Genomic DNA, 72,089 nt, shown 5'->3' on the forward strand with positions numbered 1-72,089 from the left:
AGTCAGTGCCCAGGACGGCCCAAGTATCGTCACTGGTCAGGAGACCACCGCCAGAGTCAGTGCCCAGGAGGGCCCAAGTATCGTCACTGGTCAGGAGACCACCGCCAGAGTCATTGCCCAGGAGGGCCCAAGTATTGTCGCTGGTCAGGAGACCACCGCCAGAGTCATTGCCCAGGAGGGCCCCGGCAGCCGCAGCCCCGCTGGGCAATGAGGGACCGTCATGCCACACACCAATGCCCAGGCCAGAGACCGCCATGGCAAAGCACCGCTGAACAGGGCATGCACCGCCATGGCAAAGCACCACTAAACAGGGCATGCACCGCCATGGCAAAGCACCGCTGAACAGTCCAGAGACCGCCATGGCACAGCACCACTGAACAGTCCAGAGACCACCATGGCAAAGCACCGCTGAACAGGGCATGCACCGCCATAGCAAAGCACCGCTGAACAGTCCAGAGAACGCCATGGCAAAGCACCGCTGAACAGTCCAGAGACCGCCATGGCAAATCACCGCTGAATAGTTCAGAGACCGCCATGGCAAAGCACCGCTGAACAGTCCAGAGACCGCCATGGCAAGGCACCGCTGAACAGTCCAGAGACCGCCATGGCAAAGCACCGCTGAACAGGAAATGCACCGCCATGGCAAAGCACCGATGAACAGTCCAGAGACCGCCATGGCAAAGCACCGCTGAACAGGGCATGCACCGGCATGGCAAAGCACCGCTGAACAGTCCAGAGACCGCCATGGCAAAGCACCGCTGAATAGGGCATGCACCGCCATGGCAAAGCACCGCTGAACAGTCCAGAGACCGCCATGGCACAGCACCGCTGAACAGTCCAGAGACCGCCATGGCAAAGCACCGCTGAACAGGGCATGCACCGCCATGGCAAAGCACCGCTGAACAGTCCAGAGACCGCCATGGCAAAGCACCACTGAACAGGGCATGCACCGCCATGGCAAAGCACTGCTGAACGGGGCATGCACCGCCATGGCAAAGCACCGCTGAACAGGTCATGCACCGCTAAAGAAGGAAAAGACCGCCACATCAAGCATCGTTATCCCATGTGCAGCTGGGACAGTGACGGGACAGGAACAGGCACGGGGAGACTAATCCAGTCTGGGCACCAGTCCCCCTCCAGAACCAGTGGTGGCTGTTATCTACTTGAGAGACTGTGGCATTGCACTCCCCAGGATGGTCCAGTGGGCAGCCCACCCACTGTAGAGACTTGAGAGACTGTGGCTTTGCACTCCCCAGGATTGAACAGTGGGCAAACCACCCACTGTATAGACTTGAGAGACTGTGACTTTGCACTCCCCAGGATACATCAATGGGCATGGAGCCCCGTCGTGGATCTGGCTTTGCACTCATCCGGCTGAGGTGCACCCCCCCTTCCCCTTCCCCTTCCCCTGAGGAGCCTGTTGTATTTCTCTCTGATGCCCCAGCAGTGTTCTCTCCGTTTGTGGACAGGTATCTTGTGTGGGCCTCGCCCATGCATTTTTGGACTAGTGGTGCACGGACATTGATATGTGCATATCTGCATTACTTCTCGTAATGTATATACTTTTGAATGATTTTATAATATATCTGTATATATTTGAGACATGTATAATGCAACATTACAATGTTTGAACTGATTTCGTTTTGTCTTAGCATTCTTCCGGGGGGTTGTGGGTTGATACTGTGATGTTTGTGAATGCATTGGTGTGTGTGTTGTAATATGCGAGGGTGGGGGTGTTGCGTTTGTGTCCCCCTGACTTTTCCCTCCCCTATGTCGTAGGTGCAGTACTCACCGTTGTCTTCTCCGGCGCCGGCGTTGCTCTTCGTAGATGAGTAGGAATACAAGGGCCGGTAGGATTTGTAATTCCAGATCCATGGAGTCCTCCTTCCTCGTGGGATGTGTTCAGGTGAGCGTTTTCCCATTGCACAAACTGTTTCTGCCGTGTTTTTATCCACGGTGAATCCGCCCCGAAAAAGGTGGCGGATTGGCGGGTTGTGATACTATGGGCGGTACATTGTCTGCCGTCTGTCTGTTGGCGGTGACCGCCGCGCAGCTTGTCTGTACCGCCGTGGCGGTCGGATTGTTAAAGTGGCTGTCTTTGTTGGCGGTTTCCGTCACGGTCATAATTCTCTTTTTTTGCCCGCCGGCCTGTTTGCGGTATTACCGCACCTTTAACACCATCCGCCAGGGTTGTAATGACCCCATAAGTGTGAAGGTAAACTTTTAACCGAGGCCTCCCGCGGCCTGTAGCCGAGCAGGGGATGTACAAATGGGCACTGCAGGAGTGCGGCCGCATTGGCAGCCGCACGGCGGTTACAGCTTGGCAGGTGGCAGTAGCCGCCCGCCAATGTTGTAATGAGGCCCTCTGTCTCCTAAGTTAAGCCTTGACGCTCGTTGCCAAGCTACCAAGGGTTGACCTGGGTTTAATTTACTGAGACCTTACTGGACCTAAGTGGAAGTTAGTGGCCTATTGTTAAGTGTAGGTACCTACCTGCCCTTACCAATAACCCATTTTCCAACATTTTTTGGTGAGCAGTGGTGGGATCCTGTACTTGTGTTCAGTATCACATTACAGTTTTAAGTAAAACAAATTAAAAATCCTTTAAATTGTCCTAGTGCAAAAACATTTTTAATTTTTAATTTGGATTAATTTCAATTATTGAATTTTTGTGATTTTTCTAAATTCTTGTTTCCAATTTTTGCAAAAAGTTTTTGTTGACACAAAACTAGGAACCATGGAACTTGATCTGGCTAGCCTACCCACACTGACAGTAGTCCAGCTTAGGGGGTTGCATACTGAAAGAGGGTTGCCTGCAACCACTGACCTCAGGAAGCATGTCCTGATCAAATCCCTGACAGCATGGGCTGAGGCCCAAGAGGTAGACCCAGAGGAAGCTCCAGAGGAGGGAGAAGTAAGGGAGGATGCTAGCTCTAACCACTGAGGGGAGGGAGGGCATCTGAGCCTAAGTGAGGATGAGGAAGACCGGTCCTCATTACATACAGTCACCAGGGGCAGTCCCAAAGCTAGTTGAGGGAAGGGGGTCCCTTCAAGAGGAGAGAACCTGTCCCTCAGAGAAAGAGAGCTGGAGGCCCAGCTAGCATTTATAGCTTTGGAAGCACAGAAGCTGGCCCTAGAAAAGAAGAAGTTGGCAAAGAAAGAGAAAAGAGATGGTGGCAGCGACAGAGAAGTTGAGGTGTCCATGGGTGGGGAGGTTTGCCCCAGATTACCCAAGGGGGTGGTTCCTGCTTATGTAGAGGGGGATGATATAGACAAGTGGTTGGAGGCCTTTGAGAGGGCACTCCAAATGAGAAGGGTTAGGCCTCAATACTGGGGTTCCCTTTTGTGGGAGTTGGTCCCCAACTCAGGGAGGGATAGGCTTCTGACCTTAAGGGGGGAGGAGGCAGATGCATACCCTAGTATGAAGAGGTGCTTAACCAAGAAGTTTGGTCTGACCCCAGAGCAGTATAGAATGAACTTCAGGGACACCCAGAAGGTCAGTACCCAGTCTTGGGTTGACTTTGTAGACACCTCACTTAAGGCACTAGAGGGCTGGATTATTGGTAACAAAGTAAATACTTATGAGGGGTTATACAATCTGATCATGAGAGAGCACATCTTGACCAATTGCACCCAAGAAAGGTTATGCCAGCATCCAGTGGACTCTAAGCTGACCAACCCTAGAGAGCTAGGGGAGGCAGCTGATGAGTGGTTGAGAACCAGGGTGGTTGTCAAGTCCCAGGGGGGAGACTCCAAGAAGGGGGGGTCAGGTCCCCAAAAACCTAAGGAGGGAGGTGGTAAGCTCACCACGAGACTCCCTCTGTACCCCAGAGCCCTAAGAAGGAGGAGAGTAAATCCCACTCGCACTCTGACAAGCAGAGACAGGGAGACCCAGGGTTAAAAAAGCTCTTGGACAGTAAGGCTTGCTTTGACTGTCAGCAGACAGGTCACTTCAGAGGATATGCAGCCTGTCCAAAGAAGGTGGTTAGCACTGGGCTGTCCAGTGTAGCCATGGAGGAGGATTCCTCAGATGATGAAGTCCTCTTAGCATTGAGCTGGGAGACAGGACCAGATGGTAAGCTGGTGATCCCTGAGGGTGGGAGCAGGCACTTCCACCCCATTCAGGTGAATGGGATCCCTACCACTGGCCTGAGAGACACCTGTGCCAGTCACACTATAGTGAGGGACCGGTTAGTGACCCCAGACATGTATGTCCCAGGAGAGACCAGGAAAGTCAGGATAGCCACAGGGGAGGTCACCTCCAAACCTGTAGCCATAGTGCCCCTAGAGAGGGAGGGTATCCTTGACTGGTTTAGGGTGGTAGTCAGTGCTGACCTCCCCCTAGATTGTATCCTGGGCAATGACCTCCCAGAGGTGACTCTGGTCCCAGATGGGGCGTCGCCCAGGGCGCCCCCCCCAACCCAAAGTCCTGGGGAGTCAGTCCCTACAGTTAGGAGACAGGGGTCCCCAAGAAAAGGAAAGAAGAAAAGGAAGAGTTCCAGGGAGCCAAAGGCCTTTTGCCCCAATAGGGGGGAGCCCAGAGTAGGCACTGGTGAGGCCTCACCTGACCCCAAGGAAGTCCGGAGTAGTCAGGCAGCTGTCCAGATGCAGGGTGAGTGAAGGGAGAGTGGAAGGAGGGTGTATGCCACAGGAGGTGGTAGCCCCCCCACTCTAGACAGCAAAAGGGATGCCAGGACCCCACAGTTGCCCCTAAAGCAGCTCAGCCACCTGTCAGTGGAGAGCTTAGGATGTGGTTCTGGGTACTGACAGCTGTCAGTAGCCTCTGCTGGGTGCTAGCCTTCCTGGCAGCATTGTACTTGGCCTGAGAGGCAGACCCCAGGGCCAATAGCAAAGTAGGCCCCCTGACCCTGTTGGTCATGGTGGGGTTGCTCAAGTGTTGGGTGACCTCTTTGGGTAAGCTAGGTGTTGCCCTAGCAAAGTTAGGAGTAGGGGAGGTGGGCACCTCACTACCCAAGTTGGGAGAGAGAGAGGAGGAAGACCCCCCTAGAGGAAAGTTTCAGTTTGAGATGGGTCCTTTCACTGTTGGGGTGGGTTCACTACCCAGAGGGAGTGACCCTGACAGGAGGATGTAAGGCAGAGTAGGCCCTGCAAAGGGACAGCCAGTTTTCTTCACTGTCTTCCTCGCCTAACAAGCCAGGAAGACTCTCCCAGGGATGGGCTGAGTCTCCTGGGCGTGTGGGCTGGGGGGGGGCTTGTGTGAGAAAACAGGGCTGATTGCAGAGGCCCCCTAACTTTTTGCCCCCATTTTCCACTTTTTGCTGGTGTTTTCCTGACTCTGATGGTGCCCTGGGTACTGCTAACCAGTCCCAGGGCCTGTGCCCTGTGTAAAATGGATATGCAAATTAGGCTAATTATAATTGGCTAAGTTAACCTACCTATAAGTCCTTAGTATATGGTAGGGCATGTAGGTTTAGGGACCACAGAATAGGTAGTGCTGAGGTGCCCAGTGTAATTTTAAAGGCAGGCCTGCCTTGATGGCTGCTTTTAAATTAAAGTTATATGCAAATTCGACTTTGGAATTAAAAGTAGTTCCAAAGTCTTAAACTACCTTATTTCTACATATAAGTCACCCCTCAGGTGTGCCCTATGTGCCCCTAGAGCTGGGTGCCATGTAACTATAAGCAGTGACTTTATAAAAATAGTTTTATAAGCCCTGGTGAGGTAAAAACAGCCAAGTTTGTTTTTCCCTCATTGTAGTAAAAGGCCTTCATAGGCTAGAATGGGGAGACTTTATTTTAATTTTTAAAGTTTCCTTAAATGATGCATACCAAGAATTTGGTATCAAATTAATTGTTGTAATAAATCCCACAACTTCCAGTTGTGGGATTTAATATAACTTGTTTAGGTAAAGAGTTTTAAACTTTACCTGAAAAGTTGCCAATTTCAGCCCTGCTTTGTTTTTGCTACTGTGCTCTGATTGGCCAGCCTCTAGCAGCTTGGCCAAGCTGCCTTGATGAGGTGTGAAGTGGCCTGGCTTCACACAAAGGAATGTGCCTGTGGGAAGGAATCTCCCCTCAGCAGATGGTGAGGCAGGAAGGGGGAGGGCTGCCAAACTGGTCTTCAAAGGCAGAGAAGGACATTTGGAGCAACCAGCAACACCCCCACATCCTGCAACCCCAGTCAACTAGGTGCCCCCTTGATTAGATTAGGAGAGGGCAGGAGAGGGGTGTGTTTATGATTTTTAGCCACACCAGTGGGTGGGCTCAGCCAGATGTAACCTCCAAAAATCAGATTCAGCCATGATGGATTTCTAGAGAATGTTGCCTCCTGGGATTGATTTTTGCCACACTTCCCAGGAAGTGGTCATCACAGGGGGAAGGACCCTGCACTTGATTGGAGAACCAGGACCCCCCTGCTTTTCACCCAGGAGCAAGGATAAAACTGGCAGACCTGCACCCACACCTCAGTTCCCTACCACATCCAACAAGGAAGAACAACAGAAGAAGAAGGACTGCCCTGCTGGACCCCTGGCCTGCACCTGGAACCTGCACTCAGAAGGACTGCACCAGCTGCACACTTGGGCTTCACCACAAGAATGACTTTGCCTGGCTTCAACTGGTTCAAGGAGGGATTCTCTGTTTGCTACAGGCGAAAAATTGCTATCCAGAGTCCCCTGCACCAACTCCTGAAGAAAGCGACCAGCTGACCACTGTCCAGTGGCCAAAAAGGAGTTTGTGCCAGGTGCATTCTGGGAGTTGTAGTCCGCACCCCCCAAGGACCATCTCAGAACTTATAGACCTTTGGGGTGAGCCGTGGACCCCAAAAGAACCTTAAAAGTACCTCTGGGAGAAGCCCCAGAAGTTTGGAGAAGTTTGGACAACTTTTGTAAAAAAGCTCCATAGAGGGACCGACCCACCGCGGCAACTCTAGCTGGCTTGCCTCAACCGTGACCCGGCCTGATTTGCTGGTTCGTCCCGGTAAAGAAAATCCCCGAAAAAGAGACTAAGGCCCATATTTATACTTTTTGACGCTAAACTGCGCTAACGCAGTTTAGCGTCCAAAAATTTAGCGCCGGCTAACGCCATTCTGAAGCGCCATGCGGGCGCCGTATTTATGGAATGGCGTTAGCCGGCGCTAGCAGACCGGCGCTGCCTGGTGTGCGTGGAAAAAAACCACGTAGACCAGGCAGCGCCGGCGTTGGGGAAAATGGCGTTAGGGCGTCTTAAAATGGGGCAAGTCAGGTTGAGGCAAAAAAATCGCCTCAACCCGATTTGCGCCATTTTTTACGACGCCCAGACGCCATTTAAATGACTCCTGTCTTAGTAAAGACAGGAGTCATGCCCCCTTGCCCAATGGCCATGCCCAGGGGACTTCTGTCCCCTGGGCATGGTCATTGGGCATAGTGGCATGTAGGGGGGCACAAATAAGGCCCCCCTATGCCACCAATTTTTTTTTTTTTTTTTTAAATGTATACTTACCTGAACTTACCTGAATGTCCCTGGGATGGGTCCCTCCATCCTTGGGGGTCCTCCTGGGGTGGGCAAGGGTGGCAGGGGGGGTCCCTGGGGGCAGGGGAGGGCACCTGTGGGCTCATTTTGAGCCCACAGGCCCCTTAACGCCTGCCCTGACCCAGGCGTTAAAAAGTGGCGCAAATGCGGGGTTTTTTGCCCCGCCCACTCCCGGGCGTGATTTTTGCCCGGGAGTATAAATACGAAGCATTTGCGTCGCAGTCATTTTTTTAGACGGGAACGCCTTCCTTGCATCTCATTAACGCAAGGAAGGCGTTCACGCAAAAAAATGACGCTATTTGCCCATACTTTGGCGCTAGACGCGTCTAACGCCAAAGTATAAATATGGCGTTAGTTTTGCGCCGAATTTGCGTCGAAAAAAAAGACGCAAATTCGGCGCAAACGAAGTATAAATATGCCCCCAAGTCCAAAGGTAAAAAGTTGGCCGGGACCTCCCAGCCAGCGTATCCGAGGAGGGCTCCATGGACGTCGGATCAAGATCCAGGTTTACCCCGGTCGAAGGATTTTCACCTCGAAAAAACGACTAAGTACGAAGGTAAAAATCTCCACTGAGGATTCCAGCATCGCGTATCCGGAGAAGGGCTCCAGGAGGTCGGATTGGACTGGCAGGTTTGTCCTGCTGAAGAAAATCTTCAAAAAAGGGACTAAGGGGGTCATTCTAACCCTGGCGGTCGGCGACCGCCAGGGCTAAAATGACAGAAGCACCACCAACAGGCTGGCGGTGCTTCCCAGCCCATTCTGACCGCGGCGGTAAAGCCACGGTCAGAAAAGGGGATCCGGCGGTTTCCCGCCGGATTTCCCCTTGCTGGGCTGAATCTCCATGGCGGCGGTGCAAGCAGCGCCGCCATGGAGATTCCGACCCCCTTCCCGCCATCCTGTTTCTGGAGGTTTTTACTGCCAGGAACAGGATGGCGGGAACGGGTGTCGTGGGGCCCCTGGGGTTCCCTGCACTGCCCATGCCACTGGCATGGGCAGTGCAGGGGCCCCCTAACAGGGCCCCAGCATGATTTTCACTGTCTGCTTAGCAGACAGTGAAAGTTGCGACGGGTGCAACTGCACCCGTCGCACCCCTGCAACCCCGCCGGCTCCATTCGGAGCAGGCTTCTGGGTTGCAGGGCCTTTCCCGCTGGGCCGGCGGACGCTCCCTTGGCGGGCGCCCGCCGGCCCAGCGGGAAAGCCAGAATGGCCTCCGCGGTCTTTTGACCGCGGAGCGGCCAAGTGGCGGTTCCCGCTTGGCGGGCGGCGACCGCCGCCCGCCAAGGTAGGAATGAGGGCCTAAGTGTGAAGGTAAACTTTTAACTGAGGCCTCCGGTGGCCTGTAGCCGAGCAGGGCTCCATCGCGGTCGGCCTGAAACTTTGACTTTGCCCCGGTCGAGGTGCAACCAGATGACCCGATTGGCGCTTTTTGTTTCTAGGAGCTAAACTAATAATAATTCTTTAAAAATTCACATCTCCGGTTCCCCTTATCTTATTTTATTCGTTTTGGTGTCATTTTAAAGATAAAAATATAATCTATTTTTATGAATTGGTTTTGGATTTTCAAACTGTTTCCTGTGTTTTATTTAATTACTGTTTTGGGATATTTGAATTCCTTTACACTCTGTCTCCTAAGTTAAGCCTTGACGCTCGTTGCCAAGCTACCAAGGGTTGAGCTGGGTTTAATTTACTGAGACCTAACTGGACCTAAGTGGAGGTTAGTGGCCTATTGCTAAGTGTAGGTACATACCTGCCCTTACCAATAACCCATTTTCCAACAATGGCTTTGGATTCTCAACTGAGGAGTACAGGATTAGGTTCAGGGGGGCTCAAAAATCCTCGAGCCAGACCTGGGTTGATTTTGTTGACTACTCAGTGAAAACACTGGATGGTTGGGTAACTGGAAATGAAGTGCATGACTATGTTGGGCTTTATAATTTGTTTATGAAATAACACATTTTAAGTAACTGCTTCAATGAAAAGTTGCATCAGTATCTGGTAGACCTAGGTCCAATTTCTCCCCAAGAATTGGGAAAGAAGGCAGACCACTTGGTCAAGACTAGGGTAACCAAAACGTCCACTGGGGGTGACCAAAAGAAAGGGGTTACAAAGCCTCCCCAGGAGAAAGTGGGTGACCCTAGAAATAAAGAAAAAGAGTCCTCTGTAGGCCCCCAAAAACCAGACCAGGTGTATGGGCCCCAAGGCACAACCCAAAACAAAGGTGGGTACCAGGGTAAGAACTGGGATGCCACTAAGGCATGGTGCCAAAACTGCAGACAGACAGGGCACCACACCAAGGGCACTTCTTGTCCCAAAAACAAACCCCCTAGCAAAATCCCTGGGGTGACCAGTGTAGCCATTGGGGATGACTCATCAGATGAGGAGGTCTTCATAGCCTTCAACTGGAAAAAGGGCCCAACAGGTGAGTTGGAGATTCCAGAGGGAAGTAGACACTTCCACCACCTACTGGTGAATGGAATCCCAGCCACTGCCCTGAGAGACACTTGTGCCAGTCACACTATTGTGCATGACATGCTGGTGTTCTCAAACCAGTACATCCCAGGTGAGACTGCCAGAATAAGAGTTAGCCCAGACAGGGTCACTGATAGGCCTGTGGCTTTTGTGCCCATAGAAGTGGGTGGGACTTTTAGCTGGAGAAGGGTGGTAGTCAGTACAGACATCCCCCTTGATTGTCTCCTTGGAAATGACTATCCAGAGGTTAGTCAGAGCCCAAGAGAGGAACTGGTCCAGTGCCAGTCCTCTCCCAAGGATTCTGGAGGTCCTGCCCCTGCAGTAACTACAAGCAGGCCCCAGAAGAAAAAGAAAAGAAAACAGTGTAGGAAGGGTGGCCAACCTTTAGCCAAGGTTCCAGCAAGCCAAGGAGATTCTGCTCCAGTAGGGGAGAACTCCAAAAGTGGCACTGGTAAAGTCCAACCTGACCCACAAGAAGTCCTGGCTGGTCAGGCAACTGTTAAGCCTGAGTGGGTGGCTCCTCAGCTAACAGACGAAAGAGTGGAAGAAGGGTGTTTACTACAAGATGTAGTAACCCCCCCCACTCTAATACAGCAGACAGGCACCCTGAACCCTAAGAAGCCTGTAACCTAGCCCCTTCCCTTGTAGGTGAAGAGCTAAAGGTGTGATTCTGGGCACTGACAGCTGTCGGTGGCCTCTGCTGGTTGTTAGCCTTTATGGCTGCACTATCCTTGGCATGGTGGTCTGACGCCATGCCACATAGCAAGTTAGGCCCCCTGACTCTGTTGGTCATGGTGGGGTTACTCCAACTCTGGGTAACCTCTTTGGGTAAGCTAGGGGTGACCCTGGCTAAGATAAGATTAGCAGAGGTGGATACCTCTAACCCCAAAATAGAGAGAATGGGTGAAGACATTAAAGGCACAGACAAGAGGCAATTCAGACTAGGTCCTATCACTGTGGAAGTGGGTCAGTTCCCCAGAGGGAATGACCTGAACAGGAGGATGTAAGGCAGAGTAGGCCCTGCAACAAACCAGCCTATTTCCTCTACTCTTCCTCGCCTGACAGACTAGGAAGACTCTCCCAGCTTTGGCTGAGTCTCCTGGCCTGTGGGGGACTTGTGTAAGGAAATGGCTCCCTGTTGCAGTTACCCCCCCCACCACTTTTTGCCTGATACTGATGCTGACTTGACTGCGAAGTGTGCTTGGACCCTGCTAACCAGGCCCCAGCACCAGTGTTCTTTCACCTAAAATGTACCATTGTCTCCACAATTGGTACAACCCTGGCACCCAGGTAAGTGCCTTGTAACTGATACCCCTGGTACCAAGGGCCCTGATGCCATGGAAGGTCTCTAAGGGCTGCAGCATGTCTTATGCCACCCTAGGGACCCCTCACTCAGCACAGACACACTGCTTGCCAGCTTGTGTGTGCTGGTGGGGATAAAATGACTAAGTCGACATGGCACTCCCCTCAGGGTGCCATGCCAACCTCACACTGCCTGTGGCACAGGTAAGTCACCCCTCTAGTAGGCCTTACAGTCCTAAGGCAGGGTACACTATACCCCAGGTGAGGGCATAGGTGCATGCGCACTATGTCCCTACAGTGTCTAAGCAAAACCTTAGACATTATGAGTGCAGGGTAGCCATAAGAGTATATGGTCTGGGAGTCTGTCAAAAACAAACTCCACAGCTCCATGATGGCTAAACTGAATACTGGGAAGTTTGGTATCAAACTTCTCAAAATAATAAACCCACACTGATGCCAGTGTTGGATTTATTAAAAAATGCACCCAGAGGTGTATTTTACCCAATTGTTCAGTGCAGGACTGACTGGTCTGTGCCAGCCTGCTGCTGAGAGACGAGTTTCTGACCCCATGTGGTGAGAGCCTTTGTGCTCTCTGAGGCAGAAACAAAGCTTGATCTGGGAGGAGGTGCTTCACACCTCCCCCCTGCAGGAACTGTAACACCTAGCAGTGAGCCTCAAAGGCTCAGGCTTCGTGTTACAATGCCCCAGGGCACTCCAGCTAGTGGAGATGCCCGCCCCCTGGACACAGCCCCCACTTTTGGCGGCAAGTCCAAGGGAGATAATGAGAAAAACAAGGAGCAGTCACCCACCAGTCAGGACAGCCCCTAAGGTGTCCTGAGCTGAGGTGACCCCTGCCTTTAGAAATCCTCCATCTTGATTTTGGAGGATTCCCCCAATAGGAATAGGGATGTGTCCCCCTACCCTCAGGGAGGAGGCACAAAGAGGGTGTAGCCACCCTCAAGGACAGTAGCCATTGGCTACTTCCCTCCCAGACCTAAACACACCCCTAAATTCAGTATTTAGGGGATCCCCAGAACCTAGGAAACTAGATTTCTGCAACCTAAGACGAAGAAAGACTGCTGACCTGAAACCCTGCAGAGAAGACGGAGACACCAACTGCTTTGGACCCAGCCCTACCGGGCTGTGTGCCCACTTCAAGAAAAACTGCAACAGCGACGCGTTCCCCAGGGTCCAGTGACCTCTGAAGCCTCAGAGGAGTACCCTGCATCTAAAAGTACCAAGAAGTCCCGAGGACAGCGGCTCTGCTCCAAAGAAGAAACAACTTTGCAACAAAGAAACAACTTTAAAAGGACTCCACGTTTCCCACCGGAAGCGTGAGACTTTGCACTCTGCACCTGACGCCCCCGGCTCGACCTGCGGAGAAACAACACTACAGGGAGGGCTCCCCGGCGCCTGCGACCCTGTGAGTAGCCAGAGTTGACCCTCCTGGGCCCCCATAGCGACGCCTGCAGAGGGAATCCAGAGGCTCCTCCTGACCGCGACTGTCTGCTTCTAAGAACCGGACGCCTGGTAAAGACACTGCACCCGCAGCCCCCAGGACCTGAAGGATCCGACCTCCTGTGCAGAAGCGACCCCCAGGTGGCCCTCTCCCTTGCCCAGGTGGGGGCTACCCCGAGGAGCCCCCTTGCCTGCCTGCTTCGCTGAAGAGACCCCTGGGTCTCCCATTGAGCTCCATTGCAAACCCGATGCCTGTTTGCACTCTGCACCCGGCCGCCCCCATGCCGCTGAGGGTGTACTTTTTGTGCTGACTTGTGTCCCCCCCGTGTCCTACAAAATCCCCCTGGTCTGCCCTCCGAAGACGCAGGTACCTACCTGCTGGCAGACTGGAACCAGGGCACCCCCTTTTCCATTGAAGTCTATGCGTTTTGGGCACCACTTTGACCTCTGCATCTGACCGGCCCTGAGCTGCTGGTGTGGTAACTTTGGGGTTGCCCTGAACCCCCAACAGTGGGCTACCTTGGACCCAACTTTGAACCCTGTACGTGGTTTACTTACCTGCAAAAATAACAAACACTTACCTTCCCCAGGACCTGTTGAAAATTGCACTGTCTATTTTCAAAATAGCTTATTGCCATTTTTGTCAAAACTGTACATGTTATTTTGCTGATTCAAAGTTCCTAAGTTACCTAAGCGAAATACCTTTCATTTGAAGTATTACTTGTTAATCTTGAACCTGTGGTTCTTAAAATAAACTAAGAAAATATATTTTTCTATAGAAAAACCCATTGGCCGGGAATTGTCTTTGAGTGTGTGTTCCTCATTTATTGCCTGTGTGTGTACAACAAATGCTTAACACTACCCTCTGATAAGCCTACTGCTCGACCACACTACCACAAAATAGAGCATTAGAATGATCTCTTTTTGCCACTATCTTACCTCTAAGGGGAACCCTTGGACTCTGTGCATGCTATTTCTTGCTTTGAAATAGTACATACAGAGCCAACTTCCTACATTGGTGGCAGCGGTGGGATACAAGACTTTGCATTTGCTGGACTACTCAGCCAATACCTGATCACACGACTAAATTCCAAAAATTATCATTAGAAACTGATTTTTGAAATTTGAGCTATTTTTCTAAATTTTTAAAAGTCCTGCTAGGGCCTTGTGTTAGTCCCTGTTAGCATTTCTTTTAGAGTTTAAAAGTTTTGTAAAAGTTTGAATTAAGTTCTAGAGATAGTTTTAGATTCTTAAAAAGTATTCCAACTTTTAGAAACATAATGGTGGTCATTACAACCCTGACGGTCGGTGTTAAAGCGTAGTTAAAACCGCCAACAGGCCGGCGGTAAAAAATTTGGAATTATGACCGTGGCAGAAACCGCCAACAAAGACAGCCACTTTAACACTCCGACCGCCACGGCGGTACAGACAAACAGCGCGGCGGTCACCGCCAACAGACAGGCGGAGGACAATGTACCGTCCACAGTATCACAACAGGCCAATGCGCCACCTTTTCCGGGGCGGATTCCCCGCGGATAAAATCACGGCGGAAACAGCCATTTCAAAGGGAAAACGCTCACCTCTACACACTCCACGAGGAACGACGACACCATGGAGCCGGAACTCCATATTCTGCCAGCGATAGTCTTCCTGCTCCTATACGAGGATCAACAACGCCGGCGGCGAAGACCACGTTGAGTACTGCACCTACGACATAGGGGAGGGGGAAGGAAAAACACAGGGACACACACAACCAACATTACAACCCCCACCCCAACCCTCACCCACTACAACACACACACCAATGCATATCAAAACATTACAGTAACAACCCCCAACCCCCCCGGAAGAATGCAAAGACAAAAGGAAATGAGTTGAACCATTGTAATATATCAAAATACAGTAACCAAATATATACATATATATACACATTAAACACAATATACACCACGATTAGTAGTGCAGGTAATGCACCATTCATTGTCCGTGGACCACTGGGCCCAAAATGCATGGGCGAGGCCCACACAAGATACCTGATCAAAACGGAGAGAACACTGCAGGGGCATCAGATAGAAATACAACAGGCACCTCAGGGGGAAGGGGGGGGGCACCTCAGCCGGAGGAGTGCACCACACCAGATCCACGAGGGGGCTCCATGCCCATTGATGTATCCTGGGGAGTGCAAAGCCACAGTCTCTCAAGTCTCTACAGTGGGTGGTTTGCCCACTGTTCAATCCTGGGGAGTGCAAAGCCACAGTCTCTCAAGTCTCTACAATGGGTGGTTTGCCCACTGCCATATCCTGGGGAGTGCAAAGCCACAGTCTCTCAAGTCTCTACAGTGGGTGGGTTGCCCACTGTACCATCCTGGGGAGTGCAAAGCCACAGTCTCTCAAGTCTCTACAGTGGGTGGTTTGCCCACTGTACCATCCTGGGAGTGCAAAGCCACAGTCTCTCAAGTCTTTACAGTGGGTGGTTTGCCCACTGTTCAATCCTGGGGAGTGCAAATCCACAGTCTCTCAAGTGGGTGGTTTGCCCACTGTACCATCCTGGGGAGTGCAAAGCCACAGTCTCTCAAGTCTCTACAGTGGGTGGGTTGCCGACTGTACCATCCTGGGGAGTGCAAAGCCACAGTCTCTCAAGTGGATGCATGTCTCCACTGGTTCTGGACGGGGACTGGTGCCCAGAGTGCTTCATCCTGTGCAGGACAGACGGAGATGGATGCATGTCTACACTGGTTCTGGAGGGGGACTGGTGCCCAGAGTGATTCATCCTGTGCAGGACAGACGGAGTGGATGCATGTCTCCACTGGTTCTGGAGGGGGACTGGTGGCCAGAGTGCTTCATCCTGTGCAGGACAGACGGAGTGGATGCCTGTCTCCACTGTTTCTGGAGGGGGACTGGTGCCCAGAGTGCAGCACTCACCCTGTGACGGTCTCAGTTGCGTCACTGCCCCTGCCGCTAATGGGCTAGCGGTGCTCGCCTTGGCGGTCTTTGACCTGTTCGGCGGTGTTTGAGTTTGCAGTTTCTGACCTGTTCAGCAGTGCTTGCCCTGTTCAGCGGTGCTTGCCATGGCGGTCTTTGCCCTGTTCAGCTGTGCTTGCCATGGCGGTCTTTGACCTGTTCAGTGGTGCTATCCCTGTTCAGCGTTGCATTCCATGGTGGTCTTTGCCCTGTTCGGCGGTGCTTCAGTTGGCAGTTTCTGACCTGTTCAGCGGTGCTTGCCTTGTTCAGCGTTGCATTCCATGGCGGTCTTTGCCCTGTTCGGCGGTGCTTGAGTTGGCAGTTTCTGACCTGTTCAGCGGTGCTTGCCCTGTTCAGTGGTGCATTCCATGGCGGTCTTTGCCCTGTTCGGCAGTGCTTGAGTTGGCAGTTTGACCTGTTCAGCGGTGCTTGCCCTGTTCAGCGGTGCTTGCCCTGTTCAGCGGTGCTTGCCATGGCGGTCTTTGCCCTGTTCAGCGGTGCTGCCATGGCGGTCTTTGACCTGTTCAGCGGTGCTTGCCCTGTTCAGCGGTGCATTCCATGGTGGTCTTTGCCCTGTTCAGCGGTGCTTGCCCTGTTCAGCGGTGCTTGAGTTGGCAGTTTCTGACCTGTTCAGCGGTGCTTGCCCTGTTCAGTGGTGCATTCCATGGCGGTCTTTGCCCTGTTCGGCAGTGCTTGAGTTGGCAGTTTGACCTGTTCAGCGGTGCTTGCCCTGTTCAGCGGTGCTTGCCATGGCGGTCTTTGCCCTGTTCAGCGGTGCTGCCATGGCGGTCTTTGACCTGTTCAGCGGTGCTTGCCCTGTTCAGCGGTGCATTCCATGGTGGTCTTTGCCCTGTTCAGCGGTGCTTGCCCTGTTCAGCGGTGCTTGCCCTGCTGAGCGGTGCATTCCATGGCGGTCTTTGCCCTGTTCAGCGGTACTTGAGCTGGCAGTTTCTGACCTGTTCAGCGGTGCTTGCCCTGTTCAGCGGTGCATTCTATGGCGGTCTTTGCCCTGTTCAGCGGTGCTTGAGTTGGCAGTTTCTGACCTGTTCAGCGGTGCTTGCCCTGTTCAGCGGTGCATTCCATGGCGGTCTTTGCCCTGTTCAGCGGTGCTTGAGTTGGCAGTTTCTGACCTGTTCAGCGGTGCATTCCATGGCGGTCTTTGCCCTGTTCAGCGGTACTTGAGCTGGCAGTTTCTGACCTGTTCAGCGGTGCTTGCCCTGTTCAGCGGTGCATTCTATGGCGGTCTTTGCCCTGTTCAGCGGTGCTTGAGTTGGCAGTTTCTGACCTGTTCAGCGGTGCTTGCCCTGTTCAGCGGTGCATTCCATGGCAGTCTTTGCCCTGTTCAGCGGTGCTTGAGTTGGCAGTTTCTGACCTGTTCAGCGGTGCTTGCCAAGGCGGTCCTTCATTGCCCAGCAGGCCTGTGGCTGGCGGTCCTTCATGGGTCAGCTGGGCTGTGGCTTGCGGGGCCCTCCTGGCCAGTGACCCTGGGGCTGGCGATGGCCTCCTGGCTAGCGACGATGGGGCTGGTGGTGGCCTCCTGGCCAGGACGATGGGGCTGGCCTCCTGGGCAGTGACTCTGGCGGTGGCCTCCTGGCCAGTGACGATTGGGCTGGCCTCCTGGGCAGTGACTCTGGCTGTGTCCTCCTGGCCAGTGACGATTGGGCTGGCCTCCTGGGCAGTGACTGGCGGTGGCCTCCTGGCCAGTGACGATTGGGCTGGCGGTGGCCTCCTGGGCAGCGGGGATGATGGCGGTCTTCTCCGCCGTGCTGCTCCTCCCAGACTTTGGAGATTTCTTCTGCCCCTTACCCACCTTGGGAGGCGTCACAGCTGAGTCGACACTACCCCCGGGAGCCTTGTGAGCGGCTTTGCTGGCTGGAGTCTTCCCCCTCTCCCGCCGGGCACTGTCCAACTTCTGGTGCTTAATAGGGGGGGGAACTGGCTGTGCTGTGGTTCCGTGCCACACTGGCTGGCCTGGTGGCCGGTGCACTCCACATACCAGTAACAGGCACCACTGGTCCCGGCAATTTTTTGGCTGAGGTGCTAGTACGGGACCTATGAGTTGGAGGGGGGGTGGGAAAGAGGTCAAGGTTGGCCAGGAAAAGTTTCTTAGGAACACTGGGATGGGTAGCTGGAGGGGGTTTGGGAGTGGAGGAAGAGGTAGTGGTTGTAGGAGGTGTACGTTTGGTGACTTTGGGTGAAGGTGCATGGGCTGGAGGCTGTCGTGAGGTGGATGGCTGTTGGGTGGGTGTGTGCCTGCGTTTGTGTATCTTCGGAGGGGGCGTCACAGACACACTGGGAGAGGACACAGGGGACGTGTGAATGGTAGTGGGGGTGGTGACTGCACGTGAGCGGGGTGTGGTGGTGGGTGTGCTGGTGCGGGACGTAGTGCCTGTAGTGGTAGTGCATGCAGGTGAGAGCGTAGACGAGACTGGGAGGGAGGAGGGAGACGACGAGGAGGGGGACACAGTGGAGGCAGTGGATGTTGGTGTGTCTGTATGTGTGTGATGCTTGCGTGAGTGCCTGTGGGATGTGTGGTGCTTATGTTTGCCTGAGCTTCCCTTGTGTGGTGAGATGTGTGCAGGCTGGTCTGATGGTGTGCTTGGGATAGGCTGGGGTACAGGGGATTAGGTCTGGGTGGAGGAAGTTGGAGGGGGGAGGCTAGAGACAGGGACAATTGCCTCCATCAGTGCTGAGGCCAGAGTTTGCAGGGTTCGATGAAGGGCAGCCTGACCAGAATGAATGCCCTCCAGGAATGCATTTGTGTGTTGCAATTCCCTTTCTACACCCTGGATGGCATTCAAAATGGTAGACTGCCCAACAGTGAGGGACCTTAGGAGGTCAATGGCCTCCTCACTGAGGGCAGCAGAGGTGACAGGTGCAGGGGCTGAGGTGGCGTGGGCGAAGGTGATGCCCACCCTCCTGGGTGAGCGGGCACGGGGCGAAGGCTGAGGGGCTGCTGGGAGGGCGGTGCTGGTAGGGGGGGTGGCGGCTGTACCTGTAGAAGTGGGGGGCACAGATTTTGCCGCCACCACAAGGGAGCTCCGATCGGAGGATGAGTCAGTGTCGCTGGTTGCTGATCCTGTGACCGCTGTGGTGCTCCCCTCGTCCTCCGTCCCACTGGTGTATTCCGAGTCCGTGGTGTGGTCCTCCATGGCCATGTGGGATGCAGCTCCCTCATGCTCCGGTGCCACTGTACCCCGCCTGATGATGCTGATGCACACAAGAACAGGGACACCAAAAAAAGGGGGTGGGACGACAGAAGAAAGACAGGTTGAGTGCATGGCTTACCGCTACCGTTGGCAGACAATACAGACACAGCAGCCCCCTGCACTATGTCGCGCTGTTGGGCTCTACAGATGCAATTCCTGGCATACGTCCTACATGGCTATGGTCGACATCTGCACACATAGATGACACAGGGGCATGTATATCTGTATTTGGCACTCTACAGAGGTGGGGTGGGGTGCCACATGGCCTGCATTATGGATGGGCCTAGCCTACGGAACTCGCCCTGGCCTAGGGAAACCCACAGCCTTCCTCCCCCACCCAGACACCTTCACTGCCCGTAAAGTCCCCTGAATGATGTAGTACTCACCCCCTTGTGTCTGCTGTGATGCCCTCAAGCGCCCATCCAACTCAGGGTAGGCCACTGCCAGGATCCGGAACATCAGGGGGGTCATGGTTCGACGGGCACCCCACCCACGTTGGGAGGCCATCCCCAGCTGAGCCTCCGCCGTCTTCTTGCTCCAGCGGCAAATGTCCTCCCATCTTTTACGGCAGTGGGTGCTCCGTCTGTGGTGGACCCCCAGGGTCCAGACGTCCTTGGCGATGGCACGCCAAATATCCTTATTCTGGTGGGCGCTGACCTACATGAAATGTACAGAGGAAGAAGAGAAGTCATTACCAACTGCACCGTCTAAGAGAGTGGCCCACATCCCTACCCTTGCCATATGGCACATGCATACACATTTCTTCATGCACGCAGAACTGTGCCCCCTTCATTCTTACAACCAGCCCTCTCCACACAGGCATAGCCCATACAACGTGCTCCCTGTGTATTTACCTGTTGGTCTGGAGGACCGTAGAGTAGCGTGTACTGGGGGAGGACCCCGTCCACGAGCTTCTCCAACTCCTCTGCAGTGAAGGCAGGGGCCCTTTCCCCAGACGCACGAGCCATTGTCTCTTCCAGACCGAGGTCACAGCAGCACTTGCTGTGCAGATCCTCTCCTGTTGAAGATCAGGTATCGAGTGATTGAACAGATAGAAAATGGCGGTCACATCCGCGGCGGTGCGTACCATCACAGCCGGCGTACATCGTCATTGGCTCCTGGGACCCATAGGGTCCAATGTTAACCAATGCAGCATTGCGCCGCGGTCTTCGACCGCCTACCGCAACGGTGTACAACGCCAGCGCAGTTACCTCACATCCCATTGTCCCACTTTAGAGGTCAGGCAGCCGCCATTTCAGAGGCCCACATGGCCTAATTACCAACTGCGTCACACAGACCTACGCCTTGTCGAGCAATACAAATACAGGCCAGATTTTGTGTATGAATGGTGTTCTGTGTAGACTGTGGGTACATACCTCTGAGTTGTTTGACTCTGTGGTCGCTGTTGTCATTCCTAGGCACCGTCCGCTGGGACATGTGAGGAGATGGCGGAATCCTCTGGTATACCGACCGCTGGTGGACCTGCAGACAATGGAGGAAACACATTTGATCATCACCTACAGGTTTGACCGTGCCACAATCCAGGAACTGTGTGCCCAGTTGGAGCCAGACCTGATGTCAGCAATCCGCCATCCCACAGGGATCCCCCCTCAAGTGCAGGTGCTATCAGTGCTCCATTTCCTTGCAAGTGGGTCATTTCAAACAACAGTGGCCATGGCATCAGGGATGTCCCAGCCTATGTTTTCCAACGTGTTGTCCAGAGTGTTGTCTGCTCTGCTGAAACACATGCGGAGCTACATCGTTTTCCCTCAGGTGGAGGATTTGCCTACAGTTAAAGGTGACTTCTATGCCCTTGGACATATCCCCAACATCATAGGTGCCATTGATGAGACCCATGTAGCTCTGGTCCCCCCCCACAGGAGTGAACAGGTGTACAGGAAACGGAAGAGTTATCATTCCATGAATGTACAGATGGTATGTTTGGCAGACCAGTACATCTCCCAGGTAAATGCTATGTTCCCTGGCTCTGTGCATGACGCCTACATCCTGCGGAATAGCAGCATCCCTTATGTGATGGGTCAACTCCAGCGGCACCGGGTGTGGCTATTAGGGGACTCTGGTTACCCCAACCTGTCATGGCTACTGACCCCAGTGAGGAATCCCAGGACCAGGGCAGAGGAACGCTACAATGAGGCCCATGGGCGGACTAGGAGGGTGATCGAACGCACCTTCGGCCTCCTGAAGGCCAGGTTCAGGTGCCTCCATATGACAGGTGGTTCCCTATTCTACTCACCAAGGAAGGTGTGCCAGATCATCGTAGCCTGCTGTATGCTTCACAACTTGGCTTTGCGTCGACAGGTGCCTTTTCTGGAGGAGGATGGTCCAGATGACGGTGTTGTGGCAGCTGTGGAGCCTGTGGACAGTGATAAGGAGGAAGAAGACATTGACAACATGGACTCAATTGTCCAGCAATATATCCAGTGACACACAGGTGAGAACACATTCCTGCCTACTACAAGTACTTTCACACCTCTACCTCTATCCTGTCTGTCGATTTCAACCAGTATATGGTAACTGAGTTGTACATTTCCCTTACGGTTTCACAGGTATGGTTTCCAACGTGTGTCATCTGCTGAGATTCCTCATGGACTTGAGATGTGTGACATAGGTATGTTGACATTGCATTTGAAAACGCATTTTGTCTCTGTCATTGCTAATACACATTTTCGAAATCACAGACTGACTCCAGATTGTTTTGTGGTTCAAGGGTTTTTATTGAAGTGCTCAATATTGGAGTGGATGGTTGTAAAATGGTGAGGAGTGATGGTGGAGGAATGTCCATGGCAGAGTCCAGTCAATTAGTCTCACAGGTGCATTGCCCATATGGGCATAGGAAGTGGAGCTCGGGCAGTTCCAATATGGACAGGGTTACAAAGTGGGACAGTAGGATGACAATCAGGGTGGTCTCATTTCTTGGCAGGGGTCTTGGCATCGTGCTCTGTCTTGTTCCTGGATCTCAGGGACCGTCTGCGGGGTGGTTCTCCATCTGCAGGGGGTGGGGTGCTGGTGTGGTGGTCCTGTGGCGGGGCGTCTTGTCCACTAGCGCCGGCGGAGGTGGTGGGCAGTTCTTTGTCCATGCTAGTGTCAGGGGCCCCTTGGAGTGCCACAGTGTCCCTCCTGGTGTTAAGTATCTCCTTCAGCACCCCTACGATGGTGCCCAGGGCGGAGCTGATGGTTCTGAGTTCCTCCCTGAACCCCAAACACTGTTCCTCCTGCAGCCGCTGGGTCTCCTGAAACTTAGCCAGGACCGCTACCATCATCTCCTGGGAGTGGTGGTATGCTCCCATGATGGAGGAGAGGGCCTCGTGGAGAGTGGGTTCCCTAGGCCTGTCGCACAGCAGCCCTCCCAGTTCCCCTGTGTTCCTGGGCCTCCGTCCCCTGGACCGTGTGCCCACTACCACTGCCTCCAGGTCCCTGTTGTTGTTGGGGTGGTGGGTTATCCTGGTTTCCCTGTAGTGGTGGACACACAGCTGATTGACATGTCCTGGGGACGGAGGTATGGGCCCGCTGGGTGGGTGCTGTGCTGGTGTTACCAGAGGGTGGAAGGTCTGTGGTGGCCTGTGACTGGGTGTTGCGAACCGACTGTCCCGAGGCCCACGATGGTCCGGGCTGGTCATCTAGATCCAGTTAGACAGAGCTGCTGTCATCACTGTGGACCTCTTCTGTGGGTGGGGTGGAGATGTCTGGACCCTCCTGTCCGGTGACGTTGGGTAGTGGTCCTGCAGGTGTGTAAAATTGCATCTGTGTAAAATTGCATCTGTGTGTGTCCTGGTGTGCAATGGGTGAGTGACCGTGTACCCCAGTGCTAGCATTCCTGTGTGGGGGCTTGTGTGATGATGGTTGAGGGGGGTGTTATGGGTATGTGCAGTGGGCATGCTTTAGTAATGGGTGTCCATGCTTTGTTGTGTCATTCAGGGCTTGGTGTTGGGATGGGTGGTTTGTGTTATTAGTACATTTGTGAGGAGTTGGAGTGATAGGGGAGGGGGCGAGGGTGGGGGTCTGTGATAGCATGCAGGTAGGGTGGGGGATATGATAGTTAAGATTTGACTTACCAAAGTCCATTCCTCCACCGACTCCTGCGAGGCCCTCAGGATGCAGAATAGTTAAGACCTGCTCCTCCCATGTTGTTAGTTGTGGGGGAGGAGGTGAGGGTCCGCCGCCAGTCCGCTGTACCGCGATGTTGTGTCTTGAGACCACGGAACGCACCTTCCCCGTAGGTTGTTCCACCTCTTCCTGATGTCGTCCCAATTTCTTGGGTGCTGTCCCACTGTGTTGACCCTATCCACTATTCTTCGCCATAGCTCCATCTTCCAGACATTCCAAGAAAAGACACGACATTCCACACATTACAAAAAAAGACATGACATTCCAAAAAAAGACACGACATTCCACACATTCCAAGAAAAGACACGACATTCCATGAAAAGACACGACATTCCACACATTCCAAAAAAAGACATGACATTCCAAGAAAAGACGCGACATTTCACACATTCCAAGAAAAGACATGACATTCCACACATTCCAAGAAAAGACACGACATTCCACACATTCCAAAAAAAGACATGACATTCCAAAAAAAGACACGACATTCCACACATTCCAAAAAAAGACATGACATTCCAAGAAAAGACGAGACATTCCACACATTCCAGGAAAAGACCTGACATTCCACACATTCCAAAAAAAGACATGACATTCCAAAAAAAGACACGACATTCCACACATTCCAAGAAAAGACGCGACATTCCACACATTCCAAAAAAAGACATGACATTCCAAGAAAAGACACGACATTCCACACATTCCAAAAAAAGACATGACATTCCACACATTCCAAAAAAAGACATCACATTCCAAAAAAAGACACGACATTCCACACATTCCAAGAAAAGACGCGACATTCCACACATTCCAAAAAAGACATGACATTCCAAAAAAAGACACGACATTCCACACATTCCAAGAAAAGACACGACATTCCAAGAAAAGACACGACATTCCACACATTCCAAAAAAAGACATGACATTCCAAGAAAAGACGCGAAATTCCACACATTCCAAGAAAACACAGGACATTCCACACATTCCACAAAAAGATATGACATTCCAAAAAAAGACACGACATTCCACACATTCCAAGAAAAGACACGACATTCCACACATTCCAAAAAAAGACATGACATTCCACACAATCCAAAAAAAGACGCGACATTCCACACATTCCAAGAAAAGACATGACATTCCACACATTCCAAAAAAAGACGACATTCCACACATTCCAAGAAAAGACGCGACATTCCACACATTCCAAGAAAAGACATGACATTCTACACATTCCAAAAAAAGACGACATTCCAAAAAAAGACGACATTCCACACATTCCAAGAAAAGACATGACATTCTACACATTCCAAAAAAAGACGACATTCCAAAAAAAATGCGACATTCCACACATTCCAAGAAAAGACGCGACATTCCACACATTCCAAGAAAAGACATGACATTCCACACATTCCAAGAAAAGACATGACATTCCACACATTCCAAACAAAGACATGACATTCCAAAAAAAGACATGACATTCCACACATTCCAAGAAAAGCCGCGACATTCCACACATTCCAAGAAAAGACATGACATTCCAAGAAAAGACACGACATTCCACACATTCCAAGAAAAGACACGACATTCCACACATTCCAAAAAAAGACATGAAATTTAAAAAAACGACATTCCACACATTCCAAGAAAAGACGCGACATTCTACACATTCCAAGAAAAGACATGACATTCCACACATTCCAAGAAAAGACATGACATTCCGCACATTCCAAAAAAAGACATGACATTCCACACATTCCATGAAAATACATGACATTCCACACATTCCAAAAAAAGACATGACATTCCAAAAAAAACCACAACATTCCACACATTCCAAGAAAAGACGCGACATTCTACACATTCCAAGAAAAGACATGACATTCCACACATTCCAAAAAAAGACATGACATTCCAAAAAAAGACACGACATTCCACACATTCCAAGAAAAGACGCGACATTCCACACATTCCAAGAAAAGACATGACATTCCACACATTCCAATCAAAGACATGACATTCCACACATTCCAAGAAAAGACATGACATTCCACTCATTCCAAGAAAAGACACGACATTCCAAGAAAAGACATGACATTCCACACATTCCAAAAAAAGACATGACATTCCAAAAAAAGACGCGACATTCCACACATTCCAAGAAAAGACATGACATTCCACACATTCCAAAAAAAGACATGACATTCCACACATTCCAAGAAAAGACACGACATTCCACACATTCCAAAAGAAGACATGACATTCCAAAAAAAGACACGACTTTCCACACATTCCAAGAAAAGACACGACATTCCAAGAAAAGACACGACATTCCACACATTCCAAAAAAAGACATGACATTCCAAGAAAAGACGCGAAATTCCACACATTCCAAGAAAAGACAGGACATTCCACACATTCCACAAAAAGATATGACATTCCAAAAAAAGACATGACATTCCACACATTCCAAGAAAAGACACGACATTCCACACATTCCAAAAAAAGACATGACATTCCACACAATCCAAAAAAAGACGTGACATTCCACACATTCCAAGAAAAGACATGACATTCCACACATTCCAAAAAAAGACGACATTCCAAAAAAAAGACGCGACATTCCACACATTCCAAGAAAAGACGCAACATTCCACATATTCCAAGAAAAGACACGACATTCCACACTACATTCCAAGAAAAGACACGAAATTCCACACATTACAAGAAAAGACGTGACATTCCAAAAAAAGTCGACATTCCAAGAAAATACATGACATTCCACACGACATTTCAAGAAAAGACATGACATTCCAACACAAAACATGGCATTCCAAGAAAAGACATGACATTCCAAGACAAGACACGACATTCCAAGACAAGACATGACATTCCACACATTCCAAAAAAAGACATGACATTCCAAAAAAAGACACGACATTCCACACATTCCAAGAAAAGACGCGACATTCCACACATTCCAAGAAAAGACATGACATTCCACACATTCCAATCAAAGACATGACATTCCACACATTCCAAGAAAAGACATGACATTCCACACATTCCAAGAAAAGACACGACATTCCACACATTCCAAAAAAAGACATGACATTCCAAAAAAAGACACGACATTCCACACATTCCAAAAAAGACATGACATTCCAAGAAAAGACGAGACATTCCACACATTCCAGGAAAAGACCTGACATTCCACACATTCCAAAAAAAGACATGACATTCCAAAAAAAGACACGACATTCCACACATTCCAAGAAAAGACGCGACATTCCACACATTCCAAAAAAAGACATGACATTCCAAGAAAAGACACGACATTCCACACATTCCAAAAAAAGACATGACATTCCACACATTCCAAAAAAAGAGATCACATTCCAAAAAAAGACACGACATTCCACACATTCCAAGAAAAGACGCGACATTCCACACATTCCAAAAAAGACATGACATTCCAAAAAAAGACACGACATTCCACACATTCCAAGAAAAGACACGAAATTCCAAGAAAAGACACGACATTCCACACATTCCAAAAAAAGACATGACATTCCAAGAAAAGACGCGAAATTCCACACATTCCAAGAAAAGACAGGACATTCCACACATTCCACAAAAAGATATGACATTCCAAAAAAAGACACGACATTCCACACATTCCAAGAAAAGACACGACATTCCACACATTCCAAAAAAAGACATGACATTCCACGCAATCCAAAAAAAGACGCGACATTCCACACATTCCAAGAAAAGACATGACATTCCACACATTCCAAAAAAAGACGACATTCCACACATTCCAAGAAAAGACGCGACATTCCACACATTCCAAGAAAAGACATGACATTCTACACATTCCAAAAAAAGACGACATTCCAAAAAAAATGCGACATTCCACACATTCCAAGAAAAGACGCGACATTCCACACATTCCAAGAAAAGACATGACATTCCACACATTCCAAGAAAAGACATGACATTCCACACATTCCAAACAAAGACATGACATTCCAAAAAAAGACATGACATTCCACACATTCCAAGAAAAGCCGCGACATTCCACACATTCCAAGAAAAGACATGACATTCCAAGAAAAGACACGACATTCCACACATTCCAAGAAAAGACACGACATTCCACACATTCCAAAAAAAGACATGAAATTTAAAAAAACGACATTCCACACATTCCAAGAAAAGACGCGACATTCTACACATTCCAAGAAAAGACATGACATTCCACACATTCCAAGAAAAGACATGACATTCCGCACATTCCAAAAAAAGACATGACATTCCACACATTCCATGAAAATACATGACATTCCACACATTCCAAAAAAAGACATGACATTCCAAAAAAAAACACAACATTCCACACATTCCAAGAAAAGACGCGACATTCTACATATTCCAAGAAAAGACATGACATTCCACACATTCCAAAAAAAGACATGACATTCCAAAAAAAGACACGACATTCCACACATTCCAAGAAAAGACGCGACATTCCACACATTCCAAGAAAAGACATGACATTCCACACATTCCAATCAAAGACATGACATTCCACACATTCCAAGAAAAGACACGACATTCCAAGAAAAGACATGACATTCCACACATTCCAAAAAAAGACATGACATTCCAAAAAAAGACGCGACATTCCACACATTCCAAGAAAAGACATGACATTCCACACATTCCAAAAAAAGACATGACATTCCACACATTCCAAGAAAAGACACGACATTCCACACATTCCAAAAGAAGACATGACATTCCAAAAAAAGACACGACTTTCCACACATTCCAAGAAAAGACACGACATTCCAAGAAAAGACACGACATTCCACACATTCCAAAAAAAGACATGACATTCCAAGAAAAGACGCGAAATTCCACACATTCCAAGAAAAGACAGGACATTCCGGACATTCCACACATTCCACAAAAAGATATGACATTCCAAAAAAAGACATGACATTCCACACATTCCAAGAAAAGACACGACATTCCACACATTCCAAAAAAAGACATGACATTCCACACAATCCAAAAAAAGACGCGACATTCCACACATTCCAAGAAAAGACATGACATTCCACACATTCCAAAAAAAGACGACATTCCAAAAAAAAGACGCGACATTCCACACATTCCAAGAAAAGACGCAACATTCCACATATTCCAAGAAAAGACACGACATTCCACACTACATTCCAAGAAAAGACACGAAATTCCACACATTACAAGAAAAGACGTGACATTCCAAAAAAAGTCGACATTCCAAGAAAATACATGACATTCCACACGACATTTCAAGAAAAGACATGACATTCCAACACAAAACATGGCATTCCAAGAAAAGACATGACATTCCAAGACAAGACACGACATTCCAAGACAAGACAGGACATTCCAAGACAAGACAGGACATTCCTAGATGTTGGAAAATGGGTTATTGGTAAGGGCATGTAAGTACCTACACTTAGCAATAGGCCACTAACCTCCACTTAGGTCCAGTTAGGTCTCAGTAAATTAAATCTAGCTCAACCCTTGGTAACTTGGCAACGAGCGACAAGGCTTAAATTAGGAGACAGAGTTAAAGCCTTCAAATATCACAAAACAGTAATCAAATAAAACACAGGAAACAGTTTAAAAATCCGAAATCAGTTTATAAAAATAGGTTATATTTTTATCTTTAAAATGACACAAAAACTAAAATTGGATAAGGGGAACCGGAGAAATTAATTTTTAAAGAATTATTGTTTTCTAGCGGCTAGAAACAAAAAGCGCCAATCCGGTCGCACCTCGACAGGGGCAAAGTCAAAGTTTAAGGCCGACCGCAATTGAGTCCGGCTCGGCTACAGCCCGCGGGAGGCCTCGGTCAAAAGTTTACCTTAGGACTTAGTCGTTTTTCTGAAGATTTTCTTCAGCGGGACGAACCTGCCAGTCCAATCCGACCCCTTGGAACTTTTCTTCGGATACGTGTCGTGGGAGCCCTCGGTGGAGATTTTAACCTTCAGACTTAGTCGTTTTTTCAGGGTGAAAATCCTTCGACCGGGGCAAACCTGGATCTTGAGCCGACGTCCTTGGAGCCCTCCTCAGATACGCTGGCTGGGAGGTCCCAGTCAACTTCCTACGTTCAGACTTTGTCTCTTTTTTGGAGTTTTTCTTCACCAGGCGAACCTGCAAGTCAGGCCGGGTCGCGGATGAGGCAAGCCGGCTAGAGTTGCCGGGGCAGGTCGTTCCCTCATGGATGTTTTTTCCAAAAGTTCTCCAAAGTTCTCCAAACTTCTGGATCTTCTTCCAGAGGTTTCTTTAAGGTTCTTTTGGGGTCCAGAAGCTCTGAGATGCTCCTTGGGGGTGTGGACTACAACTCCCAGAATGCACCTGGCGCAAATTCTTTTTTGGCCACTGGACAGTGGTTAGCTGGTTGGTTTCCTCAGGAGTTGGTGCAGGGGACTCTAGTTAGCAAGTTTTCACCTGTAGCAAACCGGGAGTCCTTCCTTGAACCAGTTGAAGCAGGGCAAAGTCCCTCTTGTGGTGAAGCCCAAGTGTGCAGCTGGTGCAGTCCTTCAGAGTGCAGGGTCCAGGTGCAGGCCAGGTGTCCAGCAGGGCAGTTGTTGTTCTTCTGTAGTTCTTCCTGGTAGGAATCTGGTAGGGAACTGAGGTGTGGGTGCAGGTCTGCCAGCTTTATCCTTGATCCTGGGTGAAGAACAGGGGGGTCCTGGTTCTCCAATCAGGGGCAGGGTCCTTCCCCCTGTGATGACCACTTGCTGGGAAGTGTGGCAAAAATCAATCCCAGGGAGCAACATTCCTCAAAAATCCATCATGGCTGAAAGTGATTTTTGGAGGTTACTTCTGGCTGAGCCCACCCACTGGTGTGGCTCAAAATCCTAAACACACCCCTCTCATGCCCTCTTCTAATCTAATCAAGGGGACACCTAATTGTCTGGGTTTGCAGGATGTGAGGGTGTTGCTGGGGTGCTCCAAATGTCCTTCTCTGCCTTTGAAGACCAGTTTGGCAGCCCTCCCCCTTCCTGCTTCACCATCTGGTGGAAGGAGATCTCCTCCCACAGGCACATCTCTTTGTGTGGAGCCAGGCCACTTCACACCTCATCAAAGCAGCCTGGCCAGGCTGCCAGAGGCTGGCCAATCAGAGCACAGCAGCAAAAACACTGCAGGGCTGAAGTTGGCAACTTTTCAGGTAAAGTTTAAAACTCTTTACCTGAACAAGTTTTATTAATTCCAACAACTGGAACTATAACAATGAATTTGATACCAAACTTCGTGTCTCTGTTACATAAAGGGACTTTAAAAATTAAAATAAAGTCTCCCCATTCTAGCCTATGGAGGTCATTCACTACAATGAGGGAAAAACTAATTTCGCTGTTTCAACTCACCAGGGCTTATAAAACTATTTTTATAAGGTCCCTGCTTATAGTTACATGGCACCCAGCCCTAGGGGCACATAGGACACACCTTAGGGGTGACATATATGTAAAAATAAGGTATTTTTAAACTTTGAAACTACTTTTAATTCTGAAGTCGAATTTGCATACAGCTTTATTTAAAAGCAGCCAGCAAGGCAGGCCTGCCTTTAAAATGACACTGGGCACCTCAGCAGTGCACCTATGGGTGCACTACCTATGCTGGGGTCCCTAAACCTACATGCGCTACCATATACTAGGGACTTATAGGTAGGTTGACTTAGCCAATTATAATTAGCCTAATTTGCATACAGATTTTACACAGAGCACAGGCCCTGGGACTGGTGGTTAGTCGTACCCATATCACCATCAGAGTCAGGAAAACACCAGCAAAAAAGTGGAAAATGGGGGCAAAAAGTTAGGGGCCTCTGCAATCAGCCCTGTTCTCTCACACTAGACATCACATGACATTCCAAGAAAAGACATGACATTCCAAGAGAAGACACGACATTCCAAGAAAAGACACAATGTTCCAAGAAAGGACACGACATTCCAAGAAAGGACATGACATTCTACAAGACACGACATTCCAAGAAAAGACATGACATTCCAAAAAAAGACACGACATTCCAAGAAAAGACACGACATTCCAAGAAAAGACATGACATTCCAAGAAAAGACACGACATTCCAAAAAAAGACACAACATTCCAAGAAAAGACACTACATGACATTCCAAGACAAGACATTCCAAGAAACGACATGACATAAAGAATCAATCACCCATCAGATCAACATGTTCCAATAGAGTCCTCTGATCTCTTCATTCCACCTTGTAGAGGATGAACTTCTAGGGGCATGGCCTGGGCGACCAACATGGTGGATGCATGAAGGACTAGCTCCGCGCCGGCCCGACATTAATCCTAACCGGAAGGCCCCAACAGGGTCCTAATCCTGCCCCAAGACAGGACAAAGGGGGGCACAGAAGTGGACGAGGCTTTGCAACTAGTGAAAAGCAGGGGGTGAACCACCGCCCGCAGACGCCCATTGCAGTGGTGTGAGGGAGAGGAGAGCCATTTGAGGGCGCTCAAGGCCCCGGCTGGGCTGAGGTGGAGGCCGGGCCGCAAAGGAACCTGCTGATAGGCCAGGAGCCCCTGCGGCCTGGTTGACTTGGTGGAGTGCTGCGAGGGGGGCATGCGGCTCACGGTCTGACCTGATTTTCTTAGTGGCCCAGGCCTGGCCCATCGGCGCGAGCCGTGGGGAGGGCTAAATCGCAGGGCAAGAGTCTGTTGGACGGAATGGAGCAACCAGACAGCCGTGACCCTTTTCCTACCACTCTGCAAGCCAGCCTGGACAAGATCTTGGGGCCCATTGAGGACACTAAAACAACTCTCCAGCACAAGATTGGCCAAGTAACTGTTGAACTGGGCCTGCTGAGAGCGGACCACCTGAAATTAGCTGATAGGGTCCGGAATAATGAAACAGCGATAATAGCCCAGCACACCAAACTGTGACTGCCTGGAGCCCTACAGGGCTAGAACGGATGGTGGCTGCTGACCAGAAAGGGAGCCCCGGTGGAGGTGCAAGAGAAACTGAGGACTGCGGGACCATCCACAGAAGGAGCCGCGGCCAACACCGGTGCAGAACAAGATGGACAGGAAGGTGGCCCTGAGAGCATGGTGACACTACAGTCTACTAAAACAGCTGGCAAAACTAGTGGGAACGAGTCTGATCGGCTGGACCAATCTTCTGACTCCGACTCTCACCTCACGGATGGGGCTCCTGCAGTGACTCCTCAGACCGCGGATGAGTTAGTGTGTGTAAGGAAATGCCTCCTTGGCATGGTTACCCTCTGATGTTTTGCCTTTTGTTGATGCCAGTTATGATTGAAAGTGTGCTGGGACCCTGCTAACCAGGCCCAGCACCAGTGTTTTTTCCCTAAACTGTACCTATTCCCACAATTAGCACAGCCCTGGCACCCAGATAAGTCCCTTGCAAATGGTACCTCTGGTACCAAGGGCCCTGATGCCAGGGAAGGTCTCTAAGGGCTGCAGCATGTCTTATGCCACCCTGGAGACCCCTCACTCAGCGCATGCACAGTGCCTCACAGCTTGTGTGTGGTGGTGGGGAGAAAATGACTAAGTTGACATGGCACTCCCCTCAGAGTGCCATGCCCACCTCACACTGCCTGTGGCATAGGTACGTCATCCCTCTAGCAGGCCTTACAGCCCTAAGGCAGGGTGCACTATACCACAGGTGATGGCATTTGTGCATGAGCATTGTGTCCCTACAGTGTCTAAGCAAAACCTTAGACATTGGAAGTGCAACCCGACGCTTGGACCAAGCCCTGCACCCGCAGCTCCCAGGACCAGGACCAGATGGAACCGAATTCCAGTGCAGGATTGACAATCAGGCGACCCTCTGCCTAGCCCAGTTGGTGGCTGGCCTGAGAAGTCCCCTTGTGCCCTGCCTGCACCGCTAAAGTGACCCCCAGGTCCCTCCATTGATTCCTATTCAAAACCCGATGCCTGCTAAGCATACTGCACCAGGCCGCCCCTGTGCCGCTGAGGGTGTGTTTTGTGAGCCTACTTGTGTCCCCCAGGTGCTCTACAAACCCTCCCTGGTCTGCCCTCCGAAGACGCAGGTACTTAACTGTTGGCAGACTGGAACCGGAGCACCCCTATTCTCCATAGGCGCCTATGTGTTTTGGGCCCTCCTTTGACCTCTGCAGCTGACCGGCCCTGTGTTGCTGGTGTGGTAACTTTGGGGTTGCCTTAAACCATCAACAGTGGGATGCCTATGCCCAGGATCTTGAACTTGTAAGTGTCTTACTTCCCAGAAAAACTAAGCAATACTTACCTCCCCCAGGAACTGTTGATTTTTGCAGTGTCCACTTTTAAAATAGCTCATTGCCATTTTAACTAAAACTTTGTATGTTACTGTTCTAATTCAAAGTTCCTTACTTACCTTTGTGGAGTACCTTGCATTTTATGTATTTACTTCAAATCTTGTGGTTCTAAAATAAATTAAGAAAATATATTTTTCTATATAAAAACTATTGGCCTGGAGTTAAGTCTTTGAGTGTGTGTTCCTCATGTATTGCCTGTGTGTGTACAACAAATGCTTAACATTACCCTCTGATAAGCCTACTGCTCGACCACACTACCACAAAACCACAAAATAGAGCATTAGAATTATCTAATTTTGCCACTATCAACCTCCAAGGGGAACCCTTGCATTCTGTGCACACTATCTCTCACGTTGTGGAAACAATTGTAAATTTTTAAGAGAAAGAACACTGGTGCTGGGGCCTGGTTAGTAGGATCCGAGCACACTTCTCAGTCTAGTCAGCATCACTATCAGGCAAAAAGTGGGGAGTAACTGCAACAAGGAGCCATTTTCCTACAGGGGTCCACATATCATTACTCCAAGAAACACACATTACTGTAAACGAGGCTGACCAGCTCCGGCGTAGGTGGAGGAGCAAAATATACACCACTCCATACTCTTCATTTGCGTGGTGCACGCTGATATGGGTGAGGGCTGGGGTCCCTTTCGAAGTTCTTAACACAGATGTAGACCAGGAGGGCCGATATGTATTGGTGGAGGGGAGACTGCATGGAAGGCACGTGACCCTGGGATGTGTCAAGATCAGATCCCGTATTTTGCATGGCCTTTTGGGAAGTTTGGCTTACATGACAGGGTGACACCTGCTGTTGGGCGGAGATTTTAATTGTGTCCTAGACACTGACATGGTTCGCTCTACACCTCCGTTACCGGGAGCGGGGACTCACAGGATAACAAAGGGAGTGGGTAACACACTGGGGTATGGAAGACATATGGCATTCACAGCATCCTCAGGAGAGGGGCTATTACTCTGGCCTTCATTGTCTATACACTAGAATAGACCATTTTGTGTGCGCTATGGGGGTCATTACAACCCTGGCGGACGGTGTTAAAGCTGCGGTAATACTGCAAACAGGCCGGTGGACAAAAAAAGGGAATTATGACCGTGGCGGAAACCGCCAACATAGACAGCCACTCTAACACTCCGACCACCACGGCGGTACAGACAAGCATCACAGCGGTCACCGCCAACAGACAGGTGGAAGACAATGTACCGCCCACAGTATCACAACCCACCAATCTGCCACCTTTTCCGGGGCGGATTCACCGTGGATAAAAACACGGCGGAAACAGCTTTTGCAATGGGAAAACGCTCACCTTAACACACTCCACGAGGAAGGAGGCCACCATGGAGCCCGAACTAAAAATACTCTCTGCGCTTGTCTTCTCGCTCCTCTACGATCATCAGCAATGTAGGCGCCGAAGACAACGGTGAGTACTGCACCTACGACATAGGGGAGGCAAAAGTCAGGGGGACACACACGCAACACCCCCACCCCCACCCCGACCCTCACCCATTACAACACACACACCAATGTATATCCAAACAGCACAGTAACAACCCACAACCCCCCCCCCCCGGAAGAATGCAAAGACAAAAGGAAATCAGTTCAAACCTTGTAATGTATCAAAATACAGTAACCAAATATATACAGATATATATCTAAACATTCGAAAATCATACATCTCCGAGTAGTACTGCAGGTATGCACATATCAATGTCCGTGGACCACTGGGCCCAAAATGCATGGGCGAGGCCCACACTAGATACCTTTCCACAAACGGAGAGAACACTGCTGGGGCATCAGATAGAAATACAACAGGCACCTCAGGGGGAATGGAAGGGGGGGGGCAACTCAGCCGGATTACAGCAGCACACCAGATCCACGACGGGGCTCCATGCCCATTGATGTATCCTGGGGAGTGCCAAGGCACAGTCTCTCAAGTCTCTACAGTGGGTGGTTTGCCCACTGTACCATCCTGGGGAGTGCAAAGCCACAGTCTCTCAAGTCTCTACAGTGGGTGGGTTGCCCACTGTACCATCCTGGGGAGTGCAAAGCCATAGTCTCTCAAGTCGCAACAGTGGGTGGGTTGCCCACTAGACCATCCTGGGGAGTGCAAAGCCACAGTCTCTCAAGTCTCTACAGTGGGTGGGTTGCCCACTTTCTCTCAAGTGGATAACAGTCTCTAATGGTTCTGGAGGGGGCTTTGTGCCCAGAGTGCTTCATCCTGCCAAGGACTGAGGTAGTGGATGCCTTACTCCACTGGTTCTGGAGGGGGCTTTGTGCCCAGAGTGCTTCATCCTGTGAAGGACAGACAGAGTGGATGCAGGTCTCTACTGGTTCTGGAGGGGGACTGGTTCCCAGAGTGCTTCATCCTGTGAAGGGCAGACAGAGTGGATGCAGGTCACCACTGGTTCTGGAGGGGGACTGGTGCCCAGAGTGCTTCATCCTGTGAAGGACAGACAGAGTGGATGCAGGTCTCCACTGGTTCTGGGGGGGACTGGTGCCCAGAGTGCTTCATCCTGAAAAGGACTGAGGTAGTGGATGCCTTACTCCACTGGTTCTGGAGGGGGCTTTGTGCCCAGAGTGCTTCATCCTGTGAAGGACAGACAGAGTGGATGCAGGTCTCTACTGGTTCTGGAGGGGGACTGGTGCCCAGAGTGCTTCATCCTGTGAAGGACAGACAGAGTGGATGCAGGTCTTCACTGGTTCTGGAGGGGGACTGGTGCCCAGAGTGCTTCATCCTGTGAAGGACAGACAGAGTGGATGCAGGTCTCCACTGGTTCTGGAGGGGGACTGGTGCCCAGAGTGCTTCACGCTCCCCGTGACGGTCCCAGTTCCGTCACTGGCCCAGCTGCACATGGGCTAACGATGCTTGATTTGGCGGTCTTTGCCCTGTTCAGCGGTCTTCACCATGGTGGTCTTTGCCCTGTTCAGCGGTGCTTGCCTTTGCTGTCTCTGACCTGTTCAGCGGTGCTTTGCCATGGCGGTCTCTGACCTGTTCAGCAGTGCTTTGCCATGGCGATCTTTGCCCTGTTCGGCGGTGCTTTGCCCTGTTCAGCGGTGCTTTATCATGGCGGTCTCTGACCTGTTCAGCTGTGCTTTGCCATGGCGGTCTCTGACCTGTTCAGCGGTGTTTTGCCATGGCGTTCTTTGCCTTGTTCAGCGGTGCTTAGCCATGGCGGTCTTTGCCCTGTTCAGCGGTGCTTTGCCATGGCGGTCTTTGCCCTGTTCAGCGGTGCTTTGCCCTGTTCTGCGGTCTTCACCATGGCGGTCTTTGGCCTGTTCAGCGGTGCATTGCCATGGCGGTCTTTGCCATGTTCAGCGGTGCTTTGCCCTGTTCAGCGGTGCTTTGCCATGGCGGTCTCTGACCTGTTCAGTGGTGTGTGGCATTACGCTCCCTCAGTGCCCAGTAGGGCTGTGGCTGCCGGGGCCCTCCAGGTCACTGACTCTGGCGGTGGTCTCCTGACCAGTGACGATACTGATGCCCTCCAGGGCACTGACTCTGGCGGTGGTCTCCGGACCAGTGACAATACTGCTGCCCTCCAGGGCACTGACTCTGGCGGTGGTCTCCTGACCAGTGACGATACTGCTGCCCTCCAGGGCACGGACTCTGGCGGTGGTCTCCGGACCAGTGACGACAGTGCTGGCGGTGGCGTCCCGGCCGGCGGGGAGAATGGCGGCCTTCTCCGCTGTGCTGCTCTTACTAGACTTTGGAGACTTCTTCTGCCCCTTCACCACCTTGGGAGGGGTCACAGCTGACTTGGCACTTCCCCCGGGACCCTTGTGAGCTGTTTTGCCGGCAGGAGTCTTCACCCTCTCCCGTCGCCCACTTTCTAACTTAAGGTGCTTTACAGGGGGTGGACTGGCAGTGCTTTGGCTCTGTGTTACACTGGCTGCCCTGGTGGCCAGTGCACTCCACACACCTTTAACACGCACCACTGGTACCGGACTTTTTTTGGCTGAGGTGCTACTACGGGACCTATGAATTGGAGGGGTGGGAGTGGTGGCAAAGAGGTCAACGTTGCTGAGGAAGAGTTTCTGACGAACACTGGGATGGGTAGCTGGAGGGGGTCTGGGAGTGGAGGAAGAGGAGGTGGTTGTAGGAGGTATAACTTTAGGTGATTTGGGTGCAGCTGCAAGTACTGGAGGCTGTTGTGAGGTGGATGAATGTTGGGTGTGTGGGTGCCCGCGTTTGTGTACTTTGGGAGGGGGCGTCACAGACACACTGAGAGTGGACACAGGGGACGTGTAAATGGAAGTGGGGGTGGTGAGTGCAGGTGAGCAGGGTGTGGTGCTGGGTGTTCTGGTGCGAGTCCTAGTGCCTGTAGATGTAGTGCATGCAGGTGAGAGTGTAGATGAGACTGGGAAGGAGGAGGGAGACGATGAGGAGGGGGACACAGTGGAGGCAGTGGATGTTGCTGTGTCTGTATGTGGGTGATGCTTGTGTGAGTGCCTGTGGGTTGTGTGGTGCTTATGTTTGCCTGAGCTACTTTTGTGTGTTGAGGTGTGTGCATGCTTGTCTGATGGTGTGCTTGGGATACGCTGGGGTACAGGGGACTGGGTCTGGGTGGAGGAAGTTGGAGGGGGGGAGGCTAGACACAGGGACAATGGCTGCCATCAGTGCTGAGGCCAGAGATTGCAGGGTTTGATGAAGGGCAGCCTGACCAGAATGAATGCCCTCCAGGAATGCATTACCGTGTTGCAACTCCCTTTCTACACTCTGGATGGCATTCACAATGGTAGACTGCCCAACAGTGAGTGACCTGAGGAGGTCAATGGCCTCCTCACTGAGGGCAGCAGGGGTGACTGGGGCAGGGGCTGAAGTGCCTGGGGCGAAGGTGATGCCCACCCTCCTGGGTGAGCGGGCACGGAGCGAAGGCTGAGGGGCTGCTGGGAGGGCAGTGCTGGTAGTGGGGGTGGCGGCTGTACCTGTAGAAGTGGGGGGCACAGATGGTGCCGCCACCACAAGGGAGCTCCCATCAGCGGACGAGTCCGTGTCGGTGTTTGGTGACTGACGTGAAGCTCCCCTCACCCTCCGTCCCACTGGTGTATTCATAGTCTGTGGTGTGGCCCTCCATGGCCATGTGGGATGCAGCTCCCTCGTGCACCGGTGCCACTGTACCTCCGCCTGATGATGCTGATGCACAAAAGAACAGGGAGAGCACAAAAAGGGGGGGGGGGGACAACAGAAGAAAGACAGGTTGAGTGCATGGCTTACCGCTACCGTTGGCGGACAATACAGACAGAGCAGCCCCCTGCACTACGCCGTGCTCTTGGCCTCTACAGATGCAATTCCTGGGATCTGGCCTACATGGCTATGGTGGATATCTGCAAACATAGATGACACAGGGGCATGTATACCTGTACTTGGCACTCTACAGAGGTGGGGTGGAGTGCCACATGGCCTGCATTACGGAGGGGCCTAGCCTACGTAACTCGCCCTGGCCTAGGGAAACCCACAGCCCTCCTCCCCCACCCAGACCCTCCACTGCGCGCAAGTCCGCAGAATGAGAGTGTATTCACCCCCTTGTGTCTGCTGTGATGCCCTCAAGCGCCCATCCAACTCTGGGTAGGCCACCGCCAGGATCCGGAACATCAGGGGGGTCATGGTGCGACAGGCACCCCTCCCACGTTGGGAGGCCATCCCCAGCTGAGCCTCCGCCGTCTTCTTGATCCAGCGGCGAATGTCCTCCCATCTTTTACGGCAGTGGGTGCCCCGTCTCTGGTGGACCCCCAGGGTCCGGACATCCTTGGCGATGGCACGCCAAATGTCCTTCTTCTGGTGGGCGCTGACCTACATGACATGTACAGGGGAAGAAGAGAAGTCATTACCAACTGCACCGTCGAAGTGAGTGGCCCCCATCCCTACCCTTGCCATGTGGCACATGCATTCACAGTCCTTCAGGGTCGCAGAACTCTGCCCCCTTCCTACTGACATCCAGCCCTCTCCACCCAGGCATAGCCCATACAACGTGCTCCCTGTGTAATTACCTGTTGGTCTGGAGGACCGTAGAGTAGCGTGTACTGGGGGAGGACCCCGTCGACTAGCTTCTCCAACTCCTGAGCAGTGAAGGCAGGGGCCCTTTCCCCAGACGCAGCAGCCATTGTCTCTTCCAGACCGAGGTCACAGCAGCACTTGCAGTGTAGGTCCTCTCCTATCGAAGATCAGGTATCGAGTGATTGAACAGATCGAAAATGGCAGTCACGTCCGCGGCGGTGACGTCCGCGGCGGTGCGTTACGTCACCCCCGGCGCACTTCATCATTGGCTCCTGGGACCCATAGGGTCCAATATTAACGAATGCAGCGTTGCGCCGCGGTCTACGACCGCCTACAGCGACGGTGTACAACGTCAGTGCAGATACCTCACATCCCATTGTCCCACTTTAGAGGTCAGGCAGCCGCCATTTCGGGGGCCCACATGGCTTCATTTACTACTGCGTCACACATACCTAGGCCTACACTCAACACACATACAGGAGGGGTTTTGTATTTGGTGTCGTGTTCTGTGTAGCTGTGGGTACATACCTGGGAATTTGTTGACTCTGTGGTCGCTGTTGTCCTTCTTAGGCACCGTCAGCTGGGACATTTGAGGAGATGGTGGAATCCTCTGGTGTACCGACCGCTGGTGGACCTGTTTACAATGGAGGAGCGACATTTGATCATCACCTACAGGTTTGACCGTGCCGCAATCCAGGAACTGTGTACCCAGTTGAAGCCAGACCTGATCTCACCAATCCGCCATCCCACAGGAATACCCCCTGAAGTGCAGGTGCTATCAGTGCTCCATTTCCTTGCAAGTGGATTTTTTCAAACAACAGTGGCCATGGCATCAGGGATGTCCCAGCCTATGTTTTCCAACGTGTTGTCCAGAGTGTTGTCTGCCCTGCTGAAACACGTAAGGAGCTACATCGTTTTCCCTCAGGTTGAGGATTTGGCTACAGTGAAAGGTGACTTTTATGCCCTGGGACATATCCCCACCATCATAGGTGCTATTGATGGCACCCATGTAGCTCTGGTCCCCCCCCCACAGGAGTGAACAGGTGTACAGGAACCAGAAGAGTTATCATTCCATGAATGTACAGATGGTATGTTTGGCAGACCAGTACATCTCGCAGGTAAATGCTATGTTCCCTGACTCAGTGCATGACACCTACATCCTGCGGAATAGCAGCATCCCGTATGTGATGGGTCAACTCCAGAGGCACTGTGTGTGGCTATTAGGGCACTCTGGTTACCCCAACCTGTCCTGGCTATTGACCCCAGTGAGGAATCCCAGGACCAGGGCAGAGGATCGCTACAATGAGGCCCATGGGCGGACTAGGAGGGCGATCGAACGCACCTTCAGCCTCCTGAAGGCCAGGTTCAGGTGCCTCCAAATGACAGGTGGTTCCCTATTCTACTCACCAAGGAAGGTGTGCCAGATCATCATCGCCTGCTCGATGCTTCACAATCTTGCTTTGCAACGCCAGGTGCCTTTTCTGCAGGAGGATGGTCCAGATGACGGTGTTGTGGCAGCTGTGGAGCCTGTGGACAGTGATGAGGAGGAAGCTGAGGGAGAAGACATAGACAACAGGGAGTCAGTCATACAGCAATATTTCTAGTGACACACAGGTGAGAACAATTTTTTTACTATTACATTCACTTTCACACTTCTACCTCTATCCTGCCTGTCAATTAGTAGTAGTTTTTGGTAACTGAGTTGTACATTTCCATTACGGTTTCACAGGTGTGGTTACCAACGTGTGTCATCTGCTTGCATCCTTCATGGACTTGTGATGTGTGACATAGGTATGTTGGCATTACATTTGAAAACGCATTTTGTCACTGTCATTGCTAATACAGATTTTCAAAATCACAGACTGACTCCAGATTGTTTTGTGGTTCAAGGGTGTTTATTGAAGTGCTACTTATTGGAGGGGTGGCAAAATGGTGATGGGTGATGGTGGAGGAATGTCCATGGCAGAGTCCAGTCTATTAGTCACACAGGTGCACTGCCCATATGGGCATAGGAAGTGGATCTGGGGCAGTTAAAGTATGGACAGGGTAACAAAGTGGGGCAGTGGGGTGACAATCAGGGTGGTCTCATTTCCTGGTGGGGGTCTTGCCATCTTGTTCTGTCCTGTTCCTGGATCTCAGGGACCGCTTGCGTGGTGGTTGTCCGTCTGCAGGGGGTGGGGTGCTGGTGTGATGGTCCTGTGGCGGTGCCTCCTGTCCACTAGCGCCGACGGAGGTGGTGTGCAGTGAGCATGTTTTAGTGCTGGGTGTCCATGCTTAGTTGTGTCATGCAGGGCTTGGTATTGGGATGTGTGGTTTGTGTTATTAGTACATTAGTGAGGAGTTGGAGTGATAGGGGAGGGGTGAGGGTGGGGGTGTGTGATAGCATGCAGGTAGGGTGGGGGATATGATAGTTAAGATTAGACTTACCAGTGTCCATTTTTCCACTGACTCCTCCGAGGCCCTCTGGATGCATGATGGTCAAGACCTGCTCCTCCCATGTTGTTAGTTGTGGGGGAGGAAGTGGGGGTCCGCCGCTAGTCCGCTGAATCGCGATGTTGTGCCTGGAGACCACTGAACGCACCTTCCGCCGTAGGTCGTTCCACCTCTTCGTGATGTCCTCCCGATTTCTTGGATGCTGTCCCACAGCGTTGACCCTGTCGACGATTCTTCGCCATAGCTCCATCTTCCTGGCTATGGAGGTGTGCTGCACCTGTGCTCCAAATAGCTGTGGCTCTACCCATAGGATTTCCTCCACCATGACCCTGAGCTCCTCCTCGGAAAACCTGGGGTGTCTTTGGCGTGACATGGGGTGGTGTCGGTGATGTGTGGGGTGGTGTATGTGTTGAGTGTGGTGATGTGTGGTGGTGTAGGGTGTTTTGAGCGTGGATGTTGTATGGGTGATGGTGTTGTGTGCCTCTGTGTGGTGGGGTTGTCTATTGCTGTAGTCTCTATCTGTCGCCTTCGTCTACAGTTTTTGGTCGTAGGGGTTTGTGGGTGATGTGGGTGTGCGTTTTATATTGTGTTGGGTCTGTGGGAGTGTTGTTTGTATGTGTCTCAGGTGTGTGTATTTTGAATTGTCCAATGTGGCGGTGTTTTGGAGATGTGTGTGTATTTTGAGCGCGGCGGTGTGTACCGCCAATGGTATACCGTGGTTGAAAGACCGCCGCGTGGATTCGTGGGTCGTGATAGCATGGGCGTGTTTCTGTTGGTGTGATGGTAGAGGTTTTGTTTTCGTCAGTTTATCACTGACCTTTGGTGTGGCGGACTTGTGTGGGTGTCTGAATTTCGGCGGATTCCGAGTCATGGGTCATAATAGCTGTGGTGGAATTCCGCAGCGGTGTATTGGCGGTCTTCTGCACGGCGGTAAGCGCCTTTTACCGCCAATGTTGTAATGACCCCCTAAATCTTTTAGCCCCGATGAAGTGCGCACTGAATATCTAGGACGCACACTAAAAGACCGCAGTCCCCTACTGTTGACCTGCCGCTGCACATGCGAAAGAACCCCGATCCCCACGTGGCGGCTCCAACCAGTGCCAAATGGGGCGACTTTCTTGAAAGACTCTCTTGAAACACACTTAGCATAGTACACAACCATAAACAAGAGGTCAACAGCTTCCCGTAGCATAGAATGGGAGACCTTGAGGGTAGAGGCACGGGGGCACTGCATGGGTCAGACTGTAGGGATCCGGAGAGCACTTGAAAATGATCTAACCCGACTAGAGCGAGAGATACATGACTGGGATAATGAGCAAAATGCAAACCAAGAGATGCAGCAAAAACAGCGTTGCATACGGGAAGCGAACAACAAAGCCCTAGAAAGACTGCCATGTCATGATTACCAGAGGTACCTGTCCTCTGTGCATCTGGAGGAGGGTAGGGCTGGCAGGGTACTTGCCCAGTTGGTGCGTCCGAGTAGCGGAAACACCCAACCACTAACATCCGACTCACGGATAGGAGGTGTAAGTACTCCCCTTCAGGTATTCATGCCGCATTTAAAACCTGCTATACATTTCTCTATAGGCAGCTGGATGAGGCCTTGCCTCTGAGGTTGGAGTACCACTTGAGGGCGCTGCCCATGCTTGCGCTTGACCCTGCCGCCAGGGACTCGCTGGGAGAGTCAAAAGCATTGGACGAGGTCAAGGCCATTATTAAACAGCTGGCAGCGGGTATAACGCCAGGCACGGATGGGCTCCCTATGGAGTTCCATAAGTCGTTTACCGATATCCTAGTGCCCAAATAGATGGAGCCATATATGGAAACATACAAAGGGCGGAACTCTCCCAGAGACCCTGAGGGAGGCATTGGTGGTACCCTTACCTAAAACTCAATCCTAAGAGGCCTCGGTGTTGATTTCCGGCCTCAATCTATGCTAAATTGTGACTTCAAGATATTGAGCAAGGTCATGGTTAATGGACTGCTCCCCCACATCACTCAGTTAGTACACGACGACCAAAACGGTTTTATACTAGCACGCAGCACCTCCCTAAATCTTAGGCGGCTGCACTCGCTTTTGCATACTCCACCGGACCTACAGCACCCCAGTGCTATGCTTCTCTCAGTTAACCTGGAGAAAACATTTGACTCATTGAGGTGGGACTATCTCAGGGCGGTGATGATCAGGATGGGAATGGGTGATTGCTGGGTGGAGTTACTGCATAGCTCCCCAGTGGCGAGGGTGAAGACTGGTAGGGCGATATCCGAGGCCTACAGCATATATTGTGGTACCAGGCAGGGATGCCCCTTGCCTCGCTACTTGTTTGCCTTAGCCATAGAGCCCCTTGCAGCAAAGTTCCACCAGTAATCTGGATAAGGCACTCAGATAACTGAAATAATGCATGACATTTTGGCCCTCCCTCAGGCTCCCCTTGATGGCCCGGGTAACCATGACTAAAATGATTATGCTACCCCATTTGTAATATATTTTTTTTAATCAATCTCCCAGTGACCATTCCAACAAGCTGGTTCAGGGACCTGGATGCCCTCCTTAGGGAATTACTTTGGGATGGCGGCAGGCAGCTGACCTCGCTGTCCATGCTTCATCGGCCCACGAGGGAGGGCGGCATGGGGGTGCCTGATCTAATTTTGACCTATACTATCTGGCAGCCCAACTACAGTGGATAGCGAGGTGGCTAGCGGGCAAGAACCTCCCGGACCTGAGTGTGACAACTGGGAGGAGCAATGGCCACCTGTTAATAGCTAGAATGCTCTGGTCAAGGGTCTCCATTCAGGACCCAGGTGCTCTGCTGACAGTGGCCCTGACCTGCTGGAAACGGAGCCTGAGGCGCACTGGAGTGACAGTGCAATATGCACCCATGCTGCCGCTGGTGGGAATACATCATGGTACCCCTGTGCGGATTTTCACGACGCACCAGATGAGATCGTGGACGTAAATGGGGGTAGTGACACTGGGGGACTGTTTTCGGGCCAGTGTACTGGCTGAGACCGGCTTACAGGCTGGGCAGTTCCTTACCTATAGCGCACTGAAGCGAACTATACAGAGCCTGTGGAACACGGTGAACACGGACCCTGAGGCACACAGAGTACTGCAGATCCTGCTGTCAATGGGCAACTATTCTCACCTCATCATCTGGATTTATGGAGCCCTCAATTAACTGACACTAAATTTGCTACAGGCTTTGAAATCCAGATAGGAAGTGACCCTGAGGAGGGAACTGACAGCATCCGAATGGCAGAGAGTACTGGCTGATCACCACAGAGTCTCCCAGAACTCGCAATTTCTCCAATACAATTACATTCATAGGACATACCTAACACTGCATAGGCTCCAAACAATATATGGAGGTGAACCCAGGGGGTGTCCAAGATGCAATGTTCCAAACCCAGACTGACCACATGACGTGGGCATGCTCTGGCCTGCAACAGTTCTGGCTCGGGGTCCCGAGGGCGCTGGGGGAAACCCTGGGTCATCATTTGGCGACCGCCCCCTCGGTCTGCCTGTTGGGGGTGTTCCCTAGGCCCGCTACTAAGACAGTCGGCAGTAGATTTCTAGATTTCACATTGGTATTAGCAAGACGCAGGATAACCATGGCCTAGAAGTCGCCTGGGCGCCCGACAATAGAGGAATGGAGATAAAATGTGACGGAATGGGAATGGGTGGAAACACGCTCCTTGAAATGGGAGGATGAGTGGGGAGTGTAGCAGCATCCCATCGCCTCTCTGTGGTCGGAGGTGGTGAAGACGTGGAAGACGGGAGTGAGATAAGGACTAAGTGACAGGGGTCAGGATGTTGATGTCCTACAGATACCTGCCTGAATGACCAGGGGAGGCAATGGATGAATGAGGCCTGATGGCGACATTTTGCAGTTCGGAATGTTAGCCTCATAGGTGGTCATGGCAGACGCACCATAATTACCGGATGGGGATGTCCTCTACTACAAGCAATCAAATGGCGTCAGGTGATAGTTCCACACATGAGCACCCTCCCACCCTAACATATACTACCATCAGAATTACTGACAGGAGGAGAACTGCAGGCGCAGACTTTAGAGTTTAATGTTTAACATTTATATATTGGTTAATGGCTTTAAATTGTTTAAATGGAATTAAGAAGTATTCCTGACTTCGGATTTACACCCTATGATGCATGACATATGTGAGTGAATATGCTATGTTACCACTTCTCCCTAAATGTAACTGCAAGACAGGGCATAGACACACTGTACTGCCAGTTGAGGGCTAATAACAATGGCAATTTATATGAAACTAATATCAAATTGCAGTAATAGCTGAATATGAGATGTAATGATGTTGAAAATGACAATAAACACATTTAAAAAAAGGAGGATGAACTCCTTATAGAACAGACTCCCTTCCTTTTCTGCCATATGAAGTTCCCACAGACTGACCAACACAAGTTCTGCAATCTCTGGTTGTTCCCGGACCATGAATAGGAAGACTGCGAAGCCTGTAAGTCTTTTTGATCAAAGAATACACTTGAAGATCGAAGGGCCCGCCGTCCTGAGGAGTAGCTGTACCAGATTGAAGGGATGCCAGACATCTTCCAACACCAAAATGTTGAGTGAGCCAGAACAAGAATTACAAGAGGCCTCAGCAACTGAGGAAGAGGCCTTTTCAGTTGATGACTCAGAGTTGGATGTGGACAGGGCCATGGAAATGTAAGAGCTCCCTCTGGTGCAACATACTGTGAGTACTGGCTCCCCTGTCCTGTACAAAAAAACAGCACCTTCCACCGAAGCAAAGGCTATGCCATGGTCAGCACCAAAAATCCCAATCGGGTGCCCCGCCACCAGGCTCAGCACTGAAAATAAAGCCTAAACATTCAAGTTCAATGCCAACCCGACCATCTTCCTCTTCGGCACTGAAATCTTTGGGACCTCACTTGGCACCAACCACACCAGCACTGATAAAACCAGCACTAGTCTCAGCACCAACAATGTCAGCATCAAAACAGAAATCTGCTTTGTTGCTGAAAAAACAAAGTGTCCCCAACTTTGGCGCCAAGTACTTTTATAGAGCCCATCCTCCACAAAATGAAGCAGCAACTTGACACCAAGCAGACACAGCTTCATATTCAGCTGCAAACTGGCCATGCCTTGGTCAAAGCTGTTATTTTGACAACTTCCAACAGATAGCTTGCATTTGGGGAGGCTATTGATATTACTGCGTCTCCTGCCAGACATAAGAGGCTGGACAAAGACTCTGCTGCTATACACCCTCCTGTGCCCTCGTCTCCACCACCATCTATACCATCACCCTCACAAGGTGGCCCCCTTAACATCCCTGCTCCGGGTTTCCCCCCCATCCCCACTCTTTTCATGGCGATCAAGGAATAGGGGATGACACTCTCCTTTTGTCACAAGAGACAGACTTGTGGTCGCAGTATGATGTTGATCCCTACACAGACACAAATCTAGATGTCTATCTGGCCAGACCATCTGCCCCCCACCCCTCCAGACTACACTACCTCTTTTCAGGAACTCATTGTGAGGGTGGCTACCTACCATTAGGTAGAGCCTATTAAGGATGATTTCCTTTTTGAAACTCTCTCTCTCTCACACACAGGGCCACCCAGTACCTCTGTATGCTAAAGGTAAGGACGAGGCAAGCAGAGGACATCTTTAAAGATCCTGCCAGGGTATGCATGCATCACACTGCATGTAGAGCAAAAATATAAAGCTTCACCCTCAGACCCCATTTGTTATTAGAGGTCAGATTCCCCCAATTCTCTGGTGGTTTCTAATGCTAGGAAAAGTGTTAACTCCCAAGCTCCTAGCAATGCTCCACCTCCTGTCAAGGAGAGTAAGTTCATCAATGTTTCTAGAAAGCAAGGTTGCAGCCCAAGCCACCAACAATTGGCGTACAGCTAACACACAAGGCCTGCTAGCAAGATATGACTGTGCCCACTGGGACAAGATGAAGGAGCTTCTCCAATACCTCCAAAAGGAGCATAGGAAGAGGGGGTCAAGAAATTGTCAGTGAGGGCCAGCTAATTTAAAATATTTCTATCTGCTGTGCTCTAGACACAGCCACCAGAGGAATACAGACCAACATCCTTTTACAACAGCATGCATGACTACACATTTCAGCAATTAAGTCTGAGGAACAAAAAACTATTCTTAATGTACCAATTTTAAGGAGCATCGTTTTGATCTCCACAGGTCAGTCAGGTGCTGGAAAAGATGAAAAAGACAACGAGGTGGCTAAGTCTATGGGTGCCTTGCAGACCCCTGCTACACATGGTTCTTTTCGCCGGCCTTTATATAAACCCACATGCAAGGCCACGGACACGTGATCCTCTTACCACAAAGGCAAGGTGCACACATTCTGCAGTAGAGGCTTCTGTAGAAGTTCCTACAGATGAAATAACAATAAAAGAGGCAAAACACCCTCCCCATGTGACTCCTCCACTGCCACACAGCAGTGACTCACTTCTCCTTCCCCTGACTTTTCAACACCTGTCGGGGGACGTCTACAGCAGTTCTTCCTCACCTGGCAAAGCATAACATCAGATCAATGGGTGTTGGATATTATACAACATGGTTACTGCCTCAAACTCATTTCCACACTCCTATCATTCCCCCTTGCACTCTAAAACTTTCTCCAGAACACATCACTCTGTTCAAACAGGTAGGGTTTCCTTGCATACATGCTCCCACATGGGAGCAATGATGAGTTTTGATGTTTGTCTATCATGGGTTTGTGTGTTTTGATTGTTACTGGTGTGTAAATTGTTTGTGTTGTTTTATTGTAAATGTTTGTTCATGCTGTATTGTTTGTGAAATTCTTTTCTTATACATGTTTTTTGCATATCTTCACAGCTCTGATGAAGTTCAATTATTTTTTAATGAAACGCATTGGCTTGATGTTCGGTTGCTGGATTTGATGTATTATATGGGAATCATAAAAGAAGAATATTTTTAAACAAAACTGAAGATTTGTGGACTGTTATATCTCTGGGTGCACCATTCCATTTGTTCTGAATTTGGTTCTGCTCAAAGAGGAAGTTCGGGCTCTCAAACAAAGGAGCCATAGAACCAGTTTCTCCACACCATGAAGGGACAAGCGTATACTCTCTGGCCCATATTTATACTTTTTGACGCTAAACTGCGCTAACGCAGTTTAGCGTCAAAAAATTTAGCGCCGTCTAACGCCATTCTGAAGCGCCATGCGGGCGCCGTATTTATGGAATGGCGTTAGCCGGCGCTAGCAGACCGGCGCTGCCTGGTGTGTGTGGAAAAAAAACACGTAGACCAGGCAGCGCCGGCGTAGGGGGAAAATGGCGTTAGGGCGTCTTAAAATGGGGCAAGTCAGGTTGAGGCAAAAAAATCGCCTCAACCCGATTTGCGCCATTTTTTTCGACGCCCAGACGCCATTTAAATGACTCCTGTCTTACTAAAGACAGGAGTCATGCCCCCTTGCCCAATGGCCATGCCCAGGGGACTTATGTCCCCTGGGTATGGTCATTGGGCATAGTGGCATGTAGGGGGGCACAAATAAGGCCCCCCTATGCCACCAAAAAATATTCAAAATATAAAAAATTATACTTACCTGAACTTACCTGAATGTCCCTGGGGTGGGTCCCTCCATCCTTGGGTGTCCTCCTGGGGTGGGCAGGGGTGGCAGGGGGGGTCCCTGGGGGCAGGGGAGGGCACCTGTGGGCTCATTTTGAGCCCACAGGCCCCTTAACGCCTACCCTGACCCAGGCGTTAAATAGTGGCGCAAATGCGGGGTTTTTTGACCCGCCAACTCCCGGGCGTGATTTTTGCCCGGGAGTATAAATACGACGCATTTGCGTCGCCGTCATTTTTTTAGACGGGAACGCCTTCCTTGCATCTCATTAACGCAAGGAAGGCGTTCACGCAAAAAAATGACGCTATTTGCCCATACTTTGGCGCTAGGCGCGTCTAACGCCAAAGTATAAATATGGCGTTAGTTTTGCGCCGAATTTGCGTCGAAAAAAACTACGCTAATTCGGCGCAAACGGAGTATAAATACGGGCCTCTGTGCTTTCAGATTCCCAAAAAGGAATGGTCATTATGGCCTATTCTAGATCTCAGGCTTTAAAATTAATATATCCTGTCAGACTATTTTCACATGCTAACACTTCAGGACGTGATCCAACTCCTCTAGCAAGGCGATTTCCTCTCAACATTTGACCTAAAGGATGCCTGCTTTCACATGCCTATACATCCAGTGTATCGCAAATACCTCAGGTTTGTAATTGCAGGCCAACACTATCAATTCAAAGTACTCCAGTTCGGAGTAACAACTGCACCACGGGTGTTCACAAAATGTTTAGCATTGGTAGCAGCTCACTTATGCAGACAAAACATTCATGTTTTCCCATATCTAGACGCCTGGCTTATCAAAGCCAGCTCTCTCACATTTTTTATCTCATTCAGGTCACCATAGACTTACTTCTTCAACTAGTCTTCACTATCAACTTCCAAAAATCTCATCTACAGCCTCTTCAGATCTAACCCTATCTAAGGGCTATTCTGAACACACAGCTGGGTTTAGCTTAACCCAATGCAGCAAGTACACAAAATTTTCAAACACAACATTCTTGTTTTCTCGCCACTCCTCCAGTCTGCATCACATGTGTCATGAGACTTCTAGGCATTATGGCCTCTTGCATTGCCATTGTCCCAAATCCATTTTTCCAATGTAGGAACGTTTAGCACGTCAATGGTCTCAATCAAAGGGTCACCTGGAAGATCTAGTGTTGGTAGACAGCCACACCCATTGCTCTCTGCAGTGGTGGAACAAACAACCTGAAAAAGGGACGGCCTTTCCTCAACCCTGTTCCTCACATAATTTTGACAACGGATGCATCACAGACAAGTTGGGGTACTCCCCTCCAGGATCTCACAGTGCAGGGTCCCTGGGATCCCAGACATCACAGTATGACCATCAATTATTTAAAACATTTCCTCACCTGATCAACAGAGTTGTCCTGACCCACACAAACAACATAACAACCATGTATTATGCACAGAAATAGCCGGGTGACACACTCTACAGCTGTCTTCCCTATCCCAGACAGCCTGGCAATGGGCCAATTGCCACAACATCCACCTACTAGCGGAACATCTCCCAGAGGCCCACAACAACTTTGCCGAACTCCTCAGCAGAATGTAGCAACAAGTACTGCTGCCCTACTTCGAAAGTGGAGTTCTCTAGACCTATTCACAACAAAAGAAAATGCAAAATGCCCACACTTTGCCTCCAAGTTCCCACACCCTCAGCCCAAGGGCAATGCTCTATGGATGAGCTGGTCAGAGATATTTGCCTATGCTTTTCCGCCTCTTTCTTTCCTTCTGTTTCTGGTTCCAAAGCTCAGGCAAACATCATTCTCTTTGATACTAGCGGCCCCCACATGGGCCCGACAACCGTGGTTCACCACTCTTCTAGAACAATTGGTAGTTCCTCACACAAAACTTTTCCTCAGCACGGACCTACTCACTCAGAACCACAGACAAATCAGACACCCAAATCCCAAGGAATTATGGGGGTCATTCTGACCCCCGCGGGCGGCGGTAGCCGTCCGCCTGGCGGGAACCGCCAGAAGATCGTACCGCGTTCAAAAGACCGCGGCGGTCATTATGACTTTCCCGCTGGGCGGGCGACCGCCAAAAGGCCGCCCGCCCGCCCAGCGGGAAAGCCACAGCAACGATGAAGCCGGCTCCGAATGGAGCCGGCGGAGTTGCTTTTGTGCGACGGGTGCAGTGGCACCCGTCGCGATTTTCAGTGTCTGCTAGGCAGACACTGAAAATCAATGTGGGGCCCTGTTAGGGGGCCCCTGCAGTGCCCATGCCATTGGCATGGGCACTGCAGGGGCCCCCAGGGGCCCCACGACACCCGTTCCCGCCAGCCTGGTTCTGGCGGTCAAAACCGCCAGAACCAGGCTGGCGGGAAGGGGGTCTGAATCCCCATGGCAGCGCCGCCATGGAGGATTCTTTAGGCCAGGGGAAAACCGGCGGGAAACCGCTGGTTTCCCTTTTCTGACCGCGGCTTTACCGCCGCGGTCAGAATTGGCCTGGAAGCACCGCCAGCCTCTTGGCGGTGCTTCCGCGGTCGTTGGCCCTGGCGGTCAATGACCGCCAGGGTCAGAATGACCCCCTATATCTTACAATATGGCCCTTGAAGTCACAGAATTTGGATACTTTAACCTGCCTCGAGAATGCATGGACATTCTTAGGGAAGCATGTCGACCGAATACCAGGGAATGCCATGCAGCAAAATGGAAATGTGTTTGTTTGCTACTGTCTATCCAAACAACGGGACCCTTTCACAGTTTCAGTGCAAGGCATTCTTTCCTATCTCCTTCATTTGTGAAAAGAAAACTTAGCATAAACTTCCATAGGATTCCATTTTGTGGCCATACCTGCCTGTCCTCAGAACAGGTAACAGTCTTCTCTCTTCAAGATCCCTGTCATTAAAGCCTTTATGGAAGGACTTACGAGAGTGATTCTGCCAAGGATACTTCCAGTACCTTCTTAGAACCTAAATACAGTACTCACAAGTCTTAAGGGACCACCATTTGAGTCTTTACATTCATGACCTTTATAATTTCTGTCTTGGAAAGGGGCTTTTCTAAATGCTATCACTTCACTAAGGTGTGTAATAAGCGAGCTCCAGGCATTTACCATGCAAGAACCCTTTTTCCAAATACACAAGGGTAAAGTGGTTCTTCGCACCAACCCAAATGTCTCACTAAAGGTGGTATCTCAATTCCACATAAATCAATCTACTGAATTGCCAGTCTTCTTTCTGCAACCAGATTCAGTTGCTCAAAGAGCATTCCACACTTCAGAAGTTAAGCGGGAGCTTACGTTCTACATTGATAAAACAAAAACATTTAAAAAGACTAAATAGCTTTTTGTTGCTTTCTCACCACCACACAAAGGCAACCCTATATCTAAATCTGGCATCACCAGGTGGATTGTTAAACGTATTCAGACCTGTTATGCTAAAGAAAAAAGACCATTACTTGTTCCTCCTAGAGCACCCTCCACCCATTAAAAAAAGGAGCAACCATGGCCTTTTTTTTTTTAAACATTCCCAGGCAGTTACTGGGTCTGTACCACACACCTTCACTAAACATTATTGTGTGTCTGTTCTAGTGTGCCAGCAAGCTAATGTAAGGCAGGCAGTGGTAAGACCACTGCAACACCCACAGGTTAGCCACCGTTTTTGGGAGCCACTGCTTTAGAGTCTGTGCAGAGCAGGTGTATCTACTACCCAGTAAGCATCTGTTTGTGGCATGTAGTGCTGTAGATTCACATGCACCCGCCTTCTTCCCCGAACACCTGTGGCCTTTGAAGTCTCTTCTTATTTATGTCACTATTCACCTACATTGACATTGTAGGAAAGTACCCTCTTTTTTGGCATGGTTACCCCCACTTTTTCCCTGCTGTCATTGATCCTGCTAACCAAGACCCCAGTGACTGTGCTCTCTCCCTCTAAATTTGGTTGCTCCTGACTTTGTGCACCCCACAATTGGCATACTGGTGCCCCCACGTAAGTCCGTAGCATATGGTACCTAGGTACCCAGGGCATTGGGGCACCAGGGGATTCCCATGGGCTGCAGCATGTATTATGCAACCCATGGGAGCCCATGTAAAATGTCTCTGCAGGCCTGCCTTTGTAACCTGCGTGAAAAGGTGCATGCATCCTTTCACTACAGGTCACTGCACCAGGTCACTCTAAGTCACCTCTATGGCAGGCCCTCATAGCCCAGAGGGCAGGGTGCAGATACCTGTGTGTGAGGGCACCCCTGCATGAGCAGAGGTTCCCCTACGAACTCCAGCTACATTTTCCTGGACTTCGTAAGTGCGGGACACCATTTTACATTTTACCAGCTACACAATGGTAACTCAGAACCTGAGCATGTTTGTTATCAAACATGTCGGAATCATACCCCATGTTGCCAGTATTGGTTGTATGATGCCATGCACCCTGGGGGCTCCCTGAGCACCCCCAGCATTGCTCCAACCAGTTTGCAGGGTTTTCCTGGGCAGCCCGCACTGCTGCCATCCTACAGACAGGTTTCTGCCCTCCTGCTGCTTGACCAGCGCAAGCCCAGGAAGGCAGAACAAGGAATTTCCTTTCAGAGAGGGAGGCAACACCCTCTCCCTTTAGAAATAGGTGTTACATGGCTTGGGAGGGGTCGCCTCCCCAAGCCACTGGTATGCTTTGAAAGGCACATTTGGTGCCCTCCTTGCATAAACCGGTTGGCACCAGTCCAGGGACTCCTGGTCCCTGGTCTGGCTTGAAACTAGACAATGGAAAGGGGAATAACCACTCCCCTGTCCATCGCCACCCCAGGGGTAGTGCCCAGAGTTCCTCCAGGTGGCTACTTGATTCTGCCATCTTAAATCCAAGGTGGGCAGAGGCCCCTGGAAGCATCTAAGTGGCCAGGTCAGGCAGGTGACATCAGAGCCCCTTCCTGTTAGCTGGTCACCCTGCTAGGTGACCAGTCCCCCTTTTAGAGCTATTTAGGGTCTCCCTCTTGGGTGGGTCCTCCGATTCGATGTGTAAGATTCCAGCAGGACTCCTCTGCATCATATACATAGACTTCTGGCCACTGGAACCACAACTGGACTTCACAGGAACCTACAATCTGCAGCTACAGTACCAACTTCGCTCTGCAACATTGTTTCCTTGGCTCCTTCCAGAAACTGCAACATTTTCCCGGCTGTGCATCATCTGAGGGCAGCAAGCCTTCAGTCTGCTCTTGAAGAAAGAAGGAATCTCCCTTGAAGTGAAAGAGTCACTCCCCTGCATCTGCAGGCACCAACTGCATCGACGGCTGGCTGCATGGATTTTCTTCCCTGCAACTCTGCATGGATTCTGCAACACAGGTGGTGGTCTGGAGTGGTCCCCTCTACCAGCTGTCTAACTTTGAAGGTGGTGAGTCCTTGCCTCTCCTTTCAAGACAGTAAGGAGGACAGGGGGTGCATCACAACTCTTTCAGCTACCAAGGCTGGTTGTCTCTTTTGCCAAGGGGTCTTCAGGCCCGTATGTAGCCCCAGCCTCGAGCACTCTCCACTGCAAAGCACTGTCTCCTGCCTGCTGCTCCAGCGATGTGGGACTCCTCTTCAGGTGTGCTGAGTAGGTCGGACTGTGGCTCCTGTGCCTGCTGTCTGTCAATTGCCTTTAGGGGCTGCATCCTCAATTTCTGACTCTCCCCACTACTGAGGATGGCCTGGGACTCCCCTCCTTGGGTTGGGTCCCCTTGGACCTTCCTGGTCCGCAGCAGCTCTGCAACTCTGCTTCTGCAACTCTTGCCTTTGCCAAGGCTTGTTGGTGGTTTTTCCACACCACTGACTGACTGCAACTCTTCTTCCAACGTGGGACAGCAACTGCATCACTTCTGGAACTCTTCACCTAGTCCTGTGCTGCATAGCCGACTCCTGGTCTTCACCGTCGACCTGGTCCTGCACCTCCAGAAGGGTGGGTAGTGGCTCCTGCCCCAACCGGACACTCCAACTGGAGCTGGACTTTGTCCCCTTCATTTGCAAGTCCTCTTCTGTCAGGGCCCATCTTCTGTTTCTTCCAGTCTTGCTTGGGTCTTGCACAGTCCTTTTACAAACTTTACAAGTGGGTTTGGGAAAAATCTGGTACTTACCTCTTCTTTCCTGGTCGCTGAGGGCACTCTTGTACTTAACTTTTGGGGTTCCTAGTTCCTCCAGCTCCCCTCTACAAATTCCACTTCCTTGGGTGGGGCCTGCCTTTCGCATTCCATTTACTTAGTATATGGGTTGGTCTCCCCCATGGTCTATATTATTTTAGTTATTTCACTGTTTTCTATTGCTGTCTGTGCCTGTTCCTGACCCCTAATGTGCATATAATAGTGTGTTTTCTCACCTGCTAGTAGAGTATTGCCTACACAGTATTTTAGTATTTGTGTTACCAAAATAAAGTGCTTTTATTTTTATAACACTGGTTCTTCCATGTGGATAAGTGCTGTGTGACTATAGTGGTATTGCATAAATGTTGAATGTCTCCTGGATAAGTCTTGGCTTCTCATCCACAGCCTGCTTTCCTAGACACTGACTACACTTCACTTCACTTCACTTCACTGACTACACCTGGACCTGGTATAATTTAGTCGACGCCTATATGCATTACCAACAAGAGTAGGAGTCACTGAAGGAAGTTGGCTCTGTATATACTATCTCAAAGTGAGAGATAGTGTGCACAGAGTCCAAGGGTTCCCCTTAGAGGTTGATAGTGGCAAAATTAGATAATTCTAATGATCTATTTTGTGGTAGTGTGGTCGAGCAGTAGACTTATCAGAGGGTAGTGTTAAGCATTTGTTGTACATACACAGGCAATAAATGAGGAACACACCCACTCAAAGACTTAACTTTAATTTATTTTAGAACCACAAGATTTAAGATTTGAAGTAAATACATAAACTCCACACAGGTAAGTAAGGAACTTTGAATTAGAGCAGTAACATACACAGTATAGGTTCTAATGGCAATAAGTTATTTTAAAAGTGGACACTGCAAAAATCAACAGGTCCTGGGGGAGGTAAGTAAGGTTAATTTTCTGAGGTAAGTAAAGCACTTACAAGTTCAGTTTCCTGGGCCAAGGCAGCCCACCGTTGGGACCCAAAGTCACTGCACCAGCAACACAGGGCCGGTGAGGTGCAGAGGTCAAAGGAGGGCCCAAAATACATAGGCACCTATGGAGAACAGGGTTGCTCCGGTTCCAGTCTGCCAACAGGTAAGTACCTGCGTCTTCGAGGGCAAACCAGGGGGGGTTTGTTGAGCACTGGGGGGGACACAAGTAGGCACACAAAACACTCCCTCAGCGGTACAGGGGCGGCCGGGCGCAATGTGCTTAGCAGGTGTTGGGTTTTCAATAGAAATCAATGGAGGGACCCAAAAGTCCCTCTTAGCGGTGCAGGCAGGGCACAGGGGGGCTTCTCGGGCCAGCCACCGACTGGGCTAGGCAGAGAGTCGCCTGATGGTCACTCCTGCACTGGAGTTCGGGTCCTTTTGGTCCTGGTGGCTGCAGGTGCAGTGCTTGGTCCAGGCGTCGGGTTCTTTGTTCCAGGCAGTCGTGGTTGGTGGAGCCTCTGGATCCTCTCTGCATGCGTCGCTGTGGGGGTACAGGGGGATCATCTCAGGTTACTCACAAGTTCGTAGTCACCTGGGAGTCCTCTCTGCAGTGTTGGTTCTCTGGAGCTCGAGCCGGGGGCGTCGGGTGCAGAGGGTGAAGTCTCACACTTCCGTCAGGAAGAGTAAGTTCTTTAAAAGTTGCTTCAAAGTTACAGAAATGTTGCTGTAGGTGAACAGTGCTGCTGTTCTTGGGAGTGTTAGAAATTGGGTTTCTGGTTGGCTAGGGTATGCACCTCAGCCAGGCAGAACTTACCCACTCTAGTCAGGGCAAGGGAGTTACAAGTTCAAGATAACCCCTGCTCACCCCCTTGGTAGCTTGGCACGAGCAGTCAGGCTTATCCCAGAGGCAATGTGTAAAGCGTTTGCACAACACACACAACACACGTGACGCAATATCCCCACCACAAAGGAAACACAACACCTGATTATATGAAAATATACCGTATTGTACACAACACAATTATTATGCCAAACATCACATATCAGTACTATCCTGCTACCTTAGCAGTTGTCAGAACGTTACACTTTAGTAACTCTGCAAATTAGCAGTAGTCACACATAACACACAGGTTACTCAGTATTCTGCAACATAAGCAGAAGTCAGGAAACACATTATTACACCAAAGCACTTGTCATAAGAATATCATAAAATGGCCATAGTAGGAACATTAGAAAACATATGGCAAGTTAGAAAAACTTAGCCATAGCTAGACTTAGCAAGCATGTCCATAAAAAGAACATTTGCATATGTACACAAAAACATCATAAAACAGGTAGGCAACACATAATAATTCACCAAGTCTTTAGAAAGAACTTTAGATTATATATTTGGACCCCTTTTAGGGAGTACCTGTTTTGATGATAAAGGCACCTCCAGTGCCTGAGAAACGAAGAAGGTGAAAAATGGGGTCCTCAGCGCTCCTGTGCGCAAAACGGGGCCTCCTGTGAGCACTTGGGACCGAGAGGGGTGGCACGCACCCTCTCAGTATTCCTGATGCGCCCCTCCTGGGATCCATGATCACTGGGGGCCCCCCCGGGCCTCAACAGGCCCTCAGGAAGGGGGGGGGTGCAATGTCCACGAGACAAGGGGAAAAGGAGGGGGACACCCAGGGGCCCATGATCTCTTAGAGTCTCCCCCGGGCCTGTCCTGGCCCTTGACAGCGGGGGAGACAATAAATATCAATACTGGCCCGCCAGGGGCCACACAAGGAAGCTGGCGGCGCGGGGGAACCTCCAGCGGGGTTCCCACCCCACCCGCGGCCTCCTTCAGCACATCCGGAGTGTCGGAGGAGCAGGGGGAGCCTACGGTGAGGCTTCCCTTCCCCCTTCCTCGTCAGAAAGAATCACAGGGGGCCTGGGGGCGAGGGAGCCTCCGATGAGGCTTCCATCCCTACCCACAGCTCCCGCAGCACTCCGCGGCACGTCCGGCTGTTGGATAGGAGGCAGGCACCAAAGTCGGTGCCTGCCAGTGCCCCGGGGGCGCTCTATGGAGCGTGCTTCGCCCCAGGGGCATGACAGGAGCGCTGGTGCTCCAAGTTTGGCAAGAAATTGATTCTTCTGGTGCTCCGGGGGCACAAAGCAGTGCGCTCACTCGCGCTCGGTACAACAACTTCCCCCGGGCTGCGGCGTTGATTTCTTTGTCAGCAGAGCGCTTTCAAGCACCAGAACGGATGCAAGAAAAAGCGCTCCTCTTGTGCACAGCGCTATTTTAGCAAAGCGCCCTCCAGGCGCTATAAAGTAAAATAAGGAGCAAACCTCGCACTGTCGATGGATGCAGGGGTCAGGGGCTTCAGCACTCTGCCCCTGGGGAGTAAAGTTCCAGAAAAAGGCCCACAGGTGAAGGGGCCCAGCAACAGGCCAGCACAAAAGAGGGTGCAGCAAGTGGCAAGTCCTTTACAGTAACCAAGCAGGTCACAGGTCAGCAGAGCAGCAGCAGTCCATGGTGGTCCCTGGTGAGTCCTTCCAGCATTTCTGTGTCCAGTTCCAAGGTGTTTCAAGAGTCTCCAAATTGTGGGGAAAATTCCCCTATACTTATACTCAGTTCTTACAATGTTTTGCAATGGTAGGGCGAGGAGGTTCCAGCCAGTTACAACTGGTTCTGGGAGTGCCCCCTCTCTCCTTTCAGCACAGGCTCCAAACATCAGCGGGGGGTTAACAACCCTATTGTGTGAGGCCAGGGCACAGCCTTTACAAATGTAGGTATGGGGCATACCTACATTTGTAAAGGCTGTGCCCTGGCCTCACCCTTCTCTCAGCCCAGGAAGACTATTCAGTATGCAGATGCACCTCTGTGACACCTCCACCCTCCCTGTGTTCAGGCAGTCTGAAAAGTATGCACAAAGCCCCAACTGTCACTCTGCCCAGACGTGGATTGGAGTCAAGCTGCAAAACACCAGTCATAAGCACAGATAAATGTGCACTTTCTAGAAGTGGCATTTCTGTGATAGTAATAAAAAAATACACCCACACCAGTAAGCAGCATTTATTATCACCATCACAACCATACCAAACACGCCTTCGCTACCTCTCATAAATCAGACAATACCCCTTACACATAAGGCAGGGCATTTCTAATGCAATCCTATGAGAAGGCAGCACTCACAGCAGTGAGACACCAAGTTAGGCTGTTTGTCACTACCTGGACAGGCCACGCAACCTGGCACATGTCCTGCCTTTCTACATACATGGCACCCTGCCCATAGGGCTAGCTAGGGCATACCTTAGGGCTGACTTACATGTAGTAAAAGGGGAGTTCTGGGTTTGGCAATTAAATTTAGATGCCAGGTCCCTGTGGCAGAAAACTGCGCACACAGGCCCTGCGCTAGCAGGCCTGAGACAGGTTAAAAAGTCTACTTCAGTGGGTGGCGTAAGCAGCATTGCAGGCCCACTAGTAGTATTTAATCTACAGGCCCTGGGTATGGAGATACCACTGTACAAGGGACTTATAGGTAAATTAAATATGCCAATTAGGTATAAGCCAATCGTACCAACTTTAGATGGGAGAGCACCTGTACTTTAGCACTGGTCAGCAGTGATAAAGTGCGCAGAGTCCTAGAGCCAACAGCGAGAGGTCAGAAAAACCAGGAGGAAGGAGGCAAAAAGACTGGGGATCACCGTGCGTAAGGCAAAAAGCCCAACAAGGAGTTTCTTGGTCCTTCAGTTCAGGGCAGTCCTCTGAGGCTTCAGAGGTCGCTGGTCCCTGTCGGATGCGTCGCTGTGCAGGTTCTTTGAGTCTGGAGACAGGCCGGTAGGGCTGGGTCAAGTCAGTTGTCGTCTCAGTCGTCTCTGCAGGGCTTTGAGGTCCGCAGTCCTTCTTTGAATAGGTTGCAGGAATCTGATTTCCTGGGTTCTGGGTCACCCGTAATACTCAATTTAGGGGTGTGTTTAGGTCGGGGGCAGTAGCCAATGGCTACTGTCCTGGGGGGTGGCAACACCCTCTTTGTGTCTCCTCGGGGAGGGGGGAACATCCCTATTCCTATTGGGGGAATCCTCCAAAACCAAGATGGAGGATTTCTAAAGGCCGGGGTCACCTCAGCCCAGGGCATGGTAGGGGATGTCCTGACTGGTAGGTGACTCCTCCTTGTTTTTCTCGTTATCTCCTCTGGACTTGCCACCAAAAAGTGGGGGCTGGGCCCATGGGGCAGGCATCTCCACTAGCAGGAGTGCTCTGGGGCATTGTAACACGAAGCCTGAGCCTTTGAGGCTCACTGCTAGGTGTTACAGTTCCTGCAGGGGGGAGGTGTTAAGCACCTCCACCAAGTGCAGGCTTTGTTTCTGGCCTCAGAGCACAAAGGCTCTCACCCCAGGGGGTCAGAAACTCGTCTCAGTGGCAGGCTGGCGCAGACCAGTCAGTCCTGCCCTGAAGGATTGGGTAAAATACAGGGGGCATCTTCTAAGATGCCCTCTGTGTGCATTTTATAATAAATCCAACACTGGCATCAGTGTGTGTTTATTATTCTGAGAAGCTTGATACCAAACTTCCCAGTATTCAGTGTAGCCATTATGGAGCTGTGGAGTTCGTATTGACAAACTCCCAGACCATATACTTAATATGGCCACACTGTACTTACAATGTCTAAGAATAGACTCAGACACTGTAGGGGCATATTGCTCATGCAGCTATGCCCTCACCTGTGGTATAGTGCACCCTGCCTTAGGGCTGTTAGGCCGGCTAGAGGGGTGACTTACCTATGCCACAGGCAGTATTTTGTGGGCATGGCATCCTGAGGGGGCTGCCATGTCGACTATGCCTTCTTCTCCCCACCAACACACAAAATGTGCAATGGCAGTGTGCATGTGTTAGGTGAGAGGTCCCTTAGGGTGTCACAACAAATGCTGCAGCCCTTTGAGAACTTTCTTGGTCACAGGGCCCTTGGTACCACTGGTACCTTTTACAAGGGACTTAACTGTGTGCCAGAGGTGTGCCAATTGTGAAAAAAATTGTAAATTTTTAGAGAAAGAACACTGGTGCTGGGGCCTGGTAAGCAGGGTCCCGGCACAATTCTCAGTCAAGTCAGCATCAATATCAGGCAAAAAGTGGGGGGTAACTGCAACAGGGAGCCATTTTCCTACAGTCACTATACCTCATGACTCGAAATACTTTTTAAAGAAAAACAACTTTTAACATTTCTGGATCCAACACTTGTTGGCATAAGTATGCAAAGCATGTGTTTCTACAGCACTGTATCCCACAAACAGATGCTTACTGGTTCAGTAACATTTTCTTTTTGTATACCTTATAGCTCAATGTATCATGGCGAATCAGGGCAAGCTACATGTCTCGCAGTGTGCACTCAGAGTCTGTGATCAACAGGATTAGGTACCCAGTTACCTCCCGAGACATTGCTGAGTCACGGAAAAATAATATAAACTAGTTGCAACAACTCATAGAACATTACAGTTTATTCTGCCCCAACGCAGTGACAGTCAGAAAGCAATATTGCATGAGTGTTTATGGCATTATCCTATATCATCGAGGTTGCTTCAGGAGGAGACAATGGGACTATTTTCACTAATGAAATAGTTGTGTGCTTCCTCCAGTGATGAAAACATTTGTGGTTTGCTGTTGTGGATGTCAGAATCTAGCCAGGTAAAACATGACCTATTGAGCATCAAGTTTGCACAGTTTCCTTTTAGTCGAGAAAAATTCCCTTGTAGCCTTCTGGACTGCATGTGTGAAGCCTGGGAAAAAAAGGAGATAGTAGCATTCTCATGTTGGAGTAGTGTTTTGTCTCTTGCCATATTCAGGATAGTGTGTATCTTTATAATGTAGGAGCTTGACCGTTATTGGACATGGTGGAGCACCTGGCACAAATTTTGGGGCCAGCAAGGCTTGAGCCCGCTCAACCGTAAACATGGAGGAGAGACTGTCTTTTTTTTTTTTCCAAATGTCAGGAATTCGTGCTTTGGTTCAGATACATACAATCGTCACCGTACACAAATACCTATTTGATCGTAAGTCGTAGGTAACAAGCTTGACAACATGTGCACAAGCTATCCCTTTGACCTTTTACCTGTTAAGGAAAAAGGTCACGTTAATCAAAAGAAAACATTACATTACATCACTTTACATTTACTACACCTGTCTTCATCTGAGTCCTCTCCGTTCGCCTTTCGGGTCCTGAAGAGAAAAAAGTAGACAACAGGTTAGTGGACCCTCCGGGGCGGACCCCTTCAGGTTTCGTCGTCACTGTCGTCGTCTGATCCGTCCAGTGCTGCGTAGTCGCGCAGGAGGCTGTGGATCATCTTCCGGCAGACCAGGGTCGATGTCTCCTTCTTCCCTACTACCAGGCGGTTTCTGGAAAATAGGAGAACATCTTTAAGGCAGCACAGGAGCCTCCAGCAGCCCTGGAGGTCTCCGAGTGCGTGGGAACCGGGGAACAAACCATACATTACCGAGTCTGCGGTGATGCATGTTGTTGGTATCCAGGCCCCAAGCTCCGTGCTTAGGGCCTTCAGAAGGTCCTGGGCGTAGGCGCATTCCCAGAAGAGATGGTAGGTCGTCTCATCTGCGGTGCATCCTCTTGGGCAGGACTTGTATCGGTTGAGCCCTCTTGCGTGCATGAAGGCTCTCACTGGAAGGCCTCCCTGGATGGCCATCCACGCAATGTCCTTGTGTTGGTTGGTCAGGCGTTTGGAGGCTACGTTTCTCCAGACGTGGTCTGCTGTGGCAGAGGGGAGGGCACCGATTGGTTCGCTGACGTCCCTCGCACGGATCTGTCGGTGGATGATCTTTGGAGTCCACTGCGTCGGGGCTGGTGCCGCCGGACCGTGCTCCTTGATGAACTTCTCCACTTCTTTGTAAAACCATGGGGTTTCCCAGTTGTAGGGGACTGAGCTGTCCCATTCTGTCCAACCAAGTCTCCTCCACGTCGGTAACAGAAAGAACCGTGCCATCAGGAAGCCGGCGTGGCTTTCATCTTTTGCCCTCAGGGTGTTCCTCACGCAGTGGCATACGAAGGTTCCCCTCAGGATGGTGGCGATGTCCGGCACTCCTTTGTCGTGGGTTTTGAACATCACCTCCCTCTTTACTCTATCCATCTTGGAGTTCCAGATGAAGTAGAAGATCATTCTCGTGATGGCCTTGGCCGTTCGAGGCTGCACTGGCCATACTTGTGCGACGTACAGGAGCACTGGCAGGGTCTCGTTCCGCAGGACCAAAGACTTCCCTTTGATCGTCAGCTTCCGGAGGCTCCAGAGTCCCAGCTTCTGCTTCGTCTTTGCCAGTCTTTCTTCCCATGATTTCTCTGCCGCGCCTTTTCCGCCGAACCAGACTCCAAGGATCTTCAGGAAATCCTGCTTGATGGGGAATGGCAGTGGGTCTCTGGTGGGGGTCCAGTGGCCGAAGAGTAGGGTTTCTGACTTGGCGCTGTTTATCTTTGCTCCTGACGCCTTCCCAAACTCTATACAAGTCTTCTCAAGTTCCTTTATGGAGTGCCCGTCCGCACAAAACACTGAGACGTCGTCCATGTAGAGGGAGCACTTCACTTCGCCCTTCCCGCTGCTTCCTGGTACTATCACTCCTCTGATGTCCCTGTTCTGTCTGATGCGTTCGGCGAGGAGCTCTATAACACAAATGAACAGAAGAGGTGAGAGTGGACAGCCCTGCCTAACCCCTGACAGGACGGGGAAGGGGTCAGTTCTCCATCCATTGACCAACGCTGTGCTAGGGGTGTCCCTATACATTGCGGTCACCACGTCACAGAAGAAGTCTCCCAGTCCCAGTGCTCGGAGTGTCCGGTCCATGAACTCATGGGAGACGCGGTCAAAGGCCTTTTCCTGGTCCAGACTGACTAAGGCCGTCGGAACCTTTCGGCTCTTGACGTACTCGATCGTGTCTCGGACCAGGGCCAGGCTGTCCGCAATCTGCCGACCCGGTATCCCACAGGTCTGGTCAGGGTGGACTATCTTCTCTATCACTTTCTTTAGGCGATTGGCCATTGCCTTCGCTAGGAGTTTGTAGTCCACATTGAGGAGAGAGATGGGCCTCCAGTTTTTGAGGTCCTCCTTCTCTCCCTTTTGTTTGTACAAAAGCGTTATCATGCCTTCACACAGGGACTGCGGCATACTGCCCTTGCCCACCACTTCCCCGTAGAGGACTTGCTGGAGGAAAGACTGTCATGGCAGAAGATGCCGATGAGCATAGATTCTGCATAATCATACGCACATCTCATATTCACTGACTTGGAAATCTCTATAATCCTCAGATTGCTCCTGTGGGATCGAGCTCCCAGGTCTTCATTTATAGCCTTCATTGTTTCAAGGTCTATCTTCAAATTTTTGAGGGATTTTCCCTGTTGGTCAGCAGTGTTTTCGATGTCTGAAATTTGGCATTAGGCCATGTCAATATGCTTCTGCTGCCTTTCTAGGAGTCTTATACGCATGTGCATTTTAGTGTCAATAGCGGTCCCTAAGTGCTTTTACATCATCGTCGGGGGCCATGGTTGATGTAGCTGTTTCTGTTGCAGAAGACTCCCTTGCTACTGGGCCCTAATTCTGGTCGCGCTCTTATGACTTGGCGCTCTTTCTCTTCACTTCAAACTTGAGTTTGGGCTGTTTTCCATCTGATTTTTCCATTTTACTTAAGTTTGGATACAACACGTTGTTATAGCAAGCACCCAGCAGTAAGCAAGCCGAGTGCACAGCGCCCCGGGGCTATTCACTCAGTCCCTGGTGTGGATGGCAGGTCCTCACAAGTAAAGTCAAAGTCAAATCCTTGTGGGCCACAGGGTGCAAGAAATGCGACATTCACACATGGATCTTCAAGTGCACAAGCGATAGTCATTCGCATAAATCAAAATCCCAAATCTTGGGATGAATATCCAACTGATGTTGGCAGTCTGAGGGGCCTGTACAGCTTGGAAGCTTATTTAGCGTTGCTAATACTGCTCTGCTGTTTTATCTTGAAACCTTTGCCTATAGCTTTATTAGTCTCTGGCCCTCTATTTCAAGGTTCTTTGAATTGTTTATCTCCTGCCTGAATGTTTTTTTTAGAACCAGTACACACATCCTTACCACCAAAGGATTTGTTTGGATTTGTCTACCCATTTTTCGGCTTTTACTGTGAGCAAGTCCCACCACCTGAATCTCACTCACTGTAATTCATGATAATTAGACTAAAAGTGCAATCCGTCAGTATCTGCCTTTTAAGCTGCGCAGCTGGGGAAAGAGGCTTTGTACTAGTTACACGTGAACGTGTGCAGGCTGCATGTGGCAGGCTAAAGTCCTGCACAACACGGTATCTGTGCACAGGTAACCTGCTGCAAAAGAGGAATTGGTACTTACCTGGGTAGGCCGTATAACTGGAGTGGCCATTTGTGGTGTAGGTCTGTAGTGCGAACTGAAGGTCTGCGGTGCTTACACTGTATAACACATTATACAGGGAAATCTGCACTAAAATACAGTTTTATGTCACTTTAGATCTACAGGGTCCAGCGTCGTACCAATCAAGGAGTAAACATGCAGTCCAAGTGTAGAATTACAGTCCCTAACTTCAGATCTACACTCCATATGACACTTCAAGAATTGTCATATTTCCCTGGCTCAGTTCATAATCAAATTCCAACCCTTTGTCCCCAATGGGCCAAATTAATTAGACTGCTTCCCAGCAGGACGGTCAAGGGCCTCCTCTCCCAATATTGAAATTAACAATGCATGGCCCAGTTCATTGGAAAGGAAGTGATGGGGACGTAATTTGCATCAGTTAATTAGCAAGTCATGCTGCACCTTTGCTGAGACAGCTGAGGCCCACAGGAACAAAGTAGGAGGGCCAGACGCTTGGAGCCAACACAAGAGGGGCACACCTTTTGAAGGTTTGGTGGGCAGCAGTCAGGCAACTATGTCAGCTATGGTTGAAGCTGATGCTGCGTTGTAGGGAGCCGGCAACGCATAAAATGGGACTCCGTGTTGCCCCAACCAAAAGTGTGCACCCAGTGAGCAGAGGCTCCCCGAATTCACAGAGAAAAGGCTGCGGCATGAACCTATATGCTTCCAAAACAAAGAAAAATGTACCTGGCATGCAACCATGTTGTGGGGAAAAAATATTTATGCCGGAGGACATGGAGCGCCCCATCATCCCCTTCAAGTGCCATCAAATTAGCATAATTTCTCTTTGGTTCCCCAAGGAGGGCAGGGTCACACATAGAATTTCTAACGTGTGTTCGGGGGCCTGCTGAAGGGCAGCAGCCCCTCAGAAATGTCACCATGTATCTCCCAGGATATAGGGTGGTGCATGACCAGGGGCGACTATCCCAGTTTCCCAGCTCTTTTTGAACCTGTGATTTTGTACATGGATTTGGGGAGTTGACAGGGACAGGAACCTCTACTGGCTGGTCCTAAGACTGCGCTTTTGGCATAATAAAGGTAGAGGAAAGACTCTGAAGCACATGTTTCAAAACACAAATGCATTTTAGACAATTATGATGCTAGACTAAACCAAGTGCTATATCATTATGAATGATACTAACCCCTTCGCTGCCAGGCCTTTTCTCCCTCAATTGCCAGGCCTTTTTTTGGCTATTTGGAGCAGTTCGCGCTTGGGGCCTCAGAACGTTTTGCCCAACATTCTAGAGGTACCCAGAGTTTGTGGGTTCTCCTGAATGAGACCAAGAAATTAGCCAAAATACAGCAATTTCTATTTTTTAAATTTTTTTAATAGGAAATAAGGGCTGCAGAAGAAGGCTTGTGTTTTTTTCCCTGAAAAAGACATCAACAAAGGGTTTGCGGTGCTACAATCACCAGCTTCCCCGCTTTCAGGAACAGGTAAACTTGAATAAAAAAAACCAATTTTTCAACACAATTTTGGCATTTTACTGGGACATACTCCATTTTTACTATTGTTTGTGCTCTCAGCCTCCTTCCAGTTGGTGACAGAAGTGGGTGTGAAACCAGTGCTGGATCCCAGAAAGCTAAACATTTCTGAAAAGTATACAAAATTCTGAATTCAGAAAGGGGTAATTTGTGTAGCTCCTACAAGGTTTTAATACAGAAAATGACAGCTGAAATAAAAACAAATATTGAAATTGAGGTGAAAAAAACAGCCATTTTTCTCAAAGTTTTAATAGTAACTTTTTCCGGCAATGTCAGATTTTTGAAAACAATACGTTACATCTGCTGGACTATTCTGGTTGTGGGGATATATAGGGCTTGTAGGTTCATCGAGAACCCTAAGTACCCAGAGCCAATAAATGAGCTGCACCTTGCAATGTATTTTCATTCTATGCCGGGTATACAGCAATTCATTTGCTGAAATATAAAGAGTGAAAAATAGGTATCAAGAAAACCTTTGTATTTACAAAATGGGCACAAGATGAGGTGTTGAGAAGCAGTGGTTATTTGCACATCTCTGAATCCCAGGGTGCCCATACTAGCATGTGAATTACAGGGCACTTCTCAAATAGACGTCTTTTTTAAACACTGTCTTACATTTGGAAGGAAAACATGTAGAGAAAGACAAGGGGCAATAATACTTGTTTTGCTATTAAGTGTTCCCCAAAGTTTTCCGATAAAAATGGTACCTCCCTTGCGCGGGTAGGCCTAATGCTCGCGATAGGAAACGCAACATGGACACATCACATTTTTACATTGAAATCTGACATGTTTTTTGCAAAGTGTCTAGCTGTAGATTTTGGCCTCTAGTTCAGCCGGCACCTAGGGAAACCTACCAAACCTGTGCATTTTTCAAAACTAGACACCTAGGGTAATCCAGGATCGGGTGATTTGTGGGGCTCTTACCAGGTTCTGTTACCCAGAATCCTTTGCAAACCTCACGATTTGGCTAAAAAACACTTTTTTGTCACATTTTGGTGACAGAAAGTTCTGGAATCTGAGAGGAGCCACAAATTGCCTTCCACCTAACGCTCCCCCAAGTCTCCCGATACAAATGGTACCTCACTTGTGTGGGTAGGCCTAGCGCCCATGACAGGAAATGCCCCAAAACACAACTTGTACACATCACATTTTAACTTATTAAACAGACCTGTTTTTTTTGCAAAGTGCCTAGCTGTGGAATTTTGGTGTCTAGCTCAGCTGGCACCTAGGGAAACCTAACAAACCTGCACATTTCTGAAAACTAGACACCTAGGGGCATATTTATACTCCGTTTGCGCCGCATTTGCGTCGTTTTTTTCGACGCAAATTCGACGCAAAACTAACTCCATATTTATACTTTGGCGTTAGACGCGTCTAGCGCCAAAGTTCATGGAGTTAGCGTCATTTTTTGGCATTAACACCTTCCTTGCGTTAATGAGATGCAAGGTAGGCATTCCCGTCTAAAAAAATGACTCCGATGCATATGCGTCGTATTTATACTCCCGGGCAAAAATGATGCCCGGGAGTGAGCGGGTCAAAAAAACCCGCTTTTGCGCCGCTTTTTAACGCCTGCTCAGGGCAGGCGTTAAGGGACCTGTGGGCTCAGAATGAGCCCAGAGGTGCCCTCCCCTGCCCCCAGGGACACCCCCTGCCACCCTTGCCCACCCCAGGAGGACACCCAAGGATGGAGGGACCCATCCCAGGGACATTAAGGTAAGTTCAGGTAAGTATTTTTTTTTTTTGTGGCATAGGGGGGCCTGATTTGTGCCCCCCTACATGCCACTATGCCCAATGACCATGCCCAGTGGACATAAGTCCCCTGGGCATGGCCATTGGGCAAGGGGGCATGACTCCTGTCCTTACTAAGACAGGAGTCATGTTAATGGCGCCTGGGCGTCGTAAAAAAATGGCGCAAATCGGGTTGAGGCGATTTTTTTGCCTCAGCCTGACTTGCCCCATTTTTGGACGCCCAAACGCCATTTTCCCCTATGCTGGCGCTGCCTGGTGTACGTCGTTTTTTTTTACGCACACCAGGCAGCGCCGGTCGGCTAACGCCGGCTAACGCTATTCAATAAATACGGCGCCCGCATGGCACTTCAGAATGGCGTTAGCCGGCGCTAATTTGTTTGACGCAAAACTGCGTTAGCGCAGTTTTGCGTCAAAAAGTATAAATACGGGCCCTAGGGTAATCCACGATGGGGTGACTTGTGGGGCTCTCACCAGGTTCTGTTACCCAGAATCGTTTGCAAACCTCAAAATGTAGCCAAAAAAAACACTTTTCCCCTCACATTTCGGTGACAGAAAGTTCTGGAATCTGAGAAGAGCCACAAATTTCCTTCCACCCAGAGTTCCCCCAAGTCTCCCGATAAAAATGGTACCTCACTTTTGCTGGTAGGCCTAGTGCCCGCAAAAGGAAATGCCCCAAAACACTTTGTGGACACACCAAAATTATCAAATACTAAACTACCTGCTTTTGCGGGGGACCTGTGTTTTTGGTCCTGCGCACAGCAGCCATATAGGGAAACCTACCAAACCCAAACATTTCTTAAAACTAGACACCCGAGGGAATCCAGGGAAGTGTGACTTGCGTGGATCCCCCAATGTTTTCTTACCCAGAATCCTCAGCAAACCTCAAATGTAGCTAAAAAAAAAATCACATTTTCCCACATTTCTGTGTGGGATCACCGCAACAGGACAAATTTCCTACCACCCAACGTTCCCTTCAGTCTTCCGATAAAAATGATACCTCACTTGTGTAGGTGGGCCAAGTGCTTGTGACAGGGAAGAGCCAAAAACATGTCGAAATTGAGGGGGAACCAAAGCGGGCCCAAAAGGGCACTAAGAAAAAAAACATTTTTAGGCTCACAAGTGCGCAGAATTTTTAACGGTGTAGATGAGACAATGCTGGATGGGAGACATTTTGTGGATTCCTGCGAATTCCCGAAGGTTCCATCACAAAAATGTGGGCGGTTTCTAGGGCATTGTGGGTAAGAAAATGGTGCGGGATGCATGGGAAGCACACCACCCTGGACTCACCCAGATGTTTAATTTTCATATGTGTCTAGGTCTTGTGGATTTTTCTACATGGCAGCGTTCCAAAGTCCAAAAAGTGCAGCCCTCACCATTCCAAGTGGGACGATTTTGAGAGTTAGCCAAGCGCTAATGGACCAAATGTAAAACCACAACCCAAAATAATCAAATGTCCTCTTGCTTGCCGTGGGATAAGATGTTTTAGTGTGAGGGGGGAGAGCTGAAGGACTGTTACCCTCTTCAGTTGGGGTAGGGGTATAACCATGCCCCTAATGGTTGGTAGCCACCACCACACTATTTTTAAAAAAAATTCCCTGGCATCTAGTAGACTTTCTGCCCTGCCGGGGTGTGGATCAGGGGTAATTGCCCCATCTGCCCACTGGTAGGCAGAACAACTTTGGCCCCATTTATTTGGGGTGGGGGTATGGCCAACAGTAATGTGCACCCTTGGGGAGCGACCCTTGCCCAAGAGGCTGCCCCCAAAACAAAACACACACATACACACACTCACACCAATCCCAGGTGCCTACGTGGATTCTGCCCCCCCGGGGTCAGATCGACCTAACAGAAATAGGCTGATCTGCCCCCGGGGGGGGCAGAAATGGCCTAAAATCAATATGGATCCCCGCCTCCACCCCCCCCCCTTAATTAATATAGGCCAATCTGCCCCCGGGGGGTCAGAAAAGGCCTAGTAAAAAGAAAGTGCCCCTTGGGGAGCGATCCTTGCGTAAGGGGTCACCCCCCTTAACAATATTGTAAGGAAATGCCTCCTTGGCATGGTTACCCCCTGACTTTTTGCCTTTGCTGATGCCAAGTTATGATTTGAAAGTGTGCTGGGACCTGCTAACCAGGCCCCAGCACCAGTGTTCTTTCCCTAACCTGTACCTTTGTTTCCACAATTGGCACACCCTGGCATAAAGGTAAGTCCCTTGTAACTGGTACCCCTGGTACCAAGGGCCCTGATGCCAGGGAAGGTCTCTAAGGGCTGCAGCATGTCTTATGCCACCCTGGAGACCCCTTACTCAGCACAGACACACTGCTTGCCAGCTTGTGTGTGCTGGTGGGGAGAAAACTACTAAGTCGACATGGCACTCCCCTCAGGGTGCCATGCCAACCTCACACTGCCTATGGCATAGATAAGTCACCCCTCTAGCAGGCCTTACAGCCCTAAGGCAGGGTGCACTATACCATAGGTGAGGGCATAAGTGCATGAGCACTATGCCCCTACAGTGTCTAAGCAAAACCTTAGACATTGTAAGTGCAGGGTAGCCATAAGAGTATATGGGCTGGGAGTCTGTCAAACACGAACTCAACAGCACCATAATGGCTACACTGAAAACTGGGAAGTTTGGTATCAAACTTCTCAGCACAATAAATGCACACTGATGCCAGTGTACATTTTATTGTGAAATACACCCCAGAGGGCATCTTAGAGATGCCCCCTGAAACCATATCCGACTACCAGTGTGGGCTGACTAGTTTTAGCAGCCTGCCACACACCAGACATGTTGCTGGCCACATGGGGAGAGTGCCTTTGTCACTCTGTGGCTAGTAACAAAGCCAGTACTGGGTGGAGGTGCCTCTCACCTCCCCCTGCAGGAACTGTAACACCTGGCGGTGAGCCTCAAAGGCTCACCCCCTTTGTTACCACACCCCAGGGCACTCCAGCTAGTGGAGTTGCCCGCCCCCTCCGGCCACGGCCCCACTTTTGGCGCCAAGGCCGGAAGAGATAATGAGAAAAACAAGGAGGAGTCACTGGCCAGTCAGGACAGTC

The sequence above is a fragment of the Pleurodeles waltl genome, chromosome 1_2 (assembly GCF_031143425.1).
Source record: "Pleurodeles waltl isolate 20211129_DDA chromosome 1_2, aPleWal1.hap1.20221129, whole genome shotgun sequence".
In the NCBI taxonomy this organism is placed as follows: domain Eukaryota; kingdom Metazoa; phylum Chordata; class Amphibia; order Caudata; family Salamandridae; genus Pleurodeles; species Pleurodeles waltl.